General features: G+C 43.3%; 2 protein-coding genes across 2 annotated transcripts in view; both read left to right on the top strand.

Annotated features, from left to right (window-relative positions):
- Positions 1 to 8,583, top strand: part of LOC120982054 (receptor-interacting serine/threonine-protein kinase 3-like) — a 13,636-nt gene extending 5,053 nt beyond the window's left edge. Inside the window, exons 3-10 of the mRNA XM_040411937.1 lie at positions 3,438 to 3,577; positions 4,419 to 4,468; positions 4,586 to 4,744; positions 5,741 to 5,847; positions 5,966 to 6,017; positions 6,609 to 6,700; positions 7,148 to 7,196; positions 7,989 to 8,583. Of these exons, the coding sequence (XP_040267871.1) occupies positions 3,438 to 3,577; positions 4,419 to 4,468; positions 4,586 to 4,744; positions 5,741 to 5,847; positions 5,966 to 6,017; positions 6,609 to 6,700; positions 7,148 to 7,196; positions 7,989 to 8,212 (873 nt within the window). The 3' untranslated portion in view covers positions 8,213 to 8,583. The remainder of the gene's footprint in view (positions 1 to 3,437; positions 3,578 to 4,418; positions 4,469 to 4,585; positions 4,745 to 5,740; positions 5,848 to 5,965; positions 6,018 to 6,608; positions 6,701 to 7,147; positions 7,197 to 7,988) is intronic.
- A 4,670-nt stretch (positions 8,584 to 13,253) lies between these two features.
- On the top strand, positions 13,254 to 56,317 carry LOC120982203 (receptor-interacting serine/threonine-protein kinase 4-like). Its single transcript, XM_040412200.1, has 10 exons — positions 13,254 to 13,460; positions 16,336 to 16,654; positions 22,118 to 22,254; positions 24,436 to 24,485; positions 34,191 to 34,355; positions 35,303 to 35,412; positions 37,720 to 37,774; positions 37,855 to 37,922; positions 41,969 to 42,026; positions 55,623 to 56,317. Exons 1-10 carry the CDS (start codon positions 13,327 to 13,329, stop codon positions 55,877 to 55,879), a joined length of 1,353 nt encoding a protein of 450 aa, XP_040268134.1. The 5' UTR covers positions 13,254 to 13,326; the 3' UTR covers positions 55,880 to 56,317.
- Positions 56,318 to 72,089: the final 15,772 nt, after the last annotated feature.

Genomic DNA, 72,089 nt, shown 5'->3' with positions numbered 1-72,089 from the left:
TTCTTGGCCCAGTCTTGACGTTTCAGCTTGTGTGTCTTGTTCAGTGGTGGTCGTCTTTCAGCCTTTCTTACCTTGGCCATGTCTCTGAGTATTGCACACCTTGTGCTTTTGGGCACTCCAGTGATGTTGCAGCTCTGAAATATGGCCAAACTGGTGGCAAGTGGCATCTTGGCAGCTGCACGCTTGACTTTTCTCAGTTCATGGGCAGTTATTTTGCGCCTTGGTTTTTCCACACGCTTCTTGCGACCCTGTTGACTATTTTGAATGAAACGCTTGATTGTTCGATGATCACGCTTCAGAAGCTTTGCAATTTGAAGAGTGCTGCATCCCTCTGCAAGATATCTCACTATTTTTGACTTTTCTGAGCCTGTCAAGTCCTTCTTTTGACCCATTTTGCCAAAGGAAAGGAAGTTGCCTGATAATTATGCACACCTGATATAGGGTGTTGATGTCATTAGACCACACCCCTTCTCATTACAGAGATGCACATCACCTAATATGCTTAATTGGTAGTAGGCTTTCGAGCCTATACAGCTTGGAGTAAGACAACATGCATAAAGAGGATGATGTGGTCAAAATACTCATTTGCCTAATAATTCTGCACACAGTGTATGTGTATTTTTTGTGTAAATTTATACGTTAAAGGGGTATTTCCACCTTGTAAAGTGATGGCATACTGCTTGGATATAACCCACTTTATGACCGGTGGAGGACTGAGGATAAAGGGGCTGCAGAGCTGATTTAGCACTATGCATCTTCAGTGGGCTTCTCTGCAAACCAGGGCTTCACCCACCATCTATGCAGGGAACTGCAGCACAGAAACCTGTGATAAAATGCTGTAGCCCCATCATGTTCAGGATTGGTGAAGGTCCTACTTATCATAAGTTTATGGCATATTGGTGGTAGACTGCTTCCAAGAAAACATAGCTACATACCTTAGATTAGTATTATATATTGGACATCTACCTAGTAGACAATGGACCAAGGTTCCCCCTATAGAACAAACCCAATACATTATTGGAGCATGGATGCCACAAAAAATATACCAAGGATGCAATGGTACAATGTGAACATGACAATAACTTGCTGCAAAGCAGGAGATGCTACAGTCTCCTTTCACTCAACCATTTCCATCACTTTCCAAAATGTTTAGTGGGGATGAGGTCTCGGAAATCTAAGGGACAGGCGCGTAGCTATAGGGGGTGCAGAGGTAGCAGTTGCTGCCGGGCCCAGGAGCCTGAGGGGGCCCAAAAACCCTTGTGCCACATAAGACACTGGCATTATAGAAAGTGCATGCTGGTCAATTTACACCTCTTGCTGGAGGGAAGGGGTTAGGTCAAGAATATGGCATGAGGGGGTGCCCTTTCAATGTTTGCCTCTGGCAGCAGAAAGGCTATGTGCTCCCCTGCCCTTTGCCAACAAGCACTAAGGGAATGGGGGCCCAAGCTGAATCTTGCACCAGGACCTGTGAGCCTTTAGCTATGCCCCTGGTAAGGGGGTAACCTTATAAAGTTCCTGAATTTCTACCATGATACCATAACTGTTCCTGAATAAGCAGTAGCTAGAATAAATTACAGGTGTCACAGTGTACAAGCAAGAACAAACACAATGCAACAGCACTCTGCAAACACAAATAATAAAGTAAATATAATGGTGCCATACTCACTATAGAAAATATTCTAATGCTACGTTATAAATGTGAGGTTGTTCTTGGCAAATACATTTTGTACAAAAATCATTTGTGCCTGTCTGCCAGCGTTAAGGCGATCTCTTCAGGACAGGAACCTACACTAAATACCACCTCCACTGGTGCCGAACTGGCCTCCATTAAATTCAGGGAATGCAGGCTCCACATGCGTGCTGAGCCCACACTGTATTATATCTCTCCTGGTTCCCAATGTGCTCCAATAAATGCATGGGGAGCAGGCTACAGTCATAGTGTACGCATTGCTCTTCAAGATGCAGCTTGACATGCTTCTTCCAAAGTCCATCGCCTGTTCATCTTAGCTCCTTGACCGCGTATTATAGCTGTCCTCATGGGTGTGATAAGGGGACCAATGGTACTGGCTCTCACGGAAGATGTTGTGCAATTTATGGGTACAACTCCATATTGTGCATCTAGATGTGGTGATCAAATGTCCTGGCAGATCAATATGATTCAAGCCACCCTATTTTATCCACCAGATGGAGCTCTTTTTTTCTCTAACAGTATTGTCCATAAAAAAAAAAAAAAAAGCAGCGCAGCTTAATCTCAGGAAAGAGAGGAATAAGCTGGAGGTAAATTTAAAGAAAGGATCTTCTCTATTGGACATGTGACATGCCATGTTTGGGTTCCGACCTTGACCCTTACAATATAACTTCAAATCCAATGACTGGGAGGTTACATCAAAAAAGAATAAAAAGACAACTAAATATGTCAAGCGGTTTAAATTTATTGTCTATGACCTATACTTGTGTATGCCTATAAGTTGTAAAACAAAGGGTGACATAATTATTAGGGGTCTGGAATCGGCCAAAAAAGAAAGATAACTGCAAGATTTTTAAACTTTATTATTTTATTTCTGGTCTTCTGTGTGACCAGATTGGGTAAATATATAGTATCTTCTTATTGTATTCGTCGGCAACACTCAAGCCCACTCTTTTTACCATCTTCAGGCCCTATATAATTTTTGTCCGGTCTAGTTTTATTGATTGTGCCTGAGGAAGGCTTAAAGGGGTTAAAGCTCTGAACTTGGACATAACCCGTTCTTTACCCCTCCAGCCCTTCTGAGTGGAGCAATGCTCCGATGTCCTCACTTGCCTATGCTACATTGCGCAGGGCAAGAGCTTTTTCTTAATATCCGGTGACATAACGGGCTTCTGCTAGGCGGAAGCTTCCACCTAGCAGTGAGCCCGGTGACATCACCGGGACTAATGGGTGGTCTTTAGTGCTGCCCTATCCTGTAAAACGGCCACAAATGTCACCGGGATCACTGCTAGGTGAAAGCCTCCACCTAGCAGTGTAAAAATGTAAACAAACAGCCCTTGCCCTTTGTGATGCAGCGTCGGGCAAGGGGGAGCATGACATTTTCCAATGCTTCACTCAGAAAGGCCATTGGGGTGAAGAAGGTATAATGTCCGGGTTCAGCGCCGAACCCGGATAACCCCTTTAAGGTCAAATCCAAAACATGTTGTAAAACCTCATTCCTGTCCTTCTGGATAATTTAGGATCCTGCCGTATAGTGTGGGATCTTATACTGCCACACATTCTTTCATCCATTTTTACACATTTTCATCTTGAGGAACAACTAAAACTACTGGAAAAGTCTCTCTCTCTCTATCTTCTCCTCGATTCTCCGAAATTGAATGACACAGAATCTGAATCAGATTCCCTCATTTCTAATGACAGATATTCTTCTGTGTAGGATGCAGTTTATATGTTTTCCTTCTTTCTTAAGATCACAGATTTTGGATTGTCCAAGATTGTTGGGGCAACTAGTTCTGTAGCTCCATCGTTTGCTGGCACCTTATCATACATGCCACCAGAAGCTCTGAATGACATCAACTATTACTCAGCCAGATCCTTTGATGTTTACAGGTGAGAGATGACTGACTTTCTACTAGATAATAAATACCCCAGCAAAGATCATATTTGTTTATTTTATATTTAGCTTACACATTCAGCAATTTGGCTATGCTCTTAAACTAGCTTTTCTTCTATGAAAAGTTAACTCTAGTCAAAAGGACTTCTGTATCCTTAAAGGGTAACTGTCATGTTTTCATCAACAAATCAATTTTAGCATATGTTACTGCTGCAGCAGCATTATACATAAAGCAATCTTTAGTTTCTTCACATACCACTGTTTTCCTTGAGTTTTTCCTCTTAGTTACGGCTGTTTAAACATTTACAATATGAAGACCTTCTCATGATGGCTCTTCTGCCAGTTCTCTGAGGCCAAAACTGCTGGCATGCAGTGTGAAGGACCGCCCCTCCGTCTTCTGTTTATACTAAAGGGAAAACAGACAAGCCATAGCAACTGTCTTTTAAGGGAGCAGTGGAAAGGGACAGTGAAAGCTGTTAAGGGTATTACAGATCTTTTGACAATCATTGACAGACTAACTCAGGTATACATGCCTAGCTCTAATAAACTAGCAAATAAAATAAAAAATGACAGTTACCCTTTAAGTACATCATTCTTCAGCTATCTCACTGCTATATTAGCTCTAATAGGGCTGTATTTATTGACACCTGATCAGTGGTCACAGGCATTTACATGACATCCAACTCTGCTTGCTTTGGCAATTGGAAGTCTGATTGGTATACTCCTTTAAATGGATTCTCAAGGAAAACAAATCAGACCAACCATTAGATGTTATATGATGATGCTTACGATGGAATTGTGTTATTGATATCTCTATATTGTTTTTCTGAATTGTAGCTATGGGATCTTAACATGGACAATGTTCTCGTGTGAAGAACCCTATCCTGGTAGGTCCCAGTACTTGGCCGCAGGCAGAGCACATTTATGGAAAATACTGTATCTCTTCTTCTATGTTGCCATAATATACAACAGATGCCATGTTTGTTTGTCTTCCCCTTTTGTAGGTATACCTTTGGCTGTAATCCAGCGCTGTGTGGTTGAAGGCCAAAGACCTAGAGCTAGTGTTCTAGACCAGTACAGCAATATCAGAATGGTGCCTGAAGTTAAAGAATTAATGATTAGATGTTGGAATCAAAATGCAGATAATAGGCCAAGCTTCCATGGTGAGTACATGGGCTACTTTCAATTCAATTAAGGGTGTAATGTGGCTCACTTTGTAAAACCTAAAAACATTTTACCTGTGTTCCTAATGATTAGTTTGGGTCTACTTCCGTGTTACACTTTTTTTTGGACCAACATAGGCTGTAAATATTTTTAGAATGGTGGACAAGTAAAGCTTAACAAGAAACCTTTCTCCCATACTGATGACAATAGTTGTACTATACATAGTTGTACTGTATAGGCTGGGCCATCAGCAGATGATCACACATGATACAGGAAATTGGTTTCCAACAACAAAATTGTGAGGCATAGAAATGTAGTCAAAAAGTTCGAAACAAGTAGTCAGGCAAGATAGTAGTGATGAAGAGCACTCAAGACTGTCATGATGTCAATGGAGGACCTAAATAGAGGATGCTGAATCTGATTGCCTGGGCAGGTAATGCATACCCTGCCAACATTATGACCAAGGAAGTAGTCAAATCCAACACAAAAACTTTGCTAATCATGGTTCCCTCACTGTGGAGACCGAATCTTTAGAGAGTTTGTCAACCAATTCTCATGTCTAATGTACCATTATGAATAAAAACAAATACTGAGTAATTTATGTTATTTTCAACTTGAGAACCAAAAGATTACCTCATTGAGGAGACCACCCTTGACCTAAACCAGATTTTTCCATTTCAGATTTTTACTTCCCTTAAATTCCATAAATGTCCCTTTTCATTTAGCCCACCTCACCTGTAGAAGACAATTTTTCTATACAATTTTAGGTGGTTTTCTTAAAGAGCGTTGACTGGACATTGTTTAAAGCATGTCCAAATTTAGGAAATTTGCTTCAAACCATATTGTTTTTGAAATTCAGCATCAATATTGAGCAAGAAAGGAAGATATTTTTTGTCTTATATTGTCATGACACAAACATAAAGACGCTGCTCCATGTATTGTCCTTGGTTCTGCATTTCATAATGTCCCTTTTCCATGTCTGTTTCTTCCACAAGACTGTAGTGAATCTACATCATTGATGTTTGAGGCATATACAGATGAAGTTGTTGATGCTGTTCGAAGGGTTCAAGATCTTCTTTGTAAGACGTCTTACCAGGATGAGGTACAATCTGCAGTAGTGTCATGTGTAGCTGTTATCTTCCAAACATTGGTACTTTCTTTTATTACATCGTATGTACATACGACCCAAAATATGTCTGATTGCTTTTTTTTTTTTTTAGTCAACAGTAACATTTGAACATTCTAGCATCTCTTTGGAGGATTTTCTCAAAGGTCAGTTAAAATTATTTCTACAAAATTCTTACCCATTGTGAGAACAGGAACTAGTGACCCATTGAAGTCAGTGGAGAGCTTCTTGCTTGTTTCTTTTGACTCTTATAGATGTCCAAGGAGAGAGTTGCACCCTAACATGACTGCTTCTATGTTGATTTCAATGTGAAAACTGTCGCTAATCGTCTAATGCGGTTCACAAGATCCCTGTACTCCCATGAGGTCCCATAGGAGGATATGCCATAAATACTTATGGAAACAAATGCTTAAAGGGATACCCTTTTTAAGGCTATGTATCATATTGTGAGAATGAAGTGCTCCTAGCAGTTGTCTCCTCAGAAATATATTGTGCTAGATTCTCAGCAAGGGTTCTGAAGGCAAAGTCCTAACATGTCCCATGAAGTGATGGTCAGATGCAGTTCTGGCACTATTTATGAGTGAATTTAAAACCCTGAAGGACAAAGGGCTGCTCCACACAATAATAACATGTAAAACCCAATGTTATAATAAAACCTCATACTCGACTCCATATTAAGGTTGCATTGAATCTGGTGTCCAGAAAATGAATTCTTCTAATACAACTGTCTCTTTTAGATTTAGAAAATGCTCAAAAGGATGAATTGGAGGTAGAAACATCTTCAGTGGATGAAAAAACAGAAGAGAAAGAAGATACGAACGACAATATGGTGAGTTCTCCATGGCACAAAGCTTTCCAGTAGGGAAGGTCTGCAACAGCATAGGTGGTAGGCACATTATTTATCATACAGGACACGTACAGTAAACACCCCACTCTACATCCTATCCTATATCCATAGATGATCATGTCGTATATTCCATTCATTCCTTGTGGCCTTTTGGGGAAATCAGATGTATCATCTGACTCCCAGTAGAAGATTATCACAGTTTAATAGAATACACAGATATACTATTATTATTACTACCTATTCTATATTATATTGAGTTTATCCCTTTCGGTCACCAAAAACCTTAGTTTGATCTCCAAGTTTTTGAATGTTCTTGGGGGACTAAAATGTGCTAATAGAGAAGTCTTCAGAAAATCTTACTAGCATTTACGGTAAATATTGCCCATTTTACTGAGCTGATGCTTACTCAAACTTTGTTTTATTTTTCAGCTTTTACCTTCAGAAGCCGTTGAGGATGATGACAAAATTTCTTCAACAGGTTGGTAACAATGCTTTATTATATAGCCATAAGCAATTCAGATGAAATCTAAAGCCAAACTCTAAAGTTCAATACCAAGTTCCTTCCATGAAAATCACTATTGAACTGTAGAGAGATGGGTGTTATTGCAAGCCTAAGGCAGCCATGGAAGACACCCTAGAAAGCATATAGAGGCTATTAACTACAATGCAATATAATCAAACCCTTCCAGAAGGCCTCCTTGAGAAGATCATTCTTGACCTAGGCCAGATTTTCTTTGGTCCTATATCCCATATGTGCTGGTCTTCTGTTTTCAGAGGATTTACCCCTGCAGTCATCTCCAACAGGGAAATGATTGGGAAGGAACCATGGCCTAATTACATAGAGAAATCAACCCCTCTGTATGGGGATGAAAGATTCGTTACTACAATCGGTCATCTCTATACAGTTTCATTGTTTATCGGCAGCAGATACCAGTTTACGCACAGCAATGGGGTGCCAACAAATGCTAATTTTATGTGCTGTGTTAATAATCTGCTGTGTTAGTCAGGTGATTGGCAACACATTTACATGGACAAATTATCAGGAACAAACATTCTCAGGAACATTCATGTCCTATAATCTGTCCATGTAATTGCGTCCTTCAGAAGAAGCAAATGTCTTAATAGTGGTTAGATTAGCCTAGGTAATATTTCTGACTCTAGGCCCAATTTTTATGAGGTCTATCGTGCTTTGCTACATATTTGCTCTATAAATCTTGTAACATGTTATACATCGCTCCTGCATGTGCTAAATGTCTGCTTTTCATTTCAGAAGCTTACCTGAATAACATTGCAACATCCATCACGAGTTCCGGTGACTATAAAAAGATAATGAAAAAGCTTCATAATAATGGCCTCTTAACTAAAAAGGAGCAGGAGAAACTCAATAGCAGCCAGAGTTTGAAGGACTTGGGGAGCAGAGCAAGGAAAGTTATTGTGACAAAGTACAAGGACGATCCTAAAACAATAACATCTATTTTTAAGAAAATGTTCTGACTACAACTTGAATTCAATTTAATCATAACTGATGGTTGTGCACAAGCTATGAAAAGCAGTACATGAAGCACAATATAGCTGACATCATATTTGACCTGGAGCATATGGAAAAATGCAACTCAAAGTCAAGGGTGTCCTACAAGATAAGGGAATGGCCTTCCTGTCTGAGGATCAATAGAGAAGATGTGGTGGTGTGAAGCAGCAACAGGACGATAGCTCATTTTGATGAGGTCTACCCACTAAACCTGTGTTTACACTTATAGAGAAACAGACATTCCTAATTTGATGTCCTCATTTCCACTCTTTTCTTCTAAATCTCTCTTGTGGAATGGCTGACAAGACAACTAGTCAATGCCAAGCATGGGTCCTACTAGGTAGAATAGGACCTGTGCACTACATGCAGAGTTTGCCTGAACAACAGTTTCAACCTTTGATAGACAGATGTTAAGTTTCTCACCCACCAGACCAAACCAGCTGTTAGCATCCATACATTTGCTAATATTTGTGAGATTATTCTGATATTGAGAACATTTTTACGCTAATTTGAACTATGTCATACCTTCCTGGCAAAATCTCAGGCTTTTAAGGCCATCTAATGAAGCCATCCCAGTAACCTCCTGGCACAAGAAACGTTTTATATGTAATAGAATGAAGCTGCTAAAGTGCTCTTTAGAATACACGGTAGTTTGGGCTCCTCCAGGCCTTACTCAGAGAGCTAAAGATGGCTGATTCACATCTATAGTCTTTCAGGCATTTAATCTCCACCAAGCATGGCCATAAAAAGCCAACAGAGGTTGAACCACCCATGGGTTCTAACTTTAAGCCCAGATCCCCATTAATTAAAACAACAATTCTTTATTATATATCAGATTAAACCACAGGTGCCAAAACCCTCACATTTGTCTATAGTCATGTTTTCCATGGATGACATCTCCCTGCTCAAATGGAGAGTAACTGTCCTTGCCCATTGCAGAGATGGAACCCTAGGACGTTGACCACCCATCATAGTCGATTCACTATCTCACTCCTACCTGCAGATAGAGCCTCTTCAAATTTGATGCAGATGTGGGAATGTATATTGCTTCCATCAGCTCTCCATGACATTTTGGACATCCATTTAAAATATGATGTAATTATACTGTAGGTGTGCTTCTTGGGTGTCTTGAAAGGTTTGATTCTAGTCAACCATCTGTAGCTTTTTTGACCAGTCATTTCTGAAAATCATCCAAACTCCCTACACTCCACTGCTTAATGATTGTCTGTGCAATTATAAATAAGTCATTGTTGCATGTAAAAGTCTGGTGGTTTAACCATACTGATCACTTGCCTGGGGAAGATGGGTTGGCTCCGTTGTTTATGTCCTCAAAATTATTTATTGTCATATGCACTCAATATATCTTTCCATACATATAATGTCCTAGTGCTTTCATCTTGTTATACTTTGTAAATGTTTTGGTTTATATTTTTGTATATTTTTCTTAGTGTTTTCATGCAGTACCCCAGTGGAAGGGGTGTAATTGTACTGTACACCTAGTATGTCTAAGCATGAGAAAGAGTTAACAGTCCTTGCCCAGCCCTCTCTGTAGCTCAGGGTGTGGGCTGGCTCCACCCCTTAGTTTCAGAATGGAGGTGGTAAGGTGTAATCTCCATGTGCTCCTAAGCCCTGTCACCTCCACAAGCTCCAGGAGATGAAAGAAAGAAAGAAAGAAAGTATGAGGATTTGAATAGCTTCAATGAGACAGAGAGAGAAACATCAATTTAACCCAGCTTAAAATGTCTGAGACCCTGCTTTTGCAAAGGGGAAACAAGTTAAGACACCCTATGCACCCCAGACTCGTGGACACTATAGCCAGAGTTGTAGTTCCTAGCCATAGATCGCAATAACAGGGACTTTAGCGAGAGAACCAGTAAATAGAGGGCCATTGTTGCAACAAACTGCCTAGTTCATGCTTGGACTTCTGGGTGGAATTTGCACTGTGTACAGATAACTGTTGAATGTACTATAACGTCAATTTTGTACACATTAAAGAGTGAGTTTTGTTAAGTTCAATCTAGACTTGTCTCTTACTCTCCTAACACCACATGCTGGCCATTGCATTTCCATCAGGTGCCCTGTCTAACACCCACATGAAGATTAACACCATCAACACCCCCACACTACCCTCAGACAGGAGCCCACAGGTAAAGGGAGTGCCCCGAGGGAACACAGTGTGCCCCTCCTTAACTGCACTGACCCCAGGGGCCAAGGGCCTAGGGGAGTACACAGTGACACATCATCAGGGCAACTACCACTTCCATCCTCTGCTCCAGCTCCTCAGAGGCTCACTTTATACCCATTTGTTATTTTTGAGATATGTTAATGGCATATGTTCAAAAGTAAAAAAACATGCAAAAGATTTTACTGCATTTTTAGAGCGACAGCCTGTAAGTGTTCATTAAAGTTAGGACCATCAAGGGCATGGGCATTGTTGAAGACGGTGATTTGGACCCATGTAATGTCCCTCTGACAAAGCTGAATTGTTGTCAAGGCTACAATACCCATTGTTTCATTGACAACAGTGAAGATATTTTTTCAGTTTCGATCTATACTAAAAGGCTCCTAAAAGTTATTTTTCAAGAAGAAATCATAATAGAAGAGCATCCACAAGAATGCAGCTGTTGAGGAAGAAGTAAAGCAAAAGGAAGTCGCAATATGATAGTAAAGTTCTGCTTTTCAGAGAAATATGATGCCACTAATTTCAACATCTCTCTCTTGCTAATTACTGGTATATCTGGGGCATATCCCACCTAGTCATCTATTCATCTCAGACTGGAATATTCACATTGCAAGCTACTGGAGTGTGTGAGGGGTGTCCTGTGTGCTGAAACACTCTATGAGCACTTCAAACTATGACAAGTCCGAGAACCTTGCTTAAATACCTAGAAAAGGTTGTGTTAGTGAGAGGTCATCCCACAATCTGTGCAACGTAATGTGCCAACTGGCTACACGAAGGGACGCAACTGTTGCATGTTCATTCATTACATGGAAAGTAGCTAACGGAGGCAAAAAGTTGGGCAACAAATTATCAATAGTTCTCTGCTAAAAGTACTGATAAATCACGTCGGTCGAAGGAAAGAAGAGTCACGTTGATGTAAGGCTACTTTCACACTCGCATTTGGTGCGGATCCGTCATGGATCTGCACAGACTGATCCGTTCAGATAATACAACCGCATGCATCCATCCGTTCAGAACGGATCCGTTTGTATTATCTGTAACATAACCAATACGGATCCGTCTTAAACACCATTGAAAGTCAATAGAGGACGGATCCGTTTTCTGTGTCATAGAAAACGGATCCGTCCCCATTGACTTCCATTGTGTGTCAGAACGAATCCGTTTGGCTCAGTTTCGTCAGACGGACACCAAACGCTACAAGCAGCGCTTTGGTGTCCGCCCTCCAAAGCGGAGTGGAGACGGAACGGAGGCAAACTGATGCATTCTGAGCGGATCCTTTTCCATTCAGAATGCATTAGGGCAAAACTGCTCCGTTTTGGACCGCTTGTGAGAACCCTGAACGGATCTCACAAACGGAAAGCCAAAACGCCAGTGTGAAAGTAGCCTAAGCTGCACATCTGAGGAGGCCACGTTCTCGAGAAACGAAATATCCAGTGATCTGAAAATCCACTGAAGCCAAGAGGTCGAAAAGCCGGGCACAGCTGATGAAAGTTGAAGAGACAGAGCCCTCTGAGCAGTTTTTTCAAATCCGGCAGAGGAACAACCGGCAAGATAGTGCCGTTCACTGCTGAAAGCCATTGACTATAATGGGATCCGGGCATGCTCCAGTTTATGTCCAGCCGAAACCTGACACTCATGCTTGGAAGCTGGCCAGATCCCATTATAGTCAATGGGGTCCAGAGGTGAATGGCGGTATCCTTCTATAAATCCAGCAGGCTGTTCTAATAAACAAGATGGCTGAAAAGTTATCCTAGGCTTTCTTCACAACGCAAGGTCACTATTGGGTGGTACAGTTTTCCAGAAATCCACATGAAGCCCAGAGTCTCCTACATGGGTTGTACATCTCAAACGATAAAACCATATGCAGGTTGGTTCAGAAGAAAACTGGACAGCGCCTGAAAAGCTTTTCATTGTCCTTGGAGAAATGAAGATGCACCACCGTAAATGCAGCAGGTCTGTCACGGTTTCCTTCGATGTCTGCACAGAAACAACACATGTGGTTTCTTGCCATGGTCTCGCAACACGCACGGGACTAACCCAAGGCGCTGGGTTGCCAACCGTCCAGAAGTAGGCAATTTTCTTTCCTGTGTCTGTTAAAAAAAAATAGATGTGTTCGCGATTTTTCTAGGGATGGTGATTAGGGATGAGCGAGTCGACTTTGGATGAAACATCCGAAGTCAATTCGCAAAGAAAACTTTGTTTCAATACTGCGCTCCGTACAGTATTAGAATGTATTGGCTCCGATGAGCCAAAGTTATTACTTCACGAGACTTTGCATAACTTCAGAAATTGATTTATACTGTAAATAACCATTTCCCGAACTCGGGTTCGGTTCCAAGTGGTACCAAGCTGGTAATGGGATCGTATAAGTATATTGAGCTATAAACATGTATTACTTATAATTTTCAGCACTCATTAAGGTTTTCCAATATGTCCGTAAAAATTTTGGGCTGGGATAAGTTGTCCAAAATAGAAAATTCTGGTTAGCAAGGCTGCCGAGGCGGAAAATATGGCAGTACAGCCTCCCATTGACGACTTTCGCAAGGGAGTCCACAGAAATAGCTCATTGCCCATAGTGCTTTCTGGTTACGAAATGGGTTTCACAGGATATATTTTTCAGCTTAATTTGACTGAAATCTACAATTTTTTCTGTCAGAAATGGTTTTCATGAGGTAAAGAATGGCAAATAAGTTAAGATTTATGCTTTAGACGTCTAAATTTAATAAAATTGCCACGAACTCCTAAGCAGCCTGTCTGCTGAGGGGAGATACGTGTCACATCGGCGGCGCCTGTCCTTCCTCCCTTCACAAGGCATTTTCCCGCCTCCCGCCCACCGGTCTCCAGCGCCGAGAGGAGCGGCTCCGGACCTTTAGACTCTGCACACACAGCCCCCGGGAGATGCAGCCTCTGCCGCCCGGGGACCTGTCCCAGCTGGAGCTGGTGGGCAGCGGGGGCTTCGGGGTGGTCTACAGGGGGCGCAGCACCAAGCTGGGGATGGACATCGCCTTGAAGAACACTCTGAGAGACAGCGCGTAAGTGGCGGGCCGGGTGGGCGGGGCCTGGAGGTCACGTGCCGTCACACTTTGTTATCTTGCTCCTTGAGGTCGGCTGTCTCTGTCAACTTAGTTTTTTTTTTTTTTTCCCTTTGAGGGCAAAGTGTATAGAGATATATAAGGGTTAATAGTTAACTTGTAATTACTTTTTCAGGTGTTCCTGCCAAAAGCTCAACCATAAATGTTTTTAGAATATCCCTTTAATTCAGAAATTTAAATTGCACAGAAGCTTGTTAAGGGATGTGCGATATTGCAGCTAATACCAGCAATATCACACCTTTTACTGTCAAGCTGCTAGCTGTGAACAAAGCCTAAAAGTACGTTACTAGTGGTGTTCAATAAAATGTTCTCCTATGCTCCCTTACTTGTTTGCAGAGCACCACATGCGTCTGATCCGTAAAACCACTTTTTAAAGGCCTGGTTTTCACAGTGACACATCATGGTACAATTTCAGGTTACCATGCCCGTCATGATGGCTCGTAATTGTTGAATGACCACCGTCAAGCCCAAGGTGCAAAGTGCACCAAGAGTGGTTCCACACGGGTGTCGTAAAACAATTTTGGAGTTCAGGGTCTTCATTTTAGGGGATAAGTTGTAGCAATCACCCCAGACCCTAATGCCTCAGGGGTCCTAAAGATTACACAGGAAGACTCCAGTATTATAAATGGCATGTGGTGGTGGTGGTGGAGGGGGCTGTTGCAGTTTTTGATCACACAACTCTATTTTTGCCCTCTATAATGGTGTCCCCCTCAACGATGGGGGTGAGGATGTATACATCAGGTTTCTCATCTCTGTGCAGTCCCCTAAGTATCAACCTAAGTTTTAGCAAAGAAAGTTAAGTTCTAGTAGACTTGGAGGTCCTCCAGGCTTGGAGGGTTAGTGAACGTCAGGGGCCCTTCTCCTTTTAAAGGAAATTCTCTATTAGGCTACTTTCACACTAGCGGCACGGACCTCCGTCGGGTGAACAGCCTCTCGAATCCATCCTGCCACTAGTGACCGTGTGCCTCCGGACTGCCGCTCCATACCCATTGACTATAATGGGAGCGGGGTCAGAGTTCCGGCGAGGCACGGCAGCGCTCGGCGAGAGGCTGCCGGAATAAAACTACGACATGTCCGACATTTATTCCGGCAGCCTCTCGCCGTGCGCTGCTGTGCCTCCGCCGGAACTCTGCACCGCCACTATTATAGTCAATGGGGACGGAGCGGCAGTCCGGGGGCACGCGGTCACTAGCGGCAAGACGGATCCGACAGGCTGTACACCCAACGGAACAGCCTGCTGTAGGTCCGTGCCGCTAGTGTGAAAGTAGCCTTAGAAGAAGAAGAAGAAAATCCCTTTATTGTCCCTCAGTGGGGAAATTTCGGCATAACAGCAGCAATCACATTCACAACAGGAGCAAAAATAAGAGTAATTAGAAATTAAAGAGTAAAAATACAAGAAAAACATAACACAGAATTTACTTAAAAAATTCACTACTGGGTTTTTGGGAAAAGTGGTTATAAATCCTAACCGCTGCTGGGAGGAAGGACCTCCGATAACGTTCCTTCGTGCACCTAGGATGCAGCAGTCTGTCACTGAAGGAGCTCTCCAGCTCCACAACAGCTTCGTGCATGGGGTGGGAGACATTGTCTAATAGTGATGTTAATTTTTCTAGAGTTCTTCTGTCACCCACCTCCTGCACTAGATCAAGGGGACAACCTATGCTCAAGATGAGCTATCAATATCTCAACGGCCGAAACTTCCATCTATCAGCAGTTTGGGAGTAGCTCCAGCACTGGAACTGCACAGCTCCATCAGTTGTCTAGTGGACTGAACTGGTTACTACAGAGCTTCTACCATTGAAGGGAATGCTCCTTTTACCTGGTTCGTCCACTGCACAATGGAGATCAATTTCTGATTGGCAGGGGTCAGATGTTTTGGGATAGCTCCAGTGCCAACAGTAGTCATCAGCGGAGTAGATTTTTGGACCTCAGCCGATCAGAAATTGATGGCTTATCAAGAGGATAGGCCATCAAAAATGAAATTCTGGACAGTCCCTTCAAATAAATTTTAAAAATCTGTAGTAAAGCCAATGATATTTGGATTCACATGCAGACTTTACCATAGGTTTGACAGGAGTAGGTAAAACCTGATGCAAAATCTACAATAAATCAGCGGCAAAATATAGTCTCCTGGACAAGCGTAAAGTCCCCTGGGACCTTACCCTTCTAGGAACCACCCTCTACCACCATCTTTGGGATAATTCACAGTTGGACCGAACATCTGGTGCTTGGCCTTGAAACCTAGAACCTGAGCACTGTTATCTGGGTATAGTTTGCTATTGTTTTCAGGGCACTTTATGGGTATGTTTGGGTTATTTTGTGCCGTGTAAGCCAATCACTGTGCCCTGTAAGAAAGCCGTCCACACTGTGGCCATTTCTGGGTTTTTCCTGCATGTCAGGACAGGAGTCACAAGTTGAGTTCATCAGGAACAGGTGCAACGATGGATGGAATGGCAGAGTTGGGGGATCAGAGGAGGAGAGTACTAGTATCTTCTCTGTCTCCTCTGCAAAGTATTTTTGATTAGCTGGAACACACCTTTTATGGCGGAGGTCACTCTTCCTTGGTGGTTTATTTTTAAAGTAGAAGCCAAAATGTTCTGCTGAATCTGTCAAAAGATGGATACTACCAGTGGCTGATGGACCACATTGACTTATATTAGTATATGTAGGGTTCTGTCATGGTTTTCTTCATCTTGACAGGAAGAAAAGCTCTATATTTACAGTCAAACCTGGTGAGACTCCTCTGACGGCAGTGTGAACGAAGCGTAATGTACTTCTGTGATCATTTCCAGAACCCCTTCTTTTTTTATTTCAGTGCTGATTCAGAAAGCCTCATGAAAGAGAAAGAGATGATGTCCCGAGCAAATTACACCTATGTTCTTCGTCTGCTTGGCTTATACGAGGCAGAAGGGAGAAAACATTCTAAATATGGCCTGGTCATGGAGTACATGCCCTACGGTTCAGTTTGGACTCTTTTTGAACACATTAAACATGTACCATGGGCAGTGAGGTTTCAGATTCTTCACCAAGTGGCGTTGGGTATGAATTATCTTCACCATGTTCTGGAACCGCCAATCATCCATCGTGATCTGAAGCCCCATAATGTCTTATTAAACAAGTCCTTAGATGTTCAGGTTAGTGGTCACCTTTTAAAGAACAGAACCTGTGTTGTAAAACCTTTCTGTGGTCCATCCATGGATGGCGCCAATGTCCTGTCCCTTTTTCTCCATACAATTGAAGGGGCGAGTCTTGTGTGAAAATCGGACTAAAGTGCACGTGTCATGCTAATTAATCTAATAGAGGGACACAGTGAAAAAGAAGTGGCGCTGCTCGTCTTGGTGGATCTGAGGAACGAAGAGTAATAGGAAGGTATAAATTATTTTATTGGCAGGAATAACGAGTTTCTGGGCCGCACAGGCCCCTTCGTCAGATTCAACCAACATTACCGACAACAGAGTTTGTTCAACAGTTAAAAAGGTTAAAAGTCACGCCCAGTGGAGGTAGAGGGCGTGTTTACAACCACGTGACCTTTTTAGTTCATTCAGTAGACTAGTAAGATTCAAACCAGACTTCCATATATAAAATACATCATTCAAAAATTCCATTCAAATTGTATATAAAGATCATAAATAGTAAAAAATATAATAAAAAGTATATAAGATGAATTATATATATATATATATATATATATATATATACTAAGAAAAAGCTAGAGACACCAGTATGGACTATTTTTTATTATATCTGAATAGTCCATATAATATATTTCTTCCTTTTTGGTTTCTTTGTTGTATCAGTAACTAGGAAAACGATCCATTTTGTAGTAATTGTAACTCCTTCTCTATTTCCACAGGACTCTGGTGCCCCCTAGTGACCTTATCAGGGAACTTCTATCTAGACAGTATACCTTCGGCACTCCAGCTGCTCTGAAACTACAACTCCCAGCATGCACACTTCCGTGGCTGTTCTTTTAACTCCCGTAGAAGCGAAAGGAGGATTCTGGGAGTTGTAGTTTCAGAACAGCTGGAGTGCCGGAGGTTGCTGATCCCTGGTATAGAACCTGTGCAAGTATAACATCTGTTCTACTTAAAGTTTAAAGAGACTATATGTGGTGTACAATGTATATCAACGAGGGGTGTTTTTATGCTAATTGATGATAATTTTTAGGGTGGCTTTTATGCTAAACAAAGTTATTTTAACCCCCTCCACCCAGTTTTATAATGAAATATTTATACAGTACCTATTGAATAATACATTATACATTAATATTGTATACACTTTACCTACTGGTGTCTCCAGCTTTTTCTTAGTTATATTTATTTTATAATTTTATCTGTATATATTATATATATATATATATAATGTAAGGGATCGCCTTTCTTTCAGGGGGTCGTAACCATATACTTCCTCAGGACACCCGGATTAAGGTCCAAACAACGCTTTTATTTGGCACCAGCACAAACATAAATGATACAAAATAAACAACTGCCCGTCCAGGCACTTGCTAATACAAATAACCTGTCTCCCTGACTCACCTACATATCACAGTTCACACACTGCCTCAGGTGCGGCTTTCTCAGCCCAAACAGTCCAGCAGCCTCCAGGCTGTGACTACAAGAACATCAGTACCTTTGAGGGATTGTGGCCCAGAAGTCCGCCTGACTCTGGCCGTGCGACCCTCCTCGACCCGGCCTCTGTTCCCAGATTGACATACTGGGAGGTGATTTATGCCAGCCTGATTACAGCAGGCCTCACCTACAATCACCATATATAGCATCTTATGCTATATATGTGTCATCCATAGATATCCCCCATAACAGTGTCCCTGTGTACAGTAAATAGTGACCCTAATACAAGTGGGGGCCGGCAACTGGTGTTAAAATGTCTGCGGGGCCCGGTGCAGTCACTGTACTCTAATACACCGGGCCCCGCACACACCTAAACTGTAGGCAATAAATATTTAAACTACAAGGTAGCGCAATCCGCGTACCTTAGTACTCACTATTGAATGCCCGTACTTGCAGGCAGGCTGGCCCTTCCTCAGGGCGCATGCTCCGCCTGCTTCATTAATGAAGTGGGCGGAGCATGCGCCGTGAGGATGTGAGTGACTGGCCAGCCTGCCTGCAAGTACGGGCGTTCAATAGTGAGTACTAAGGTACGCGGATTGCGCTACCTTGTAGTTTAAATATGGATTGCCTACAGTTAACATATCAATTGCCTACAGTTTAGGTGTGTGCGGGGCCCGGTGTATTAGAGTCCCCCGGCCCCCGCCGCGAGTTGTCTCCAGCCCCTCCTCCCTCTCCGCTGATACATCACAGCCTACGATGTAAAAAAGGCATTATTCGCCCCATAAGACGCACTGCCATTTCCCCCCCACTTATGGGGCGAAAAATGCGGTATATAAATTTCTCAAAATGTATAGGAGTACACATTGATAAATCCAGTGTGACTGCAATAAATAAAGTGCACCTTACTAAATCAATAACAGTCAAAGCATACCAACATCCTCACCCGTCCCAGTGTCCCTCACTTACCCAACGCGTTTCGCCAGATGGCCTTCGTCAGGGGAAGTGAGGAGCAGTGGATGGTTGGTCTGTATATACACAGAGAGAATTACCTATAATTCCCGGCACCTGAGTGACATCCGTTACGTACCGATCATGTGCCTGAAAGATCCGCCTATCTGATCGCATATAGTCGCGATCATTGGCTAACAGAGTATTCCCTCCTCCCTACCACGAAAACGTCAGAGAAGACACATAAGTCACGTGAACACAGCAGCGCACGTGACTGTATCCTAAACTGATCGTTGGTCCGGGAATCAATGGGGGAGCCGCCTACATCACCATATCTTATGTGAGCATGCCATTACTAAAGATGGCCACTATTTATTGACTGCGCATGCCTCAATCGGGATATGGTCACATGACCAATCACGCGACCCACCGATTTGTTGCGGAAATACGGCACAGAGTGGAGGTATGAATGTATGTATACTTCAGGTGTGGTGTTTATGCAAATGTTTGTCAAATATGGCAGATGGCGCATAGGCCACCCTTATATCACAGTGGGTGGTAATCAAAAGTATGTTAAATACAAGAAAGCCATGTTGTCCCTATCTCCAGATAATAAGTTAAAAAATACTAAATACATTACGTATACAACAGGCTCTTACTATCTAAGCGAATACAGAGGCTAAATGTGCCACAACCAAAAGGGGCTTCATTCCATTAAATTATAAATACATTGATTTTATAAATAAAGTGTATTAAAAATGTGTTAAAAAATCCTAGTAATAAAAATATATATTGAAAAAACCCAATAAATTCATACAGGTAAATATCAAAACCATGATTATATGTTACCACAAATCAATCAAAAATTAATTAATCAAAAGCAAATTGTGCTTATACATAACTTATAATTGGTAAGGTGAAGAAAAAAGGAAGACCATGTGCCGAACCATAGTAAAAGGTACCGGGACATGTCAAATAAGGTAAGTGATAGTGCCAAACGTGATGAGTGACCAAACCGTGAAGTGAATACCTACCTCCAATAATTATTCATACAACTATACACCGTTAATAAATCAAGTACTTACTACTAAATAACCCAAAATTTAAACCAAAGGCAGGTTACATGAAAATGCGTGAAGCAACAAATAGCATAAACCCCTCTAGCAAAGCTAGCTCAGAAATAATGGGAAGACCTATAAACGAACACCGAGACTAATTAGCTATAAAAGTATAAATTTTATTGGAATACATGTTAAAAAACATCTAATTTGAGATGACAAACGTATATATATCTCAAGTGCGGTAGAACCCTGGGAGATACAAGTTATGGGTATGACATCAAAAGGAATGTGAGAAGAGGATGCAAAGGTAAACTTACTGGATGGGCATCTAATCAATTCCCACATTCCTTTTGATGTCATACCCATAACTTGTATCTCCCAGGGTTGTACCGCACTTGATATATATATACGTTTGTCATCTCAAATTAGATGTTTTTAAACATGTATTCCAATAAAATTTATACTTTTATAGCTAATTAGTCTCGGTGTTTGTTTATAGGTCTTTAAATAACCAAAAAGCATAAGAAAATATATTTGGAGGGATACCCGAGTGTCCAGGCATATGCGCATGCGCACACAACAATATGCGCGCCCGCGGAACAGCGGATCTGGTAACGCGGTTTCAGGAGAGAAGTTATAGCAACAGGGCTATAAAAAGGGCGCAGGCTCGGGCGATGGGCACTAATCGCAATGAACTTCTACATACAAAGAAACAGTCCAAAAAAGTGGATTGTGTAAGATTTATTACCACCTTTAATTGCAGGTCACAAGAAATACGCGAAATCTTACAGAAGTTTTGGCCAATTCTACTCTCAGATGGGACCTTGAAGAAATACCTTACCCCAGTGCTCCAGACAAAAAAAAAATACCTAGTAGCCATCGGCTCCTGAACTGAAAAATTTAGGAGCCAAATAAAATTTTTAGTCGCCAAATCGAAACCGAATCAAAATTTTGGCATCGCGACAACGCTACGCCGATCAGATCGGCGTAGGGTTGTTTCGATACCAAAATTTTGATTTGCTTTCGTCACCATAAAAAAGTATTGCGATACTCAATACCACGCAAAAAAAAAAAACACACCAAAAAAAGCTGCGTGCATTTCGCATTTTATGAAACGTTCGGCCCATAATAGAACAGTCCTATCCTATTTTTTGGGGTGACAAGGTGACTAAATAATGGCGAATCGCATGGTTTTACTATAGTAATACTATAAATTGCTCCTTTTTTGACTGGGTGAGTCAAACCAGCAGCTCAGCACCTCTGCCATTTTATTGAGCAGTTGAGCCGCCTTATTTCTCTCTTTTCAATATACATATATATATATAATTGATCTTATTAGACACCCTTTTTTTCTGTTGAATGAGCTGAACAGGTCACATGGTTGTAAACACGCCGCCTATCTCCACTGGGCGCGAATTTTAACCTTTTTAACTGTTGAACAAACTCTTTCGTCTGTAATATTGTTGAAATCTGACGAAGGGGCCTGTGTGGCCCAGAAACACGTTATTACTGCCAATAAAATAATTTATACCTACCCACCTACCTACTCTTCTTTGTTCCCCCTATCCACCAAGACTACTAAGTTGAGCATCTCACTGGCTTATGCTGATTCACCTCCTAAAGCCATCCTCGATGTGCACTTCTTTTATCTAATAGAGCGCCATGAAGGTACTCGAAAGAATAACAACCCATATTTTGATAATTTTCTTAAAAAATTTAGGAGAATTCATGTTCATGAAGACATTTGAAAATGACCACCAAAATGATTATGTAAAGCTGGCTATATGGTCACTTTCTGATCTAAGGTGCATCCTGTAATACAGAACAACTGTATAAAATTCAGTATGGCCATACTCATGTTGGCCAAACCAAAAATTCTGTTTGTCTGTTCGTCTTGTCAAGCAGGAGGATGTGATTGTGTATGGCAGATATTAGCTGTCTATTGTTGATACCCACCATGGCCTGGAAATAATGTTTGCATTCGCTCCTCTTGCTTGTTCTTAGCCTCTTCTTATTCCAGCTAACAGATTTTGGCCTTGCTAAACATGAAGCGTCCATCTCAATGAGTCAGTCTATAGTGGGCACTGTGGCCTACATTCCGCCCGAAGCCTTCGTGTCTGTCACTTACAAGCCTACAAAAGAGTTTGATGTTTACAGGTGAGATTTCTCTTACGTCTTTTGTAAGTCCCATCTTCTTTATTTTGGACCGTGGCCTAATACCTATTCTTCTTCTTGTGGGGAGGAGGGTCAACCATACTTTACATGCTTCGATAATCCATATAATTAGGTAATTTTTTACTCGCATGACTATTTGCTACTGGTCCTCTGGGTGTTTTTTGTTAGAAATTAGTCTGCTGATACAGTCAGGTCCATAAATATTGGGACATCGACACAATTCTAACATTTTTGGCTCTATACACCTCCACAATGGATTTGAAATGAAACAAACAAGATGTGCTTTAACTGCAGACTGTCAGCTTTAATTCGAGGGTATTTACAAATCAGGTGAATGGTGTAGGAATTACAACAGTTTGCATATGTGCCTCCCACTTGTTAAGGAACCAAAAGTAATGGGACAATGTCTTCTCAGCTCTTCCATTGCCAGGTGTGTGTTATTCCCTCATTATCCCAATTACAATGAGTAGATAAAAGGTCCAGAGTTCATTTCAAGTGCGCTATTTGCATTTGGAATCTGTTGCTGTCAACTCTCAAGATGAAATCCAAAGAGCTGTCACTATCAGTGAAGCAATCCATCATTAGGCTGAAAAAACAAAACAAACCCATCAGAGAGATAGCAAAAACATTAGGCCTGGCCAAAACAACTGTTTGGAAGATTCTTAAAAAGAAGGAACGCATCTGTGAACTCAGCAACACCAAAAGACCCGGAAGACCACGGAAAACAACTGTGGTGGATGACAGAAGAATTCTTTCCCTGGTGAAGAAAACACCCTTCACAACAGTTGGCCAGATCAAGAACACTCTCCAGGAGGTAGGTGTATGTGTGTCAACAATCAAGAGAACACTTCACCAGACTGAATACAGAGGGTTCACCACAAGATGTAAACCATTGGTGAGCCTCAAGAACAGGAAGGTCAGATTAGAGTTTGCCAAACGACATCTAAAAAAGCCTTCACAGTTCTGGAACAACATCCTATGGACAGATGAGACTAAGATCAACTTGTGCCAGAGTGATGGGAAGAGAAGAGTATGGAGAAGGAAAGGAACTGCTCATGATCCTAAGCATACCACCTCATCAGTGAAGCATGGTGGTGGTAGTGTCATGGCGTGGGCATGTATGGCTGCAATGGAACTGGTTCTCTTGTATTTATTGATGATGTGACTGCTGACAAAAGCAGCAGGATGAATTCTGAAGGGTTTCGGGCAATATTATCTGCTCATATACAGCCAAATGCTTCAGAACTCATTGGACGGCGCTTCACAGTGCAGATGGACAATGACCCAAAGCATACTGCAAAAGCAACTAAAGAGTTTTTTAAGGGAAAGAAGTGGAATGTTATGTAATGGCCAAGTCAGTCACCTGACCTGAATCTGATTGTGCATGCATTTCACTTGCTGAAGACAAAACTGAAGGGAAAATGCCCCAAGAACAAGCAGGAACTGAAGACAGTTGAGGTAGAGGCCTGGCAGAGCATCACCAGGGATGAAACCCAGCGTCTGGTGATGTCTATGCGTTCCAGACTTCAGGCTGTAATTTGACTGCAAAGTATTTGCAACCAAGTATTAAAAAGTGAAAGTTTGATTTATGATTATTATTCTGTCCCATTACTTTTGGTTCCTTAACAAGTTGGAGGCACATATGCAAACTGCTGTAATTCCTGCACCGTTCACCTGATTTGGATGTAAATCAGCACATCTTGTTCGTTTCATTACAAATCCATTGTGGTGGTGTATAGAGCCAAAAATGTTAGAATTGTGTCGATGTCTCAATATTTATGGACCTGACTGTACTTATAGTTAATCCCATATCCACTTGTTTGATTAACAGCTGTCCCTATGGCTGCTACACATGAAACATTGTGCATCGTTGCACCTTAAAACAGGGAAGTTATCTAGAACAAATATTCCTAGGAGCGCACCTTCTTGATAATTAATCCAATCATTGGTCTGTGGAAAGAGACTTTTACCCATCAGTTGTCTCTAGTGGACTCAATTCTACACAAAGTTACAAATAAGGAACATAACAAATAAGGAACATAACATAAATTTCCTATGTCGTTTTAAATTTTTTGTATTTGGAGACGCGCACACTTTTCACATCACTAGTTATGTGTTTGCAGTCACTTCCTGTGTTGCTAACTCTTTCTCATTATGTTTCAGTTTTGCAATCTTGACCTGGGTGGTGTTGTCTGGTCAGGAGCCATATGAAAGTAGGTCCCAGACATTGCTATCACTTTCTTTTCTCCACTTATTGTTTGTGTTCCATTTGTATCCATATTTAATCATTTTATGATGATTACTTGGCATCATCTGCTTCTTGAGAACATTTGTCATCTTGTTGAGGTTTCCACATTCAGTGGAAATTCAGAGAAATTTCCTCTTTGACTTCTTGATAGTCATGGTGGTGCTCACCTTTTCTTTAGTCACCATTTAGGGTACTGTATGGTCACAGTCTTTGAATATTATGCTACAGAAACGTGAACGAATGTTTAGTGTGTAGGATGTCATTTTAGGGCATGCCCACACAACTGTTTTTCCGATGTCGACTTTTGGGCACATTCTGCACCGAAAACCATTGAAGACGACATGTAATCTGTGAAACCCGCAACAAAAACATGTGTTACATGCGGAGTTTACAGCAGAATTGCATCCAAAATCCCCATCAGAAATTTCACTGTGAAATATCTGCCCCATGTGGTCATACCCTTACATTTTTATGGCTAGAAGATCTCTTCACCACCAGCATGGGGATTATAGTATCCTTTTCTGCTATGTCAAAAAGGACACACCTGTAGGAGTCTACGAGATGACAATGCCAATGATTCCCAGAGTTGGGCCTAGTACTGAGTTTAAAGGGGTTTCCTATCTTATAAAGGGACAGCATATTGCTAAAATAGGTCATCACGTTATGATCAGTGGAGGGTCTGACCTCTGGGAACCCCACCGATCCTAAAAAATGGAAGGTGATGCAGCACTGTTTTAAGTTAATGGGATCTGGTGCAGTTCTCTGTCCAGCTGGATGGCCAGGAGAGCCACTGTGAAGGAGAAGGGGGTGCAGTGCTACACTAACTCTGCATCTACATCATTGTCAGGATCAGTGGGGTCTCAGAGGTTGGGCTCCCACCAGTTATAGTGATAACATATCCTACCGATACCTCATCACGTTATAAGATGGGACAAATCCCTCCAATGACAGGCTGTGCTTTCACTTAAACCATTGGACATTACAGAAACCTTTGATTCTTAAAGTGTCAGGGCCACAGGCCCCAGAATACAAGAAATGTATCTACCCTGGGATCACTTGCTAAGAATTTTGGGACCAGTTATTTTCCAACTTTGAGTAAGAAGATGCAGCCTCCAAAAGTCTTGAAATCATCTTAGGTATATCTATATATTTTGTCAGTGGTACAAAATTAAGAAATTGTGTCTATGTTTTAGATGTAATATACTCACTGCCTAATAGGACGTTAAAATATTAATGCTTTATTAGAATATGATATGCTCTTTTTATTACACTGTATTAATTTACCACCGTGAACCATCTATGGGTGGTTTAGTAATGTCTATCATGGACCGTGCTCACGGATTTCACCATCATATTAAGTGTAATGCAATAACCTTTACAGCTTTTTCAGCTCTTTTGCTAAGATTGATAGGATCGAGCATAATGCAGAATTGTGAGTGTACCAAGCTCTTCTAATTTATCCCCACTCCTGTTTTTTATGTAAATTAGCTGCCTAAGGGTCCTACGATATCTGTTATTACGGGCGGAGGCATTGAATGGCTTACCCTGTGACGGCACTAGTCCCGAGAGGATTACGTATCCCATTCACACCTCCCTCTAGAGTACGCTCTTCAGAATTTTTAATTAAATGGGAGAAAGAGTCCATTGATTCCTCTTTACGTTTAATGACACTACTGTTGGAGGAGGAGAGAACTCTTAGTCAAAACTGATGAAGAACTAAAGGAAATAATTGAGAGTGTTAAAAAATTAAGCAATAATCCAGAGTTTGGTAGAAAAGAAAATTCTCTACAATTAGCAGTAGAAGAATTCACAGTTTTTATTTAGGAAGAAACATTCACAATACATTAGGGATATTCGCGACTTTAAAGAGGGTAGGATTTTTGACTTTGTAGGTAACAAGAGGAAAACCCTAGAAACTGACACGGAACATTCTTCTTCTGAGGGCGAAAGTGAGACAGATTCTAATAAGAACAGACCCACCCCCAATACAGAATTAACAGGGGTAGAGGCAATACACAAGGTAAAATAGTTTTTTTTTGGGGCAACATTCCACCAGTCTCGGATTATCTGCTACGAGGCAGGACGAATCAATGACAATGTGTCATTCGAGACAGACAAATTCAGACAGTCTTCAGATTATCAACCTCTCTAAACGGACCTTAAATAAAGGGGAGATTTCTCTTTTACAAAAATGATTGTCGTTTGTCCCTTCACAGAAATATAAAACCTTTGAATGGGTCAAAGACATTAACCTATTCATACGAAAGCTCAAATGGAAGAAATTCTTCCATAACCATGATCACCGACAATGTATTGAATTAGGGATCACTCTCGAGGATATGCCAGATTTACAACTGCTAGCTGACCTCTGGACTGATGGACAAAAAAATCTGTGAGAATGTCCTTTCACTAACCTTAGATTGCCACCCACTTAAACCCCTCCAGTGAGTGACACTTCGCCCCTTGATATGTTCTTAGAGGTGGTCACTCAGGAACTACGCCGCCTTGAAGGACAGGTTCCATGTTCCCCCAACATTGATAAATTGGAACTAGAAGGACTCCTCTCATTGGAAAAAGATGAAGAGATCATTATAAAACAGTCCGATAAGGGAGGAAACATTGTGATCCTTGATAGACAACAATACATAGGCATGTGTGAGAATAATTTGTTTGATCACAAATGCTATGAGATCCTACATAATAAAGCTGTGGAGCATTATCGTAAATGTTTAGTCACCATTGTGAAAGAAGCATATACTATGCACCTTGTTAACAAAGGTGAGATGAACTTTTTGCTTCCCCCACACCCGGTCATGGCCCTTTTTTTACAGCCTGCTTAAAGTACATAAGGGCTGTGATCCTCTAAAAGGGAGGCCCATAGTGTCAGGTATGGGGAGTCTGACTCAGAATATTAGTGTCTATGTGGACAATGTTTTGCGTCCGTTTGTCACCACCCTCCCATCCTATGTACGTGACACTATGGATGTCCTCAACCATATTAATGATGTTGTCTGTGAGGAGGATGTTCTGGCCAGCCTGGATGTGGAGACCTTGTATAGCTCCATCCCACACACCAGGGGATTGGAAACGATCTGCTGTTTCCTCAATGAGAGAGGGACACATTATGCCAGGCATAATGACTTTGTACTGACTCTCCTTGACTTCATTTTGAAACATAATATCTTTCTCTTTAATGGGAAAATCTTCCGCCAGCTCAGAGGAGTTGCAATGGGGAGCCCTTGTGGCTTGACCTTTGCGAATCTCTATCTGGGCTGGTGGGAGAAGGAGATTGTTTTAGGGGATCAATGTAAAGAATGGTCATCATGTATCCAGCTATGGCTGTGATACATTGATGATATTTTAATTCTATGGAAGGGGGACATCTCACAGCTTCATGCCTTCGTGGATCATCTTAATATCAATGAAATGGGCTGCTCTTTACCTCGACAATTGATCATGACTCGATCACCTTCCTGGATCTAACCATTACTAGAGGAAGGGATGGGCGTCTCAGCACAAGGATTTTTAGGAAACCCACAGGAACAAACAATCTCTTGCTATGGGACAGCCACCATCCCTGGGCACTGTGTAACGGTATTCCTAAAGGACAGTACCTTAGAGCGAGACATAATTGTTCGGATTCCTTGGACTTTAAAATTGCGCCAGACGATCTGAGATACAAGTTTAGATCGAGAGGTTATCCAGATAGTGTCCTTAATGAGACTTACCGTCATGTCCGATGCAGGGACAGACAAGACCTATTGATTCCCAGGACTAATGACAATCAAAATGAGGTCATCAGGATTATTGGGACCTATGATGCAGGACATCAAAAAGTGAGAGAAATTCTCGCTCAGTACTGGAGCATGCTGAAAATGGATCCTGACATTGGCGATCTTATTGAAGATTCTCCTTCCATCACGTTTCGTTTTTTGAAACCTGTACAACTGCGCACCTGGCTTTCTACAGATGTCGGGCAATTTCAGATGCAGGCTGTATCGCGTGCAGTTCTATGAAGATCAACAAGGTGTTTACTAGCAATGTCACGACTCAAGGCTTTGAAATTAGGACCTTTATCAATTGTAGGACCACGGGAGTCATTTATTTGATTACGTGCTCCTGTCGCCTACAGTATGTTGGGAAAACTACCCGCGAGGTTAGACAACGGATAGGCGAGCATTTAGGGGACATCCACAACAAAAAGGATACTCCTCAAGCCAGACACGTCGTTGACTCACACTCAGCTAATTTAGGGGTGATTAGCTTCCAAAGCATTGAACACATTCGTCAGTCACCCAGAGGGAGTGACTGTCATGCTGGGGAGTGGGGGAAACCCCCCACCGTACAATGTCTGAAATTAGGGAAAGCCACTAAGCCTGAAAGCCAAGATAAGGGAGCAGGTCACTTCCTATCGCCACCTTCATCCTATCCCTTTACCTCCTAACCGCATGAATGAAATCAGATGGAAGGAGGGCTCATGCGCCGGAACCTGGACCCTTACTAGCCCTGATTATCCCTGGTAGTAAGGTCTGGGCAAGGAGACAACCGGTTCATCCACGACACGGATGAACCGGAAACTCACATAGGCCTAGCAACTGGGAATGGGAGACAGTGCACAGCTACTGGATCGGCAGGTAAGAGCCAAGGACAAAAAGCACTTACCTGCCGCAGCAACAACAACGACTGGACACCATGAAACAGTACTGGAACCCTAACACCTAACAGGAAACAGCACAAACAACTCTTACAGGAATCCAGCACACCAGTAACTGCCTGAACCTCCATGCGGAAAGGATGCATGTTGGTCCCCGGCAGAGCTGCGCACTGACATTTGGTTCCCCCTCCGGGGAACCACAGGAACCCCCTTCCTGAGGTACAGAAAAACAGGGGAACATCTAGCATCCATGTTGGACAGAATACACCAAACACTGATCAGACACGGAACAACAACTAGACGTACAACAACCCCAGAACATATACCCACACCAAACATAGCAACAGGTAAGGTAGGGAAAATGGAGGAGACATAAGTAAGACATGGCTGGAGACATCGATGTCCCATAAGGTGGCCCTCAAGAACTGGGCAGATGGAATAGCACCAGCTCCTCAAGACACTTAAGAAAAACTGAACACAGGCTCATAGCTCAGAACATAAGAGCCATGAGGCCACACCCAGCTCCACCTTACATACCACTTAACCCCGTGATTACCAGAATGGAAAGGAAGACAGCCTTAAAGAGGAAATGCACATGCATGCAATACAACAACACGTTGCCGCTGGCAACCAGCATGCACGGTGAAATTGTTACGGCAAACTACCACCAAGCCGTGACAGTGACATTGACAATAGGCTCTTGAGAAAAGAGCTTGAGTGAATTTTCTGCCTTTGTACAGAAAAACCCAGAGGTTTGAATGAACAAAGTAGTTACACCTGTTTCATTTCAACTCTGCTTCTGATTTATTTATTTCCGGATTATCCTGTAACGGAGGCTGCATCCCTTATACTCTGATTACTGTTATAATTTACCTATTTACATTTATATATTTTTTTCTCAACATTAAATTTACAGGTCAATATGATGTGATATGCTCTTTGTATCACACTGTATTCATTTACCACTGTGAACATCTGAGGGTGGTTTATAAATGTCTATTATGGACCGTGCTCACGGATTTCACCACCATGAAATGAGTGAAAATGCAAAAACCTTTATAGCTTTTCAGCTGTTTTGCTAGATTCTTGGTTATTCCCTGTTTTTTATTTAAATTAGCCGCCTAAGGGTCCTCCGAAATCTGTTATTATGGGCGGAGGCATTGAATTGCATACCCTGTGACGGCACTTCGTGACCTGGGGCGGTACGTCCTGGTTGGACACACCCCTCTCATCTGATTGCCCGCTTCCGATGAGCCCTCTGCTCGCATCTCCAGCGCATCCCTATATAAGGAGGAGGAGTCGGCAGGCGCATTTGGCCATACCAGCGCCAGTACTGCACTCACAATGTGTAATCATTCACTTACCTGCTTTTCTCGCCCATATTCATTGGGGGACACAAGAACCGTGGGTATAGCTATATCCTCTAGGAGGCGTTGACACTAGCTAGAAGCTGTTAGCCCCTTCCCTGGCAGCTATACCCCCTCTAGCCTTGAGAGAGAGCTTCAGTTTTTTCTAGTGTCAATAGGAGGCAAGACCTCCCTGTTCTCCTGGAGGTAGTGGGCAGCAGACGTGACTTCCAAGAATTCTCTAACCGGACTTTCCTTTGCTGGGGCCCATCTCTTTGGTACCTGGCTAGACAAATTATTTCCGAGGCCACGGGAGGCAAGAGCACCCATCTCCCACAACCTAGAGCGAAGCGTGCCTCTCACGCTAGGTCAGGTTCCTCACGTGGAGGGCCTTTCGTTGATTAGTTCCCGGCCTTTCGTTGATTAGTTCCCGGGGGGAAGCCTCCTCCTCTTCCAGGACGTCTGGCGGACCCACATCTCCGACGCTTGGGCACTCGAGATTGTATCCTCAGGATACGCGATCGAGTTCTCGTCCCTCCCCCCAGACAGGTTTTTTCAATCCCGTCCTCCACAGGACCCCGAGCGGACGGCCGCCTTCTCCCAGGCCATTCAGTCCCTCCTGGACCGAGGAGTCATCTCTCCTGTTCCCCCAGCAGAGAGGTTCAAGGGGTTCTACTCAAACCTTTTTGTGGTCCCCAAAAAGGAGGTCTCTGTGTACCCAATCGTGGACCTCAAACTGCTGAACAGGTTCCTCTGTCTCCAGCGGTTTCGGATGAAATCCCTTCGTTCCATAATTGCTTTTCTAGAACGGGGGGAATTCCTTTCGGCCGTGGATATCCAAGACGCATACCTTCACGTCCCCATCGTGCGGAGTTATCAGCCCTTCCTGAGGTTTGCAATTGGAGACTATCATTACTAGTTTGTTGCCCTCCCGTTCAGGGCAACTGCGCCTCGGATCTTCACAAAAATTCTGGCCCCTCTTCTCGCCCTGCTCCGTTCCAGAGGCATCTTCCTTATGCCTTATCTGGACGACATCCTCATCAAGGCTCCCTCTTTAGCTCAGGCGTCGAGCAGCGTAAAGATCACGCTGGAAGCCCTTGCACGTTTCGGGTGGCTGGTCAATCTTCAGAAGTCATCTCTGATTCCCTCCAGACAACTGGTCTTTCTGGGTATGCTTCTGGATATGGAAGCGGCACAAGTTCGCCTTCCTCCGGACAAGCGACTGGCTTTACACCGATCAGTGAGGGTTCTTCTCAACTGCAGGCTTCCGTCCATTCGCCTCTGCATGAAAACGTTAGGGAAGATGGTCGCTTGTTTCAAGGCGATTCCCTTTGCCCAGTTCCACTCTCGCACGTTCCAGAGGGCGATCCTGTCCTCCTAGGACAAATCATCCGAGAGTCTGGACTATCCCATCCTCCTCTCTCCTCAAGTGAGGTTGTCCCTCTGTTGGTGGCTGTCGGTTCCAGTTCTGGGAAGGTCCTTCCTTCCAATATCCTGGACGGTTGTTACCACCTACGCCAGTCTGCAAGGTTGGGGAGGAGTGTTCCCTCCCAGGACAGTCCAAGGCACATGGTCTCGGTCAGAGTTCAAGCTTCCGATCAATGTCCTGTAGCTCAGGGCGATTCTTCTATCCCTACGGCACTAGACCCATCTCCTGAGGGGTTGCCCGGTCAGAGTCCAGTCGGACAACGCCACGGCGGTGGCGTACATCAACCACCAGGGGGGAACGCAGCTTCGCGGTGATGCAGGAATCTGCCAAAATCTTACGGTGGGTGGAGGCTCACGTACGTGCAATTTCAGCAATCTACATCCCGGGTGTGGAGAACTGGACTGCGGACTTCCTCAGCAGGACGACAATAGAACCCTCCACCCGGAGGTGTTCAAGGCGATCTGTCTACGTTGGGGTCGCCCGGACATGGAGTTGATGGCCTCAAGACTCAATCGGAAACTTCCCACCTTCCTCTCCCGAGCAAGAGATCCGGAAGCTTGCGGCGTGGATGCCCTGATCTCCCCTTGGCAGGGGTTCTCCCTCCTTTTTGTGTTTCCCCCCTTCCCCCTCCTACCCAGGCTTCTACGGAAAATTAGGATGGAGGGCATTCCGACGATCCTAGTCGCCCCGGATTGGCCCCGTCGAGCGTGGTACGCCTACCTCGTTTTCCTTCTAGGGGACGTCCCTTGGTCACTGCCACTCAGAGACAACCTTCTTTCACAGGGATTGGTCTTCCATCAGCATTTAAGGTCTCTTTGTTTCACGGCGTGGCTATTGAAACTGCTATTCTGACGCGAAGAGGGTTTTCGGCAGATGTCATCCGCACTATGATTCAGGCCAGGAAGCCTGCATCGTCCTTCCTGGGTTTCTGTGAAAGCCAGAACATTCCCCCACTTCATTTTTCTCTCCCTGTGGACTGCTTTTGGACGTCCCACGGTTCCTGTGTCCCCCAATGAATATGAGCGAGAAAATGATTTTTGTAAAACCTACCAGTAAAATCTCTTTCTCGCTCTTCATTCGGGGACACAGCACCCACCCAGTATTGTTGTTTGGCCACAGTTGTGGTGGTTGCTGGTTAGAACCCCGTTGGGTCCTTGGCATGGTTGGTGTTCCATGTTTTTTCGTTGGTTGGCTTGCTTCTCCTACTGCTTGTGCACAAACTGAAGCTCTCTCTCCAGGCTGGAGGGGGTATAGCTGACAGGGGAGGGGCTAACAGCTTCTGCCTAGTGTCAACGCCTCCTAGAGGACATAGCTATACCCACGGTTCCTGTGTCCCCCAATGAAGAGCGAGAAAGAGATTTTACTGGTAAGTTTTACAAAAATTGATTTTTTGCCCACAAGCTCCTGATGAGGTGTCCATTAAAAAGACACCAGAAACGCGTTGAGCAGGGCCCGGCAATATTAGTTAGCCTTTCCGGCAATATTAGTTAGCCTCTAGTTCATGTTAGGGGTCCTCCCGGTTATTACTCCGATTGTCAGGCATCTGGACAGCGGGATATCTATTCTGGGAAACGACAAACAGACCCCACACATGGATTATATTGTTTAGTGATCAGGCTTTGTTTTAATCTTCACCTGAGTCACTATCAATATTTAGGCCTCCTGCACACGAACGTGTCCGCCCCGTGGCCGTGCTGCAAAATGTGGGCCGCAATGCACGAACACCATCCGCAGTGGATCGAGGACCCATTTACTTTAATGGGTCCGCGATCCGGCCATTCCGCAAAAAGATAGGACATGTTCTTTCTTTTTGCGGAACGGAAGTACGAGACGAAACCCCACGGAAGCACTCCGTGAATGGGTCCGCAATACGGCAACGGGACACCTACGGTTGTGTCTAGGAGGCCTTAGGTAGTGAGACCGCTGGGTGTTGCAAATAAATGATAAGCCCAGTGGGTCCACTGCTAATCTCCCTGCGGATAGCCACTTGATCACTGTGGTGGCTAGCTTTCCGCAAGTGGACTCTAGTGGATATATTTATACACACTATGTATCCTTGTGATAGTAATACTTTATTTGCCTATCTCTGAACTGTAAGAGAGGGATTAGCCAATTTTTATAATTCATTCTAATAAAGCATTAATATTTTAACCGTCCTATTAGGCAGTGAGTATATTTTAGCTTGAGACGGGAACTACATTAATTATCCCTTTTGTTGACTACTGTATTTCTATGTTTTAGATGTAAACATAGAATTGATAAAGGTGCTTATTCCGCAAAACCAGAAACATAGACCTGATTTGAACCTGGTCAGCAAGTGGACATCTCAGAAAATGGTTCCTGAAGCTATACAGCTGATGCAGGAGTGTTGGGATGCCGATCCTGGTAAAAGGCCCAGCTTTTATGGTAAGGATTTACCTTCTTGACAGCTGGTCCACAATTGGGGTTGGATGATTTAAATTGGTTGCCTGCCAGAGACAACCCCAATGGATATGGATGTCATGGGGGAGTCCCCTGCTTGGAATAAGTTAAAGATTGTAGGTCTTAATGAAAATTCTGCAATTCTGTGAACGTCCCCCACCCCCCATAAAATTTCTTATTGGGGTCAATTGGCAAATTTTGAGTTATAATTTGGAAAATACATAATTTTTTTCAAATTTTATACATCTTTTAAAGGAATTTCCATTATTTTTTTTAAGAATTGTCCCTCGCCTCCCCCAGCTGTACCTCTGAAGACTTCTGTACTTACTTGCTCCTTGCTGCTTGGTTCGAGCTCTGTGGCCCCCAGGCCTTATTCATTGCACTTCTGGTCTTTGCATGTAAATTTCCAGCATGGACAGGGTCACATGCTGCTTGGGGACATGTCACCGCTTACAGCGGTGACAGAGAATGTGACCCTGTCCATGTAGGAACTTTACATGCAGGGGCTATGCAGTGAAGACAGTTTGGGAGCGTAACAAAGCAGCAGGGAACAGGTAAAAATAGTTCCATTCACAGGTCCAGCTGGGTAGAAGGCGACATCCCCATGTATTACTTATTGGTACCTTCATTTTGAAAGATATGTGACCATGACAGATCCTCTGGATCTTCTGGCATAGGAAAGGCTGATTTTGTTCTATTTTTGGGATCCCCGAATGAAGGTGTGACATGAGCAATACCTTATCCAGTTTAATCAAGTCCATTGAATAACTTGTGGGTGAAGATTTCCTTTAACTCCAAATATACAGGGATACTTCATAGTGTGTTTGAAGTGTTTGAAGCTCAGCTTTGATAGGACATCATGCCCAGGAGACTGTACTACAAGGTCTGCAAGACTAATGGTTCTAATCTTCTGATTTCTGTCTGTATTGCAGCCATTAATGGAAGAACCAATGAGATGAACGCTGCCTACGCTGGTGAGATTCACAATGAAGTTGTTAGGGTTTTGGATGAACTCAAAAAACATAAGTCTTCACATTCTCAGGTACAGCCTTAGAGAAAAGTCATGACCTTCATTACACAATATGCCTGGTTTTAATTCATAACGGATACCGTAACGTAGTGATGGATATGACACAGAACAGACACCAGTGGTGCCCAGCAGACCTCTTGACTTATAATGGAGTCCATTGGTTCCCACCAAAGTGTCTGTCATTTTGTCATTTCTTTTCTTTTCTGATGAAATGTGAGACAGAAGCCCCTAACCAGACCTCCGACACAGATGTGAACACAGTCTTATTCATTTTTGTTTAGTCTGAACACATTTATTACAGTTTTGTTTCTACAGCTCCTACACAAACCTATGCATCTCCATGGTAACAGACTACAAACAAACCCTGTGTAATCTAAACCTGACATACTCTTTTCATCTGTCCTCTACTTCTTGCTGAAAGGGTAGGTTAGAAAGAAGCATGGGACAGATGAAAGAGAGAATGACCTCAAGATTAGACCATCGAGGCCTTCTGCAATTTCGCTGATAAAGATATTAAACAATATGGGTCCCAGAACAGATCCCTGAGGTACCCCACTGGTAACAAGACCATGGTCTGAATATACTCCATTGACTACAACCCTCTGTTGCCTGTCCCTCAGCCACTGCCTAATCCATTCAACAATATGGGAGTCCACGCACAAAGACTGCAATTTATTGATAAGCCTTCTATGTGGGACAGTATCAAAAGCCTTACTAAAGTCTAGATAAGCGATGTCTACTGCACCTCCGCCATCTATTATTTTAGTCACCCAATCAAAAAAGTCAATAAGATTAGTTTGACATGATCTCCCTGAAGTAAACTCATGCTGTTTTTCATCTTTCAATCCATGGAATTTTAGATGTTCCACAATCCTCTCCTTAAGTATGGTTTCCATTAATTTCCCCACTATTGATGTCAGGCTTACTGGCCTATAGTTGCCCGATTCCTCCCTACTACCTTTCTTGTGAAAGGGCACAACATTTGCTAATTTCCAATCTTCTGGGACGACTCCTGTTGCCAGTGATTGGTTAAATAAATCTGTTAATGGTTTTGCTAGTACACCGCTAAGCTCTTTTAATAGCTTTGGGTGTATCCCATCAGGCCCCTGTGACTTATTTGTATTAATTTTAGACGACACAAAGTTTGTTTGTAGTCTGTTGCCATGGAGATGTAGCCGCTGTAGACACGCTGTGATGGTCCAGTGGCAGGCGTTTTTGGTTATCCTAGCTGTTTTTCCTTTTTATTCACTTGTTATAATCAGTATTTCTATTAAAACATTTAGGATTGAGAATTGCTCTATCTATTTTTGTGATTATCTCTGTGCTTTCTGTATATTCTGTTTTATCTATGATATTTTACCCAGAATAGTTTATTTAGCCCATTGTAGTATAAGTGTGGCCTAATCATTTTCCATAGACTATGAGTCCTTCTACACGTGTCATTTTCAGCCCTCGATGAGCGTCGATCAACGATATAGAAGTCGTTTGGCGCTCGTTTTTTACACAGCCTGATGGAAACTGAATGGGAGGTGAAGACTCTTTACTACAGTTGTTCTGACTATGGGACCACTGCAACCCCAGTCATGACTTTGTCCAGAATTTTTCACAGCATGGACCATGGGAGGTCTGTGCTCCAAGACAGTAGAATGTATAAGGCTGCCCATTCATGACGTGGCCTGATGGTAGGATCGGCATGTGGCTAATTACCACACATGTACATGCTATTTGTTCCCAGCCTGCTTTGTATATGGGCAGCCTTATAGGGGTTATCCCACAATGTAAAACTATTTTTGTTTTATTCTGGAGGACTATCTTCCCTTTCTGTAGGTGGACAACAGCTCACATGAGATAATCAAGCACCTGCATCTCCCAGAATGCATTGTACTTAGCTCTTGTTAAGCCCTTTCTCTCCAGCATAACAATATAGCCCTATATAGCCCCAGAGATGGTACGTCATGTCTCCATTATTCCGTTCTCTACTGTCTAGAGAGATCTAGCTTATATGTCTATTAACTTAGAAGTAGGAATGATAAAATGAAATGTGTCTGGGATCCTCTCCTGCTTGCCTGTGAGATCACTTTGCTGTCCACCACTGAATGCAGGAGAAGGTGGACTGGACAGTATTTTTATTGCAAGTAATACTTTTCATGGGATAATCCCTTGAGCATATTAAAAAATTTTCCTCTTGAAAAGTTCAACCTGATGTAGTTTTCTATGGTCAATGGGAGGCGCTTCAGAAGATTTAAGTCAGCATATTATCATTTGTCAGAAGGATGTTGATTTTTGCTTACGTTACTTCTCCTTGGATTGTTCCTACAGACTTTGGACAACCCAGATTGTAGGCCGAGGTCAAATCCTGAGCCTTGCATCCCAGGTGTGAGATTCTAGTCATTTGTCATCATTTGTCAATGTCAACAATAACCAATATCTAACGCTCCTTCCATTTATCTGCAGACAGCGCTACCATCAGTGTAAGTATTTTCAGAGACATTCTACATGAAGACGAAAATGGAGCAGCCAACGTAAGTCTGATGGATTTGAAGCATGGTGGAGATGTGTGCCACAGGAGAATAGATATGTTGTATCATAGTGTAGATAAACCAGAAGAGAACAGGGACTTCCAAGTTAGTAGCTGCATTTACAACTGATTCCTGATATGTTTCTGTTATCACAGTTGCAGCTTGATGGTTCCCTGGTGGTTCCTCCATCATCAAACAATGCACCTTCAACAGTTATTGGTCAAACAAAAGTTTCACCGACATCTAATTCTCCTGACTCCATAGCACATAACACATTTAGGTCGGCTAAGTAAATGTATGTCAGTGGGATGAGAGGAGAACGTTTCTGCCATCTGGTGGATTCTTTTAGGAAAAACAAATAGTTCAGGCAAAAGAATTAGCTCGATCACTTTCATGAGAGTTAGGAGCACCCTGTACACATTAGATTCTCAGCTGGTCCCACTGAAAATGGGCATTTTGGACAGCAATACAATAATGTGTGGAGACCTTAATCATTGGTCAGGAAAGTCAGAAATGCTTCACTTTTGTGCACCCTCTCTTAAAGGGATTGTGTAGTCTAGAAAACTCATTTTCATGCACCCTATTAAAGAATTTTGAGTTAATATGAGGGGGGGGGGGTGTGGTTACAAAGAGCGTCGCCACTCTGAAGGTCCTCTCCATTGATTTAAAGGGGTTGTCCAGGTGTTCAATACTGATGACCTGTCCTCAGCATAGGTCATCAGTATGTTACTGATGGAAGTCAGACTCCCGACACTCCCGCCAGTCAGCTGTTTGAAGAGTATGATGTTACGTTCATCGGCCACATGGGCTAGGAGCAGCTCACTCCTATTCAAATGAATGGGGCTAAGCTGTAATAGCAAGTACGGCTGCTATCCAATAGGAAAAGAGAAATGTAGCAGCTCTCACCTGCCCTTCCTTTAGTTGTGAGCACGGATGGCCCGTGTCAGGTGCGGGCAGCAGATGCAGAAAAAAGTTGAGAAGAATCCAGCTCCACTTTAAAGGAATATACGTTTATTCAGCTTGCGGTTAAAAACTCATCCATAAAATACAGAATTTAGCAGTCTAGTCTTGTCTACATGTTTCGGGCTATCAGAGACATTTCCAGCCCTTCTTCATGACACCAATGTACAGGGCTGTGCTTGGTAAGCTGCAATGCGTACCACAGCCTCTTCAAACAGCCGATCGGCGGTGGTGCTGGCAGGGGCATAGCTATAGGGGGCGCAGAGGTAGCAGTTGCTACCCTTGTGCCTCAGATAGCACCAAGGCTATGCGTTTCCCGGCCCCTGGCCAAAAAGCACTGAGGGAAGGGGGGCCAGAGCTGAACTCTTTCACCAGGACCCATAAGCCTTTAGCTACGACCCTGGGTGGCGGGTGTCTGACCACCACCGATCAGATGCTGATGGCCGAACCTGAGAACAGGTCATCAGCATTAAACATTCAGCAAATACCTTTAAATGGGCATGGTGTAATTTCTAGTTTCCCCTGTGGAGGCACTACAGAAAAATTGAACACTTACTGCCACAGATTCCAGCTGATCACAAGAGTCCATAGCAGAAGGACACTGGGATTATTGTTGAGATACATTCCAAAAAATAGAGATTCTGCAAAGTTGAGAACATTATAAAGGAGCTAGTAACAGAAAGGTATTGTAAATTGTATATCGCTTAATGGGGTTATCTCTTATAGACAAACCCTATTAAATAGAAGTTGGCTGACCATGTAATACTTTATAGAAGGGGTACTCAAGTATACTTTTTGTAAAGGTCCACATACCTGAGTCTGCTGTAGGATGAAGGTCTGAGCTGCAGAACCAAAAAATATATAAGGGGGACAACACCTTTGGCATGTAGCGCTGCATTATTATTATTTTTTTTATAATAATCCACACCTCCAAGCCCACCTAATCTCCTTTCTGCCGACCAAACAGCAAGAATGTCCTTTCAGTGCCCCCTAACAATAATGATGCCACTTTAATGCCCCTTAGACAGTATGATATCCCTTTAGTGCTCCACAGAGTATGATACCCCTAAGTGCACCCTCACAGCAGGGTGATCCCTTGGTGCCCCCACACATTATGATGCTCCTTAGTGCCCCTGACACATTGTGATGCCTCCTTAGTTCCTTCCCACAGAGTATGAATACCCTAAGTGCCCCCTCACAGTAGTAATGCCCTATCTATGCCCCTTCATAGTAATAATCCCCATTGTGCCCCCTTCACAGTAATAATCCCCACTGTGCCCCCTTCACAGTAATAATCCCCATTGTGCCCCCTTCATAGTAATAATCCCCATTGTGTCCCCTTCATAGTAATAATCCCCATTGTGTCCCCTTCATAGTAATAATCCCCATTGTGTCCCCTTTACACTAATAATCCCCACTGTGCCCCCTTCACAGTAATAATCCCCATTGTGCCCCCTTCATAGTAATAATCCCCATTGTGCCCCCTTCATAGTAATAATCCCCATTGTGTCCCCTTCATAGTAATAATCCCCACTGTGCCCCCTTCACAGTAATAATCCTCATTGTGCCCCCTTCATAGTAATAATCCCAATTATGCCTCCTTTACAGTAATAATGCCCCTTAATAGTAGTAATGCCCATTTTACCCCCTTCAAAGTAATAATGCCCATTGTACCCCCTTCAAAGTAATAATGCCCATTGTACCCCCTTCACAGTAATATTGCCCTCTGTGCCCCCTCCATAGTAGAAATCCCCATGTGCCCCCTTAATAGTAGTAATGCTCATTGTGCCCCCTTCACAGTAATAATGCCCTCTGTGCCCCATTCATAGTAGTAATGCCCTCTGTGCACTGTGCCCCCTTCAGAGTAGTAATGCCCTCTGTGCACTGTGCCCCCTCTATAGTAGAAATGCCCATTGTGCCCCCTCCATAGTAGAAATGCCTATTGTGCCCCGTTCACATTAGCAATGCCCATTGTGCCCCCTCCAGAGTAGAAATGCCCAGTGCACCCCCTCCATAGTAGAAATGCCCATTGTGCCCCCTTCACATTATCAAAGCCCATTGTGCCTCCTCCAGAGTAGAAATGTCCATTGTGCCCCCTTCACATTATCAAAGCCCATTGTGCCTCCTCCATAGTAGAAATGTCCATTGTGTCCCCTCCAGAGTAGAAATGCCCATTGTGTCCCCTCCAGAGTAGAAATGCCCATTGTGTCCCCTCCAGAGTAGAAATGCCCATTGTGTCCCCTCCAGAGTAGAAATGCCTATTGTGCCCCCTCTATAGTAGAAATGCTCATTGCGCCCCCTCTGTGTTAAAAAAACAAACAAAATAAACACAGTAACTACTCACCTTGTCCCGTTCCTGAAGCTCACAGTCCTCTCTTCCCTGCAGACACAGAGCTTATGCAGATTTCTGGTCTGCAGGCTCCGCCCACACAGGCCAGCAGTGCGATCTGTGCCTGCAGGCTGAATGGTGGAGCAGGGAGAAGTTTTCCTGCTTCACCATTCAGAGCGCCGCAGGCCTGAAGGAGGGGAGGAGCGCGGGGAGCTGAGCAGTGAGTGACAGGAAATCAGCTCCCTGTGCTCCAGCAATGAGCGCTTCCATCTGTATTGATGGAAGCGCTCATTGCTTCTGGACTCAGGCACCCCCTGAGAGCCACCCCCCCCCCCCTCCACTTAGCCTTAGCACGCCACTGCAGGGGTCTAGACAGCTGGCAACCGTGGTCCCGTCCGCCAGTTGAGTACCCCTGCTTTATAGGCTTGGGTGGAAACCATTTTTAAAGATAGAGTAGGCTCATATCCCTAATGTTGTAATGTATGGATGTGTTAGATGTCATATTAAAATTACTTTTTGAGTGGATTTCCCCGTTAAAAGGTCAAATCACCCATGAAATGCAAATGTAGTTCCTCCACCAGACTTCAGTCCTGCAATTTAAAAGCTTGCGATATTGCATCTAATGATTGTCAATGGGGTCACGTTGCGACCTTACATGACCACGTAACATAGTTTATGAGAACATAGGTTGTGAGAGATCCAAGCTACTTATGTGTCTTTGTAGCCATAACCTCAGTCTGATCATTGTGGTTCTTTTTAGATTCCTGATAGACCTGCTTCCACAGAGACCTCCAGTCCAGACATTGCAGATGCAGCAGGTAAACACATGATAATAAGTATCTAATACCATACAAAACAATATACAGTGGATATAAAAAGTCTACACACCCCTGTTTAAATGTCAGGTTTCTGTGCTGTAAAAAAATGAGACAAAGATCAATAATTTCAGAACTTTTACCACCTTTAATGTGACCTATAAACAGTACCACTCAATTGAAAAACAAACTGAAATCTTTTAAGTGGAGGGAAGAAAACAAAAAAAACCTAAAATAATGTGGTTGCATAAGTGTGCACACCCTCTTATAACTGGGGATGTAGCTGTGTTCAGAATTAAGCAATCACATTCAAAATCATGTTAAATAGGAGTCAGCATACACCTGCCATCATGTAAAGTGCCTCTGATTAACCCCAAATAAAGTTCAGCTGCTCTAGTTGGTCTTTCCTGGAATTTTCTTAGTCGCATCCCACAGCAAAAGCCATGGTCCACAGAGAGCTTCCAAAGCATCAGAGGGATCTCATTGTTAAAAGGTATCAGTCAGGAGAAGGGTACAAAAGAATTTCCAAGGCATTAGATATACCATGGAACACAGTGAAGACAGTCATCATCAAGTGGAGAAAATATGGCACAACAGTGACATTACCAAGAACTGGATGTCCCTCCAAAATTGATGAAAAGACGAGAAGAAAACTGGTCTGGGAGGCTACCAAGAGGCCTACAGCAACATTAAAGGAGCTGCAGGAATATCTGCCAAGTACTGGCTGTGTGGCACATGTGACAACAATCTCCCGTATTCTTCATATGTCTGGGCTATGGGGTAGAGTGGCAAGACGAAAGCCTTTTCTTACGAAGAAAAATATCCAGGCCAGGCTACATTTAGCAAAAACACATCTGAAGTCTCCCAAAATCATGTGGGAAAAGGTGTTATGGTCTGATGAAACCAAGGTTGAACTTCTTGGCCATAATTCCAAAAGATATGTTTGGCGCAAAAACAACACTGCACATCACCAAAAGAACACCATCCCCACAGTGAAGCATGGTGGTGGCAGCATCATGCCAAGGGGCTGTTTTTCTTCAGCTTTTCTTTCTGGGGCCTTAGTTAAGCTAGAGGGAATTATGAACAGTTCCAAATACCAGTCAATATTGGCACAAAACCTCCAGGCTTCTGCTAGAAAGCTAAACATGAAGAGGAACTTCATCTTTCAGCATGACAACGACCCAAAGCATACATCCAAATCAACCAAGGAATGGCTTTACCAGAAGAAGATTAAAGTTTTGGAATGGCCCAGCCAGAGCCCAGACCTGAATCCGATTGAAAATCTGTGGGGTGATCTGAAGAGGGCTGTGCCCAGGAGATGCCCTCGCAATCTGACAGATTTGGAGTGTTTTTGCCAAGACGAGTGGGCAAATCTTGCCAAGTCAAAATGTGCCATGCTGATAGACTCATACCCATAAAGACTGAGTGCTGTAATAAAATCAAAAGGTGCTTCAACAAAGTATTAGTTTAAGGGTGTGCACACTTATGCAACCATATTATTTTTTTTAAATATTTTTTCTTCCCTCTACCTAAAAGATTTCAGTTTGTTTTTCAATTGAGTTGTACAGTTTATAGGTTACATTTAAGGTGGAAAAAGTTCTGAAATGATTTATCTTTATCTTTTAAAACATATCTTCACATTTTCGAACCATCTACATAGAAAATTGAATAATTTAGTAATCTCATTTGGCTAATATCCATAAAGATGTTTCAGAGCTCTTTCAGTGGGTCAGATATTGACGGACAGCATAGCTACCTAGAGGTGGCACTAAAGAGGGCATTGCACGTAACACTCGATACACCAGGATTGGATTTCATCATGCCCCATCCTTTTGTTCTCAAGGAAGTTTAGCAGCCATGAGAGTCGTCTTACAAGGGCTTAGTTGCCTCTCCCTATTGAGAACACATGCATGAATGTGTATATCGGGTATAGTCTATGGCCACCCTAAGGCTCTTTAAAGGGGTTTTCTAGGTCTTAGATATCATTGGCCTACCCTCATGATAGTACCAGATCAGTGGGTGTTCAACACCTGGCACCACCACCAATCTGTTGTTTCAGGCAGACAAAAACGACACAGTTGACAGAAGGCTTGGTCGACCAGGAATGTAGGGTCGGTGTTGATAGAAATGTACTGACTCTGACTCCAGCTTAAAAAATGTTATCTGTTATTAAAGGGTTTCTACCACCAGAAATACTGTTATGTAGCTGACTGACATTAGCGATTCGCTAATGTCAGCACTACTAAACAGTATGTTTCTAACAGTAGTTCCTGCACCCGTTTTTGTTAAAAAAAAGTACTTTTATAGATATGCTAATGAGCCTCTAGGTGCTATATGCGCGTCATTAGCATTTAGAGGGCTCCGTCCACTAACCATTTCAGCCGCCCATCGCGTCCCTCCAGCCCGCCCCGCTCCTGTTGATTGACGTGAAACTTCTCAGTATTGAGTACCAATTCCCGCGCCTGCGCCGCTTCTGTATTCGGCGCAGGCGCAGTGAGTGAATGCTGCGCTCCTGGTGCCGGCTTCCTCATTGTAACGTAGTTGGCGCAGGCGCACTGAGGAAGCCGGTGCCGGAAGAATACAGAAGCGCACGGCGCAGGCGCCGGAATTGGTACTTGATACTGAGAAGTTTCACGTCAATCAACAGGAGCGGGGCGGCGATACCACATGTGTGACACTTTTTTGCAGCCTAGGTGGGCAAAGGGGCCCAAATTCTAATGAGTATCTTTTAGGAGGGCATTTGGATTCCAGACTTCTTCTCACGCTTTAGGGCTCCTAAAATGCCAGGGCAGTATAAATACCCCACATGTGACCCCATTTTGGAAAGAAGACACCTAAGTGTCAGGGGGGGGGGGGGGGGTGTAGTGTAGTGGTGTTTGGTGCTACTTATTACAGAGCTGCCTGTGTCCTCTGGTGGTCGATCCAAGCAAAAGGGACCACCAGAGGACCAGGTAGCCGGTATATTAGACGCTGTTATCAAAACAGCGTCTAATATACCTTTTAGGGGTTAAAAAAATCGCATCTACAGCCTGCCAGCGAACGATCGCCGCTGGCATACTGCAGATCCACTCGCTTACCTCTGCTTCCTGTGAACGCGCGCGCATGTGTGCACGCGTTCACAGGAAATCTCGCCTCTCGCGAGAGGACGCGTATATGCGTCCAGGAGGAATAACAGGGCCGCCGCCAGGACGCAATCCTGCGTACGGCGGTCCTGAGCTGGTTAAGGAATATTTCAAGATGTGTAGTGAGAACTTTGTCCTCAAAGGTAAATCATGGAATCGGCTGTGAAAATTAAAAATTTTTAAAAAATTCCAGAAAATTTAGGCCCAAATTTTTTACTTTCAAAAGGGGAAACTGGAGAAAATGTACCCCCTAATTTATTGCCCATTTTCTCCTGATTACAGCAATACCCCATATGTGCTTGTATACTGCTATTTGGGCGTACCACAGGGGTCAGAAGGAAAGGAGCACCAAATGGCTTCTGGAAGGCAGATTTCACCAGAATAATTGACAGGCGCCATCTTGCAATTGAACACACCCTGAGGTAACCCTAGAATGGAAACCCCCAAAAAGTGACCCCATTCTGGAAACTACATCCCTCAAGGAATATTTCAAGGTGTGTAGTGAGCACTTAGACCCATCGGGCGTTTCACAGAATTAGGAAACGCTTGGCTGTGAAAATAAAAAATGTCTATTTTTTCCAGAAAAAATTGCTTTACACCCACATTTTTCACTTTCTCAAGGGGTAACAGGACAAAACTCACCCAACATTTTGTTCCCCATTTCCCCCCGAATACGCCAACAGCCCATATGTGCTCAAAAAATGATGTATGGCCGCAGGGCAGGCTTTAGAGTGGAAGGAGCACCATATGGCGGTTAGGAAAGAGGATTTAGCTGGAATGGTAATTGGGAGCTAAGTCGCATATGAAGACAAAAGGGGTAACAGGACAAAATGTACCCCACATTTTGTTCCCCATTTCCCCCCGAATACGCAAACACCCCATATGTGCTCAAAAAATGATGTATGGGCACATGGCAGGGCTCTAGATACAAACAGCTAAATATGGAATTTGCTGACCTGAATTGGCAGACATGGATTTTAGGTGCCATATTGCATTAAATAAATTCCTTGAGGTTCCCAGAAATGAAAAACCCCAAGAAGTGACCCCATTTCGGGAAGAGCACCCCCGTACGAACATTTTAAGTGGTGGAAAGGGTACTTTTTAGCAAACAGGTGTCTCACAGAAGGCAGAATTACTTGAGACAAGCATTTCAAAAGCACACATTTGTAGAAATGAAAAATTACTAGCAGACCCCAATTTTTCACTTTCACAAGGGGTTAAAAGAGAAAATGCGAACACCCCATATGTGCTCGTAGCCTGCTGTTTTGGTGCACAGCAGGCCTCTAGAGGCAAAGTGCAAAATATGGATTTTAGCTGTCATGTCGCATTTAAAAAATTTCCTGAGGTCCTCAGAAATGAAAAACCCCAAAAAGTGACCCCATTTCGGAAAGAGCACCCCCGTATGAACATTTTAAGTGGTGGAAAGGGTACTTTTTACCAAGCAGGTGTCTCACAGAAGGCAGAAGAACTAGAGAGAGGATTTCAAAGCACACATTTGTAAAAATGAAAAATTACTAGCAGACCCCAATTTTTCTTTTCTCAAGGGGTTAAAGGAGAAAATGCACCCCAGTATATGTTCCCCATTTTCTCCTCATTTTGCAAACACCCCATATGTGCTCGTAGCCTGCTGTATTGGCGCACAGAAGGCCTCTAGAGGCAAAGTGCAAAATATGGTTTTTGCAGGCTTGAATAAACAGACATGGATCTTAGCTGCCATGTCACATTTAAAAAATTTCCTGAAGTCCCCAGAAATGAAAACCCCCAAGAAGTGACCCCATCTCGGAAAGAGCACCCCCGTACGAACATTTTAAGTGGTGGAAAAGGTACTTTTTACCAAACAGGTGTCTCACAGAAAAGAATATGTAGTGGTTGTTGGGACTGAAGGAAAGTTCCTGTGTGGCCTGCAGTTCGAAGTAAAATGTACGCATTGTACATTGCCATCTGTACAATGTATACGGCCAGCTTTTTGTACCACACCTTAGTTTTACGCATGGCACTGTAGGACTTCAGAACTTGATCAGACAGATCAACCCCTCCCATGTGCCTGTTATAATTAAGGATGCAGTCTGGCTCGTTGACAGGGGTAGTGGTACCTCGCACTTGGGCAGGAGAACTGGTGTTGGTGTGAATGGTGGTTAGTACAAGGACATCCCTCTTGTCCTTGTACTTAACCTCCAGCATGTTCTCATGGCAGAGAGCCACGCACGCAGGTGTAGGTTCAAAAATCAAAAATACTACTAACTAAAATTGACTTATTTATATATACAGGGTGGGCCATTTATATGGATACACCTTAATAAAATGGGAATGGTTGGTGATATTAACTTCCTGTTTGTGGCACATTAGTATGTGTGAGGGGGGGAACTTTTCAAGATGGTTGGTGACCATGGCGGCCATTTTGAAGTCGGCCATTTTGAATCCAACTTTAGTTTTTTCAATAGGAAGAGGGTCATGTGACACATCAAACTTATTGGGAATTTCACAAGAAAAACAATGGTGGTTTTGGTTTTAACATAACTTTATTCTTTCATGAGTTATTTACAAGTTTCTGACCACTTATAAAATGTGTTCAATGTGCTGCCCATTGTGTTGGATTGTCAATGCAACCCTCTTCTCCCACTCTTCACACACTGATAGCAACACCGCAGGAGAAATGCTAGCATAGGCTTCCAGTATCCGTAGTTTCAGGTGCTGCACATCTTGTATCTTCACAGCATAGACAATTGCCTTCAGATGACCCTAAAGATAAAAGTCTAAGGCCTATTTCACACTGGCGTTGCGGGAAAATGTGCGGGTGCGTTGCGGGAACACCCGCGATTTTTCCGCGTGAGTGCAAAACATTGCAATGCGTTTTGCACTTGAGTGAGAAAAATCGCGCATGTTTGGTACCCAAACCCGAACTTCTTCACAGAAGTTCGGGCTTGGGATCGGTGTTCTGTAGATTGTATTATTTTCCCTTATAACATGGTTATAAGGGAACATAATAGCATTCTTAATACAGAATGCATAGTAAAACATCGCTGGAGGGGTTAAAAAAATATATAAAATCATTTAACTCACCTTAGTCCACTTGATCGCGGCCCGGCATCTCCTTCTGTCTCCTTTGTTGAATAGGACCTGTGGTGAGCATTCATTATAGGTCAAGGACCTTTGATGACGTCACTCCGGTCATCACATGGTACGTCACATGATCTTTTACCATGGTGAATCACCATGGTAAAAGATCATGTGACGTACCATATGATGACCGGAGTGACGTCATCAAAGGTCCTTGACCTATAATTAATGCTCACCACAGGTCCTATTCAACAAAGGAGACAGAAGGAGATGCCGGGCCGCGATCAAGTGGACTAAGGTGAGTTAAATGATTTTTTATTTATTTTTTAACCCTTCCAGCGCTGTTTTACTATGCATTCTGTATTCAGAATGCTATTATTTTCCCTTATAACCATGTTATAAGGGAAAATAATAATGATCGGGTCTCCATCCCGATCGTCTCCTAGCAACTGTGCGTGAAAATCGCACCGCATCCGCACTTGCTTGCGGATGCTTGCGATTTTCACGCAACCCCATTCATTTCTATGGGGCTTGCGTTACGTGAAAAACGCACAAAGAGGAGCATGCTGCGATTTTCACGCAACGCACAAGTGATGCGTGAAAATCACCGCTCATGTGAACGGCCCCATAGAAATGAATGGGTCAGGATTCCGTGCGGATGCTGTGCGTTCACCTCCCGCAACGCATCCACGCGGAAAACTCGCTCGTGTGAAAGGGACCTAAGGGGGTCAGATCAGGAGACCTTAGGGGCCATTCAACTGGCCCACGACGACCAATCCACTTTCCAGGAAACTGTTCATCTAGGAATGCTCGGACCTGACACCCATAATGTGGTGGTGCACCATCTTGCTGGAAAAACTCAGGGAACGTGCCAGCTTCAGTGCATAAAGAGGGAAACACATCATCATGTAGCAATTTCGCATATCCAGTGGCCTTGAGGTTTCCATTGATGAAGAATGGCCCCACTATCTTTGTACCCCATATACCACACCATACCATAAATTTTTTTCTTCCAACAGTCTTGGAGGGATCTATCCAATGTGGGTTAGTGTCAGACCAATAGCGGTGGTTTTGTTTGTTAACTTCACCATTCACATAAAAGTTTGCCTCATCACTGAACAAAATCTTCTGCGTAAACTGAGGGTCCTGTTCCAATTTTTGTTTTGCCCATTCTGCAAATTCAGTGCGCCGATCTGGGTCATCCTCGTTGAGATGCTGCAGTAGCTGGAGTTTGTAAGGGTGCCATTTGTGAGTAGCTAATATCCGCCGAAGGGATGTTCGACTAATGCCACTCTCCAGTGACATGCCGCAAGTGCTACGCTGTGGGCTCTTGCTGAATGAAGCTAGGACAGCCACTGATGTTTCTTCATTAGAGACAGATTTCATGCGTCCACATTTTGGCAAATCCAACACTGAACCAGTTTCACGAAACTTAGAAAGCAGTTTGCTAACTGTAGCATGGGAGATGGGTGGTCTCGTAGGGTGTCTTGCATTGAAATCTGCTGCAATGACCCGGTTACTGCGTTCACCAGACATCAACACAATTTCTATCCGCTCCTCACGTGTTAACCTCGGCGACATGTCAATGGCTGTAAACAAAGAGAAACTTGTAAATAACTCATGAAAGAATAAAGTTATGTTAAAACCAAGCACACCATTGTTTTTCGTGTGAAATTCCCAATAAGTTTGATGTGTCACATGACCCTCTTCCTATTGGAAAAACTAAAGTTGGATTCAAAATGGCCGACTTCAAAATGGCCGCCATGGTCACCACCCATCTTGAAAAGTTTCCCCCCTCACATATACTAATGTGCCAAAAACAGGAATGTGCCACAAACACCCATTTTATTAAGGTGTATCCATATAAATGGCCCACCCTGTATATTATGTATATAGCTAGCTGGCACCACAAAAAACACAAGTGCTGATCCTCACTTGCCAGTCACAGCTCGCACACAGAAAAAGTGGTGCAGAGCTGGAAAAGCCCCAAAAAAATGCCCCAAAAAAGACAAAAAAAAAACAAAAAAGGACAGAGAGGGGGATCTGAAACAGCTGTAGATGAGCCAAAGATCACTACAGCTGTTCCAGATGTTGTTCTTTTTCTTCTTCTTCTTCTTCTGAAAAGCACTGAGTGAAAAGCACTGATTTATGTGGTAGTAACACAAGTCCCAGCCAACAACGAGCAGCACAGAGGGGCACAGGTCCTCTTTGCAAGCAGTCACCAAGCTAGAATGGCTGCCTGCAGAGAGGCACCAATGGTTCTTTCTGCTGCATAGCGCTGCCATTGGCTGGAGCATTGTTCCAGCCAATCGCAGCGCTGGGAGGGGACATCAGTGCCTGATGTCCCATTCCTGACCTTGGAGGTGACATGGGCTGATGTAATCAGCCCCAATCACCTCCGTCCCAGTCACCAGCAGCACCACAGATAGGGCAATAGTAGTATAGCGCCAGTATAGCGCCGCCATAGGCTGGAGTATTGAACCAGCCAATCGCAGCGTTGGGAAGGGACTCCTGACCTAGGAGGAGACATGGGCTGATGTCATCAGCCCCTCCCACCTCTAGCCGAGCCCCCCTGCAGCTCCATACATTGCCGGCGCTGTGATCGGCCGGTCTTCACTAGCCAGCCAATCGCAGCGATCGAGGCTGCAGGGGGGCGGAAAAAATCCTCCTCACCTTCAGCTAAGATGGCTGACTGCCGATTAGTGCAGTCATCTTATTCTGGTCACCGCGCGATGACCGGAGTTATCCATGACGTACTATTACGTGTAGATGCGGTAAGTCACCGACTTTCATGACGTAGTAGTACGTCATGTGTCGGGAAGGGGTTAAAACACAAGAAAAACTCTATCAATCTGGTATAGCTGTAATCGTGCTGACCCTCAGAATAAAGTTAATTTGGCGATTTTACCGCATAGAGAAAGCCGTAAAAACAAAACCCAGATTTTCTTCTCTTCAAATTCCACACCATTTAAAAATTCTTTCCAGCTCCCCACTTCGTCGTACATAATATCAAATGGCGCTATTAGAAAGCACGACTCGTCCTGCAGAAAACGAGCCCTCGTACAGCTATGTTAACAGAAAAAAAATTTTGAAAAAGTTATGGCTCTGGGAAAGCAAAAACCGAAAATGAAAAAATTGAAACTCACTGCGTCAGGAAGCAGTTAAAAAGCGAGTAATGAAATAACTCAGTCGCTATAGGTATAAGTCCAAAATACTACCTTTCAGTCACTCTGCACCCTTTGGCCGCTGATTGGCTGGAGATCCTGTCCATCAAAATGTGCCTATAAAGGAAGCTAGGTTCCCGGCGCGCCCGCCCCCAGAAGAAGCTAGTCAGTGAAGTGTTCTAGGGAGAGCATATCCTCCCACCTATAGAAGCTCATTTTCAGTCAGGGTTTACTCAGAGCAGGGCGTTCCAGCCTCTTCTGAAGGCAGGAGGACTCTGGAGCAAGCTGACCGTGAAGGAGGAAGCAGCTGAGATGCCTTCAGCTTGTAATGGACACATGCAGGAGGAGGCTGTTACATGCAAGCTGGTTTTAAAAGTAACTGACATAATAAAGTGGGCAAAAACAGCCTTCATGAATGGGTGTGGACAGTCCACACGGCGATTTAGCCCGCGACAGCTGTCGCGTGACCAATGATCGTAGTGGAGCAGGGCTACCATAGGAATGAATGGGGTCTCAGCACGACTGCAGTGCGTTTTTCACTGATGGTTGCTAAGAGATGTTGTTTGTAAACCTTCAGGGTTTATTTTATCACGCGCGTGAAAAACGCTTTACACCCGCGCAGAAAAAACTGAACGCAATCGCAGACAAAACTGACTGAACTTGCTTGCAAGATGGTGCGAGTTTCACTGAACGCATCTGGAGCCCATCCGTCACGCTCGTGTGAAAGAGGCCTTAGGCTAGGGCGACACTTGTTGTACTAATAGTCAATGGCTTTGCCCTGCGACATTCTGCGACCTTCCAAGTTGGGCTTTTGTGCGACTGTTGTGTCGCATTCGCAACATGTTGCAGTGCAACACTATTGACTATCATTATGAAAGATGAAAAACAAACTTGCTGTCGCTGTGTAGCCCTTGCCTTATGGGATATGTATGAATTTAATTTTTTGTAAAAAAAAATTTCAATTGTTTGGGAGGTGAAAAGACCAAAAACAGGGAATCGACCATTTTGAATTCTTTCCGTTGTGCCGTTCATTGTACGGTATAAATAATTTTATATTTTAATAGTACGGACATTTTAGGACACAGCATTTTTTTTTTTTTTTTTTTAACTACGAATTTTAGTTTTTTATTATATATTTAAAGATCTTTACTTTATTTTTATTTTTTTACACCTGTCTATAGCTCCCCCTAGGGAACTATAACATGCAAGCACGTGATCGCTTCTCTCATAAACTGCATTGAGTTAAGCATGATGGAGTAGGTCCGGGTGCGTTCAGTGAAACTCACACTATTTTGCAAGCAAGTTCAGTCCGTTTTGTCTGCAATTGCGTTTAGTTTCTTCGCGCGGGTGTAATGCGTTTTCACGCGCGTGATAAAAAACTAAAGGTTTACAAACAACATCTCCTAGCGACCATCAGTGAAAAAATGGATTGCTTCCGGATGCAATGCGTTTTTCACTAAGGCTGGGTTCACACTTGAGCGTTTTACAGCGCGTTCAAACGCGCTGTAAAACGCTCAACACATGAAAACCAATGCTTCCCTATGGCCCTGGTTCTCACTTGAGCGTTTTACAGCGCTGAAAAACGCGCTGTAAAACGCCCTACGCTCAAACAAGTACTTGAGCTTCTTTGGGGCGTTTTGACGCGCGTTTGTGGCCATAGGACATTGCAGTCAATCACACAAACGCGCGTCAAACGCGCGTTTACTATTGCAAAAAACGCGCGTCAAAAACGCGCGTCAAAAACGCAGGTTAAACGCGCATATCAAAGACGCTCAGGTCTGAACCCAGCCTAAAGCCCCATTCACTTCTATGGGGCCAGGGTTGCGTGAAAAAAGCAGAATATAGAACATGCTGCGCTTTTCACGCAACGCAGAACTGATGCTTGATTGGAATTTCGCTATGACAGGCCTCACAGCCTTCAGAAGGCCCGAGGCTGCCATAGCATCCGAACGGCATCCGCAATCTCAGCACAGGGGAACCATTCTGTCACCAGGAGCTCAGCAATTTACCGCTCAGATGACATGGTTGCATTCGACCGCAGCATATATATATATTAACCCCTCAGATGCCTATGTTTAAAAAAAATAAAATAATATATATATATATATATATATATATAAAGAAAAAATGGCAGCACCAATTCACAAAAATATACAGCGGGTGCTATGTCCAAGGGTGTGACTCCTTACCCCAAAATAATAGTAGAAAACGGACAGCACATCCAGTAGAAAAAGATCAAAAACATACCCATCAGACACATCGGTCCACATGCAATCGATTGCCAAACTTGGCGTGTAACAACTAACAGTGCGCAGGCGCCAGGTTGCGTCCTGAATACATGATCTCATGCCGCAGCCGGAGTAGGCGTATCGTAAGCCTCCTCCCCTTTCAGACGTAACAAAACAGGTCACTGAATCCAACCTTCCAACGCGCATGCCGACATGGTAACGGGAAGCGCCATATTGGATATTGGCAAACTGCCCCAAGCTGTATAACTATTATAGTATCGGCAGGTAGGAAGCAAATAAAGGAAGGGGAAACTCCTTGTCAAAGGGGTACACCATCCTGATAGTGGGCATGCAATAAAAGCCCGACAGGCGCTGCCATGCCGATCGCGCAACTAAACACCCCCATACACGCCTTCTACCTCCTACCACAGCCAAAAACGGGGTTCTCCTGACAACTCTGGGATACAGTATAAAAGGCACAACCTGGACAATGGCACAAAAGACACTGAAATAGTTTTGTTTAATGATGGCATGGGATCATGATGCTGTTCCGTAGGGCATGTTCGTGTCTTCTCCATATTACTCAACATCATTCGTCCAAGATTTTGATGACTTACTCCTGCTCAAAATCTTGGATGAATGATGTTGCGTAATATGGAGAAGACACGAACATGCCCTACGGAACAGCATCATGATCTATTTATTTTATACTGTATCCCAGAGTTGTCAGGAGAACCCTGTTTTGGGCTGTGGTAGGAGGCGTGTATGGGGCGGGGGCGGTGCTTAGTTGCGCGATCGGCACGGCAGTGCCCGTCGGGCTTTCATTGCATGCCTACTATCAGGATGGTGTACCCCTTTGACAAGGAGTTTCCCCTTCCTTTATTTGCTTCCTACCTGCCGATACTATAATAGTTATACAGCTTGGGGCAGTTTGCCAATATCAAATATGGCGCTTCCCGACATGTTACCATGTGGGCATGCGCGTTGGAAGGTTGGAATCGGTGACCTGTTTTGTTACGTCTGAAAGGGGAGGAGGCTTACGATACGCCTACTCCGGCTACGGCATGAGATCATGTATTCAGGACGCAACCTGGCGCCTGTGCACTGCTAGTTGTTACACGCCAAGTTTGGCAATCGATTGCATGTGGACCGATGTGTCTGATGGGTATGTTTTTGATCTTATCCTTTACTCCACCTGGTGATATTTTTATTTGAGCATTATGTTTTTTTTTTTTTCATTTTTGCACTTTATTTTAGTCCCCCTAGGAGCCTTTAACGTGCAATCGACTGATCACTTCTCCCATACATTGCAATCATTTATTATAGACAGTGCTTGATAGGAACCTCTCTATGACAGACCTTGGAGCCCACACCCAATAACAATAGCTCTGCCCCCAAGTATGTAAGTGCTGTGCACATCCAAAAAAGCTCTAATACACCAAAACCAATATACAGCCACAATAAATATAGAAAATATATATACTTTATTAGTCACATCACAAGCAAAATAAATACTTTAAAAATAGCGGCATACATATACAGGAAATAATTGAACCACAATGGTACATCATACATAAAACATCAAAACTCCCTGAAAGGTACGGTACTAATGTGGAATCTCCATACCTAAAGTAGAGGATATGACTGATATGAAAGGTCAAAAAATGACCATAGTGTATAATGAACTCCAAATGGAGATACAAACAAATGCTGGGAATGGATCAAAATACCACATATAATACACTAAAGTGCCCAGTGCTTGATAGGAACCTTTCTATGACAGACCTTGGAGCCTCCAGAAGTTCCTAGGCTGCCATAGCAATGGAACCACTCCTGTGATCTCCTCACTGGGGAGACGGTCAGTCATCATGCATTTTTACTGTAACTATGTCAAACCGTTATTCTGAGGTCCCTAGAAGCAAAACTTGACTTCTTATTACTTTTGATGGGGGGGAAGGTCGAGAACTTTCTAGATGCAGTCCAAAATTGTATACTGACTGCTTATGTATCTTTTTTATATCATGTTAGGTTTCTTACAATCAAACTTTGCACAGATTGTTCAAGCCAAACCCGACCTGAGTGAAATATTAGATGTCCTCTTCTCCAAAAGAACATTGACACAAGAGGAACTAAACTTCATAACCGTCGGCTCCGTCCAGGAACAGATCAGGAAGACGTTACTCATGAACATCAACAAGGGTCAGGAGAGCTGTAGGGAGTTTCTCCAGCTCATGAACCATTACCATGAAGGATTGATGAGATCACTGAAACAAGGCGTGATTTGAAGAATTGTTGGAGTTGGTATTCCAGATATGATGCCATTAAATGGGCATTCCCATCCTAAATATTCCCAACTGTGGGACACGCACCTTCCTCTAGACTGTAGAATGGAGTCACTCGTATCCGCCCGGCCTGGATGCAGCAGTCAGAGGCGTTTGGACTTACTGAAGCAGCCCCATTCATCTATTTGGGTCTGACCACTTTTGGCTGCTGCATGCAGGTGGGGCGAGGTTGGGAGACCCCCAAACATAGATGGGAAATTTCCTGTAGGATAAACAATCATGTGAATAAGCTTTTCTTAAACCAGTCAGTGTTTTATATTACATAGAATGAAAAAAGGCACAGGTTAATAAAGTTAACCCATTGTTATATATCTTTCAGTGCTTAAAGGGCACCTATCAACAGGATCAAACTTAATGAACTAGTAGGGTTCACGCTGCTGATTAAGGCCTCTTTCACACTTGCGTTGTCCGGATCCGGCGTGTACTCCACTTGCCGGAATTACACGCCGGATCCGGAAAAACGCAAGTGTACTGAAAGCATTTGAAGACGGAACCGTCTTCCAAATGCGTTCAGTGTTACTATGGCACCCAGGACGCTATTAAAGTCCTGGTTGCCATAGTAGTAGTGGGGAGCGGGGGAGCGGTATACTTACAGTCCGCGCGGCTCCCCGGGCGCTCCAGAGTGACGTCAGAGCGCCCCATGCGCATGGATGACGTGATCCATGTGATCACATGATCCATGCGCTTGGGGCGCCCTGACGTCACTCTGGAGCGCCCGGGGAGCCGCACGGACGGTAAGTATACTGCTCCCCGCTCCCCACTACACTTTACCATGGCTGCCAGGACTTAAGCGTCCCGGCAGCCATGGTAACCACTCTGAAAAAGCTAAATGTCGGCTCCGGCAATGCGCCGAAACGACGTTTAGCTTAAGGCAGGATCCGGATCAATGCCTTTCAATGGGCATTAATTCCGGATCCGGCCTTGCGGCAAGTGTTCCGGATTTTTGGCCGGAGCAAAAAGCGCAGCATGCTGCGGTATTTTCTCCGGCCAAAAAACGTTCCGTTCCGGAACTGAAGACATCCTGATGCATCCTGAACGGATTTCTCTCCATTCAGAATGCATTAGGATAATCCTGATCAGGATTCTTCCGGCATAGAGCCCCGACGACGGAACTCTATGCCGGAAGACAAGAACGCAGGTGTGAAAGAGCCCTAAAATGATACCGGTCTTATGAAAATTGATTGTAGAGTTCCTGAGAAAAAAAGACTTTTATTCTTAATGCATTTGTGGGCTTCATCACTCTGAGGGGCGGGGCCACTCAGTGCATCTCAGCTTTCTGGGACTGGCCATGCCCCTTGGTTCACTGGAGCCCCCAGTTACATAAAAAATAAAGATCTGTTTTCTTGGGAACGACACAACCGATTTTAACAAGATAGGTATCATTTTAATCAGCGGGATTAACCCTAACAGCCAACTGAACCTACCGTATTTTTCGCCCTATAAGACGTACCGGCCGATAAGATGCACCTAAGTTGTTGAGGAGGAAAATAAGAAAAAAAATATTTTTAGCCAAAAGGTGTGCTTTTGGTTGGTTTGAACTAATGGCGGTCTGTGAATGACACTATTATGGGGGATCTGTGGATGATGCACTGTTATGTGGGGGATCTGTGGATGGCACTGTTATGGGGGGTGCTGTCGATGGCACTGTTATGGGGGGGGGGCTGTGGATGGCATTATGATGGTGGGGGGGGTCTGTGGATGGCATTATGATGGTGGGAGGGATCTGTGGATGGCATTATGATGGTGGGGGGGATCTGTGGATGGCATTATGATGGTGGGGGGGATCTGTTGATGGCATTATGATGGTGAGGGGGATCTGTGGATGGCATTATGATGGGGGGGGGATCTGTGGATGACACTGCTATATGTGTCATCCACAGATCCCCCCCCATAACAGTCCCATCCACAAATCCCCCCATCATAATGCCATCCACAGACCCCCCCCATCATTATGCCATCCACAGATCCCTAAGGAGGGTCTGTAGTAGGCGGGGAGAGCGGCGGGGCCGTGCAGGCACTGTACTCTGGCCCCCCCGCTCAGTATGTACTGTATACGTAGTGTTAATCATCATATCTAAACTGCGCTCCCCATGTGTACTGTACTTACCAGTACACGCCACGCTCCTGTAGTAAGCACTAGCAGCTAGCAGGCAGGCCGGGCTGCAGGCGGCCGTAACTCACGGAGGTCACGTGCCTGCTCCGCCTACTTTATGAATGAAGTAGGCGGAGCAGGCATGTGACCTCAGTGAGTTACCGGCCCGGCCTGCCTGCTAGCTGCTAGTGCTTACTACAGGAGCGTGACGTGTATCGGTAAGTACGGTACACATGAGGGGCACGGGGAGCGCAGTTTAGATATGATGATTAACACTACGTATACAGTACATACTGAGCGGCAGGGCCAGAGTACAGTGCCTGCACGGCCCTGCCGCTCTCCCACCTACTACAGACCCTCCTCACTAACAGCCTCGGAGACTGTGATGTAAATTGCCAGCATTTGCCCCATAAGACACAGGGGCACTTTTCCCCCACTTTTGGGGGGAAAAAGTGCGTCTTATGGGGCGAAAAATACGGTACATGGTTTCATAGAGTTGGTACTGCTGACAGGTGCCCTTTAATCCTAGCCCTTTTTAAATGGTGATGTGGTGTCAACCATTGCTACCTCTTGGGCTAGGGCAATCCATAGGTTGACTTTACTCGAACTGCAGAGAACCCTTTCCTGTATTGATATCTGAATCACCTTTCTTCCACTCGTAATGAATGTCCCCTGTTTCTTTGTACACTTCTTGGAATTAATATCTAATGATCACACATATATTTATACATGTTAAGCACTGTTCACATCAAATGTACACGTCAAGAGAATTGTTTTACATGTGCGTTTGACAAAAGGCCAACATCACGCTGTTTTGTCCTCTGCCGATGGATAGAACCCATGCACACCTTTGATGTATACTCAGGGAGCCTTCCTTAGGGAGGAACCGTTCTAAACATTAAAAGTTATTTGTGAAATTAATTGATGTTTCTGTGATGTGTCTGTGTTGTATCTGTTATTCCCCGTGGCCGCAACATTGGTGTACCTGGGAATCACAGGTTAAGAACCTGATAATTATATGGTATCATTATAGCTACAGAGCAGAATGTGGCATGAAAAAGTAAAGGTCAAAATGATCAGAGATCAATAGAAGCTAGATAGATATGAGATAGATATCATTGAAGGGGTTATCCAAGACTATTAAGTTCCCCCCATATGCCCGGGCCCCTCACACTGAATATGCTTACCTCAATCCCCGCTCCCGGCGCCTCTCCTTGTCCCCGTGCCACCGCCGCTGCTTCTCCCCGCGCTCAAATGAAAACATCCAGTGTCAGGGGGGAGCAGCCAATGGCAGGCAGGGACGGTCCTTCCTAGCATTTAATATGGCATACAGTGTAGTGGCAAGTGGGAAAAATATTCCAAATGTGGTGGAATTGGAAAAAAAAAATTACAATTCCGCCACAGTTTTCTGTGTTTTGTCCCTACGTGTTATGTATGTGTAAAAACTGACCTGTACCCTTCATTCTCTAGGTCAGTACGATTAAAACGATACCACATATGTGTATGGTTTTGTGTGTTTTAATACTGAAAAAATTGAAACTTTGAACAATTAGATGTACAGGGTGGGCCATTTATATGGATACACCTTAATAAAATAGGAATGGTTGGTGATATTGACTTCCTGTTTGTGGCACATTAGTATATGTGAGGGGGGAAACTTTTCAAGATGGGTGGTGACCATGGCGGCCATTTTGAATCCAACTTTTGTTTTTTCAATAGGAAGAGGGTCGTGTGACACATCAAACTTATTGGGAATTTCACCCGAAAAACAATGGTGTGCTTTGTTTTAACGTAACGTTATTCTTTCATGAGTTATTTACAAGTTTCTCTTTGTTTACAGCCATTGACATGTCGCCGAGGTTAACACGTGAGGAGCGGATAGAAATTGTGTTGATGTCTGGTAAACGCAGTCATTGCAGCAGATTTCAATGCAAGACACCCTACGAGACCACCCATCTCCCATGCTACTGTATCCACTGCTTGCTAAGTTTCGTGAAACTGGTTCAGTGTTGGATTTGCCAAAATGTGGACGCATGAAATCTGTCTCTAATGAAGAAACATCAGTGGCTGTCCTAGCTTCATTCAGCAAGAGCCCACAGCGTAGCACTCGCCGCATGTCACTGGAGAGTGGCATTAGTCGAACATCCCTTCGGCGGATATTAGCTACTCACAAATGGCACCCTTACAAACTCCAGCTACTGCAGCATCTCAACGAGGATGACCCAGATCGGCGCACTGAATTTGAAGAATGGGCAAAACAAAAATTGGAACAGGACCCTCAGTTTACGCAGAAGATTTTGTTCAGTGATGAGGCAAACTTTTATGTGAATGGTGAAGTTAACAAACAAAACCACCGCTATTGGTCTGACACTAACCCACATTGGATAGATCCCTCCAAGACTGTTGGAACAAAAAAATTGATGGTATGGTGTGGTATATGGGGTACAAAGATAGTGGGGCCATTCTTCATCAATGGAAACCTCAAGGCCACTGGATATGCGAAATTGCTACATGATGATGTGTTTCCCTCTTTATGCACTGAAGCTGGCACGTTCCCTGAGTTTTTCCAGCAAGATGGTGCACCACCACATTATGGGTGTCAGATGAACAGTTTCCTGGAAAGTGGATTGGTCATCGTGGGCCAGTTGAATGGCCCCCAAGGTCTCCCGATCTGACCCCCTTAGACTTTTATCTTTGGGGTCATCTGAAGGCAATTGTCTATGCTGTGAAGATACGAGATGTGCAGCACCCGAAACTACGGATACTGGAAGCCTGTGCTAGCATTTCTCCTGCGGTGTTGCTATCAGTGTGTGAAGAGTGGGAGAAGAGGGTTGCATTGACAATCCAACACAATGGGCAGCACATTGAACACATTTTATAAGTGGTCAGAAACTTGTAAATAACTCATGAAAGAATAAAGTTACGTTAAAACCAAGCACACCATTGTTTTTCTTGTGAAATTCCCAATAAGTTTGATGTGTCACATGACCCTCTTCCTATTGAAAAAACAAAAGTTGGATTCAAAATGGCTGACTTAAAAATGGCCGCCATGGTCACCACCCATCTTGAAAAGTTTCCCCCCTCACATATACTAATGTGCCACAAACAGGAAGTTAATATCACCAACCATTCCCATTTTATTAAGGTGTATCCATATAAATGGCCCACCCTGTATTTTTAATTTTTTTTTACATTTCCATATTCCGACTCCCATTACTTTTTTTTATAGCTATGTCTACTGAGCTGTAAGGGGGCTCATGTTTTGTCGGACAATCTGTAGCTTTTATTTATTCCTTTTTTAGAGGGTGTGTGACTTTTTGATCACATTTTATTACATTTTTTGGGGTAAGAGAGGCGAGGAAGAAATGGCGAATCGTCCATTTTGATATTTTGTTTCCATTAACCCATTCGCCATATAGGATAAATATTTTTAAATTTTGATAGTACAGCCTTTTACGTTTTTGTAGCCCCTCTAGGAGGCTACAGTATCTACTAATTATTATTTTTTTTGTTTTTACTTATACTGCATTTTCATAGAACTACAGTATAAGCTTAAATTGCTGCTATCCTATGTTGGTCTGCCACCTGCTGGTCAGAATAGCAATTGCAGCTCTAATACGCTGGGTCTCTTCAGATCACCGCAGGGGGGGAGACTGTCTTTTTCACCATTTAGATGCCGTGGTCGCACTTTACAATGGTATTTAAAGGCTTAAATGCCTGCGATCGGCATTATTGCTGGTCGCAGACATAAGCCACGGGCTTCTGCTGGTTGAAATTTCTTTATTTTCCGGTTCACACAGCCATATGAGGGCTTGTTTTTTGCGAGACAAGTTGTACTTTCTAATGCTATCATTTAATATTGCATAGGATGTAGTGGCTGTAGAAAAAAATGATTTTCATGGCCATATTCTGACCCCCATAACTTTTTTATAGTTATGTCTATGGAGATGTGTGGGGGCTAATTTTTTCGGGATGATCTTTAATTTTTGATAATACAATTTTGGGGTGTGTATGACTTTTTATTAATTTTTTGGGGAGATAAAATGATAGCTGATTTACATTTTTTTATTTTTTCCAGTAAGCCATTCACCATATGGGATAACTTTTTAAATATTTTAATAGTACGGGCATTTTTGCATGCGGCGATGCCCATGATACCCTTTTTTGTTTGTTTGATTATTTATTTAGATTTTAGGGAAAGGGGAATGATTTTAAGTTTATATTCTTTTCAAACTTTTAACTTTTTTTTTACTTTTTGTTTTCCCCAAGTGGACCACAACTTGCAATCATAAATCTTCAACTTGTACAGAATAATGAAATTTGCTCCATTATTCTGTACAGAAATTGCTACATCCCAGTTCAGTGCTGCCATCTGCTGGCCTGAACCGGGATATTAATAATGAGCCTGGAAGCCTGAGTTGGAGCCTGTAACTCATTATTAGATCAGGCCGATTTCCCTGATCTTCGCCGGGGAAGAGCGTGACCTGGAACCACGCTCTTCCTTGTATTAGCCCTCAGGTGCCGTGGTCACATTTGACCGCGGAATCGGAGGTGTTAAATGTCCTCAGTCAGCATTAGCGCCAATCGCGGACATTAGCTGCGACTGCCTGCTGTATGGAACAGCAGGCACCCGGCAGCTATGGTGCTTGCTTGGCCCTGGATTGGGCGACCATCTTTAATCCCTTAAGGACTCAGCCCTATTTCACCTTAAGGACTTGGCCATTTTTTGCAAATCTGACCAGTGTCACTTTAAGTGCTGATAACTTTAAAACGCTTTGACTTATCCAGGCCGTTCTGAGATTGTTTTTTCGTCACATATTGTACTTCATGACACTGCTAAAATTGGGTCAAAAAAGTTAATTTTTTTGCATAAAAAAAAATACCATATTTCTTGAAGATCCAGTGGGTCTGATGCCTGTATAATACAGTACAGTACAATATATATTGTACTATACTGTATTTTACTTACACTTTGTCTGAACATATCTCTGCCTTTAGCACAGATCTGTTCAGCACCATGGACAGCAGGATGCCTGAGACGGCGTCCTGTTGCCATGGGAACCTTCCCCGTCTGCTCAATAGTGGTCAGAACTTCGCAGACGGGGAAGGGTAAGGACGGGTCTGTCGGGGGGCTGTCTGGGGGCTCTCTCCCTCTCCCATCGGGGGGCTGCAAAGGCACAGCAGCCCCCGATGTGAGAGGGAGGGAGCTCCCTGAGCTGTTAACCTTTTCCATACAGCGGTCCGTACGGACCGCTGTATGGAAAGGGTTAAACGGCTGACATCGCATCACCGATGTCAGCCGTTTATACCAGGGTGTCAGCAATGTGCTGGCACCCTGGTATACCCACTGTCCACCAACGATTATTCAAGGGGAGGCAGGCAGGGGGGGTTAATAAAACTTTATTTCGGGCATTTTAAAGTTTGATCCCCGCGGTCAGAGACCGCGGGGATCAGAATCGGCTAAAAGCGCAGCAAACCGCAGGTCTGAATTGACCTGCGGTTTTCTGCGATCGTCGATACGGGGGGGTGTCAAATGACCCCCCCCTGCATTGTTACGGGATGCCGGCTGAATGATTTCAGCCGGCATCCCGTTCCGATTAACCCCCGCGGCGCCGGAATTGCGAATTAAAGCCATGACGTACCGGTACATCATGGGTCCTTAAGGATTCGGGACCCATGCCGTACCGGTACGTCCTAAGTCCTTAAGGGGTTAAAGACCCGACATCCACCGTACATGTATGTCGGATGTCAGGAAGGGGTTAATAATGGACATCTGCGCGCAAACAGATGAGGATACTCCTTTAAAGGATATCCCTTTATCCCCAAGATAGGTCATTAGTTTCTGATCGGTGGAGGTCCAACACCTGGCAACCCTGCTGATCAGCTGTTTGAAGAGCTTACCAAGCTCACCGCCATCCATTGTATAGCGACTGTGTTTGGTATTGCAGTTGAGGCCCATTCATTTGAATAGGACTAAGCTGTAAATAGACCATGTGATTGATAGCTGTGATGTCCCAGGCCTAGGAGGAAGCCACAGGGCTCACAGTAATGCCACGGTCCAGCTGATCAGTGGAGGTGCAGGGAATTGGACCGATCAGAAATTGATGACCTGTTCTGAGGGGAAAAAAACACAATAGTTATCTTTTCAGTCCCACGTCAATCTGATTTCAAAATGCTCCTTTTCTTAATAAAAAAAATTAAATAATATACCTCAAAGGGATTGTGCTACCATTAAAAGTTTTTTTTTAATAATTTAGCATAAAAAACTAATTACTTTTTGTTTTAAAAATGTTTCAGTTTTAAGATGTTCTCTTTACTTTACGATAATGGTGACCCCAGGTGTTTAAACTGCATAGTAATGTGCACGTCCACCTGCTAAAGTGGTCACCCATGCTCAGCTCCATCCTTCGGCCTCCAACCATATCTACTGTTAGTATTGGTGACATTTACAGGGCGCGAGGTACGGTGCAAAGGCCACACTCCCTTCTTCTCCGAAGAATTTACTTTTATTTTTATTATAATTAATGGTGCAAAGGGCACACCCCTTGAGCTATGATAGGAAAAGAGTGGCAGCATAAAGAACATGACCCGTGAAATGTGACAGTTACAGGGAGAGAGCTACAGAAGAAAAGACGCATCTCTTGAGTTGTGATCAAGAGAAAGATGCAGCAGAAAATACACTCCTCTTGATCTGTGACAGTTACAACGAGAGAGCAGCAGTAGACAGGACACACATCCAGAGTTGTAATAGGAAGAGAGATGCACCAGAACAAACATGCTCCTGAGCTGTGACAGTTACAGAAGGAGAGCTGCAGTGGAAAGGGCACTCCCCATGAGCTCTAATAGGGAGAGAGCTGCAGCGGAAAAGACACCCCCCTGAGCTGTGATAGTTAGAGGGAGAGAGCTGCAGTAGAAAGGACCAACCCCCTGAGCTGTGATAGGGAGAGAGCTGCAACAGAAATGACACACCCCTGAGTTGTGATAGGAAGAGAGCTTCAGCAGAAGACACACCCCTGAGCTGTGATAGGTAGAGAGCTGCAGTAGAAAGGACCAACCCCCTGAGCTGTGATAGGGAGAGAGCTGCAGCAGAAATGACACACCCCTGAGTTGTGATAGGAAGAGAGCTTCAGCAGAAGACACACCCCTGAGCTGTGATAGGTAGAGAGCTGCAGTAGAAAGGACCAACCCCCTGAGCTGTGATAGGGAGAGAGCTGCAGCAGAAATGACACACCCCTGAGTTGTGATAGGAAGAGAGCTTCAGCAGAAGACACCCCCCTGAGCTGTGATAGGTAGAGAGCTGCAGTAGAAAGGACACACCCCCTGAGCTGTGATAGTTAGAGGGAGAGAGCTGCAGTAGAAAGGACCAACCCCCTGAGCTGTGATAGGGAGAGAGCTGCAGCAGAAATGGCACACCCCTGAGTTGTGATAGGAAGAGAGCTATAGTGGCAAAGACATGCCCCTGAGCTTTGAAAGGCAGAGAGCTGCAGCAGTAATTATATGACCCCCTGGGCGGTGACAGGTACAGGGAGAGCGCAGCAGCAGAATGGACACTCCCCTTGAGCTGTCAGCTTGATATAAATCTAGCAGAGCAATGAATGGGGAGATCTCTGGATCCATGTGAGGTACAGGGCTGGTTCTAGGTTTATTAGAAAGATATTGTCATGGACAATAGGATGTCTGATTTTCATTTTTACAATAAACATGGGAATAACCCCTTTAATCGCATAAGTTATATACATTCTAGTATTATAATTTGTATTATTTTATTAATTATTCTTAATTTCTATGTTTATAGTTTTTTTTTTCCAATTACTTCAATTTTCTATTATTTATTATCATTACATTTTGTAGGCTTTTATATGTATATTATAGCAGCAAAAACCATCATATAAACATCATATAAACTCTGTTATTAACTGGAACTCATATTCTTTTTAGGATGAAGGTGACGACATCTCAGCACATCAATTACTATCTTCCCTCCAGCTAAGATTAACTTTAAACTTATTTTTTTTTCTACCTTCATATACCATAACAAATCATTTGTATTTTGCTGTCGGAGCCCAAGAGGATTCATAATGGGGAGAAGGAATATTATTTCCTTCAGAGTGGCTGGGGAGTAATAGAGGCGTGTAACACCCTCAGCAGAATGAACCAAGGGACAAACAGTAGGCGCGCGTCACCGCTCTCCGAAGAATTCACTTTTATTATAATTAATGGGAGGTAGAGCATAGAGGTCTGTGCACCTGTGATATGGGCCCCAGGAGTCAGAACGAGGGGCCCAGAGACCAATGTTATACAATATGCAATTAAAGCATTGTAGAAGCAACCTCAGAGTCCCATAGGACCTACTGTACCTAGAGGCTGTCTTAATTATTCAGTCAATTCTTATCGGACCAGTGGGACACCAAGACTGTCTCTTTCTTAAAAAGTGTTACATTGTTTAAAATGTATCTAATTTTTATATTATTATATGTATTATTTTTTAATTATTATTTTTAATTGTATAATTTTTATATTATTATTAGTGATATTTTATATAATATAAATTATAATTTTTTGTAGCGTTTATATTATTTTATATTATTTTTATATTATTATTTTGTATTTTTATATTATTAGTGATATTTTATATAATATAAACTATTATTATTTGTATCATTTATATTATTTGATTTTATTTTTTGTAAGTAGCGTTTATATTATTTTATATTATTTTTATATTATTATTTAGTATTTTTATATTATTAGTGATATTTTATATAATATAAACTATTATTATTTGTATCATTTATATTATTTGATATTATTTTTTATTTTTTGTATTATAGCATTATTGAAAGAGTGATAATACAATAAATGATAAAATACCTAAAAAAAACCTATAAAAATCTAAAACTTTGTCATTATATAAAGTGAACTTTTAGTTACATTAATTAAAGGGGTCTTCCAACAATAAACTTTTTAAACAGACGAGACCTCTTCAGAGTGGCTGGGACCAGCAGTGGGGTTCATACTTACCTGGTCCTCACCATTGGATTCTGGCTGCATTGAAAGAGTGATAATAAAGAACAGTAGAAATAATACAATAAATGATAAAATACCTAAAAAAATAAAATAAAATACAAAAAATATGTAAATAATAAAAATATAAAACGGTTTCATTATTTAAAGTGAACTTTTGGTTATATTAATTAAAGGGGTCATCCAACACTAAACTTTTTGAACAGACCTCTTCAGAGTGGCTGGACCTGCGGTGGGGTTCATACTTACCTGGTCCCCACCACTGGATTCTGGCTGCGTCGGCTCCGCAGCTCCAGAGTTTCTGGTAATCGACATCATCTTGATGGGCTTCATGTGAACACTGCAGCCAGTCATATAACTTAAAGGGGTTATCCAACACTAAACTTTTTTAACATTACTTGTACTGTTATTAGTACTTTATGGTGGCTGGGCCCACGGTAGGGTTCATACTTTCCTGGTTTCCAAGATTTTGGCTGCATTATTCTGCGGCAATCTTCTGCAGGTTCCAGATCTTGTTGACCGGCACCACATGACTTCTGCAGCCAATCACTGACCAGCGATGACCTGTCACTCGTGCGGCACATGACCTAGTGACCTACCGCATGGGTGAATGGTCACCGCTGTGGTCAGTGATTGGCTGCAGCAGTCATGTTGTGCCTGTCAACAAGACCTGGGACCTGCACAGGAACGCCGCAGAACGATGAATCCTGAAAATCGGGAAAGATTGAATCCCACCACTGGCCCAGCCACCATGATGTAGAATGTTAAAAAAAAAAATTGTGTTGGATAACCCCTTTAAGTTATACGATGTGGAATATAATTTCAAGGTAATGCATCACAAAAAATGTTTTTCTGGCAGAGTGACATATCATTTTTTGTAATGTGTTTTTTATTTTCTGGTTGTAGATTATTTTTTTTTTCCAGTTCCTGAACATAATTTTGGAGGCCACCATCTTGCCTGAGCTGCTGTTAACAGCTTTTAGAGATATGCTTTACGGCATCCTCATGGGCCATAGACACAGTAATCTAGAGCCGACCTCATTGACTTCTATGGGAGAGTTTTCTAGGTATGTTATGTGATCGACGCAGAGGTGATTGTGCAGGGAGGGAGTAGATAAGATGTGACCATCACCTATTATGAATGGTGGATCCTGTTTTATTTAGATAGAGGTGATATCTTGTAATCCTGCCAGTAATAATGAGATGACTGTTGAAATGTGATCTGGACAGACCAAGAAGAGGCACTTTATATTAGACCTAGTGGCCAGGAGAAAACTGAAAAAATTAGATGACTGCTTTACATAATTTTGGAGTCCACCATCTTGCCTGAGCTGCTGTTAACAGCTTTTAGAGATATGCTTTACGGCATCCTCATGGGCCATAGACACAGTAATCTAGAGTCGACCTCATTGACTTCTATAGGAGAGTTTTCTAGGTATGTTTCGTGATCAACGCAGAGGTCATTGTGCAGGGAGGGAGTAGATAAGATGTGACAATCACTTATTATGAATGGTGGATCCTGTGTTATTTAGATGTGATAGCTTGTAATCCTGCCAGTTTATAATGAGATGACTGCTGAAAAATGATCTGTACAGACCAAGAAGAGGCACTTTATATTAGACCCAGTGGCCAGTGAGAAAACTGAAACAATGTAGGACTTTTAAAAAATATATAGACAGTGACATGGAAAATTAAAAAAAAACAATCACCAAAAATTCTTTAAATATATATTTAACAAAAAAAATTGAATTAAAGAGTAGGTTACTTTCTGATCACACATTCCTTTAACCCCTTAAGGACACATGACGTATGGGTACGGCATGTTTCCCGAGTCCTTAAGGACACATGACGTACCGGTACGTCATGTGTTGTTCCGATCACTGCCGCCCGGCCGGCTGTGATCGGAACAAGGTGCCTGCTCAAATCATTGAGCAGGCACCTCGGCTAAATGCGCGGGGGGGTCCCGTGACCCCCCCATGTCCGCGATCGCAACAAACCGCAGGTCAATTCAGACCTGCGGTTTGTTGCGCTTTCTGCTGTTTCTGATCGCTGCGGTCCCTGACCGCGGCGATCAGAAACTTTAGTGTGCCGAAAATATATTTTTATCACCCCCCCCTGCACCTCTGAATGATTTTAGCCCGGTGGGAGGTGCAGGGGGGGTGTTGCGGGCGGTGGGGGCGGTGCGGGAGGCGGGCGGTGCGGCAGGCGGGATCGCGATCCCCCGCCCGCCTCCCATTGAATAATCGTTGGTGTAGAGTGGGTATACCAGGGTGCCAGCACATTGCTGGCACCCTGGTATAAACGGCTGACATCGGTGATGCGATGTCAGCCGTTTAACCCTTTCCATACAGCGGTCCGTACGGACCGCTGTATGGAAAAAGTTAACAGTAAGAGGGAGCTCCCTCCCTCTCCGATCGGGGGGCTGCTGTGCCTTTGCAGCCCCCCGATGGAGAGGGAGAGAGCTCCCAGACAGCCCCCCGCCAGATCCCATCCTTACCCTTCCCCGTCTGCGCAGTTCTGAGCAGACGGGGAAGGTTCCCATGGCAACAGGACGCCTCTCAGGCGTCCTGCTGTCCATGGTGCTGAAAGCATAGATCTGTTCAGTGTAAGTAAAATACAGTACAGAACAATATATATTGTACTGTACTGTATTATACAGACATCAGACCCACTGGATCTTCAAGAACCAAGTGGATCTGGGTAAAAAGAAAAGTGAAAAAAAGTGAAAAAAAAGTAAAAATCAAAAAACATATTTATCACTGATTAAAAATTAAAAAAATAACATTCCCTACACATGTTTGGTATCGCCGCGTCCGTAACGACCTGATCTATAAAACGGTCATGTTACTTTACCCGAACGGTGAACGCCATAAAAATAAAAAATAAAAAACTATGATGAAATTGAAATTTTGCTCACCTTACTTCCCAAAAAAAGGTAATAAAAGTGATCAAAAAAGTCGCATGTACGCCAAAATTGTAGCAATCAAACCGTCATCTCATCCCGCAAAAAATGAGACCCTACTTAAGATAATCACCCAAAAACTGAAAAAACTATGGCTCTTAGACTATGGAGACACTAAAACATAATTTTTTTTGTTTCAAAAATGAAATCATTGTGTAAAACTTACATAAATAAAAAAAAAAAAAGTATACATATTAGGTATTGCCGCGTCCGTATCGACCGACTCTATAAAAATATCACATGACCTAACCTCTCAGGTGACCACCGTAAAAAAAAAAAAAAAAAAACTGTGTAAAAAAAGCAATTTTTTGTCATCTTACATCACAAAAAGTGTAATAGCAAGCGATCAAAAAGTCATATGCACCCCAAAATAGTGCCAATCAAACCGTCATCTCCTCCCGCAAAAAATGAGACCCTACTTAAGATAATCGCCCAAAAACTGAAAAAACTATGACTCTTAGACTATGGAGACACTAAAACTTTTTTTTGTTTTAAAAATGAAATCATTGGGTAAAACTTACATAAATTAAAAAAATGTAATACATATTAGGTATCGCCGCGTCCGTGACAACCTGCTCTATGAAATTTCCACATGATCTAACCTGTCAGATGAATGTTGTAAATAACAAAAAAAAAAAACGGTGCCAAAAAAGCTAATTCTTGTTACCTTGCCGCACAAAAAGTGTAATATAGAGCAACCAAAAATCATATGTACCCTAAACTAGTACCAACAATACTGCCACCCTATCCCGTAGTTTCTAAAATGGGGTCACTTTTCTGGAGTTTCTACTCTAGGGGTGCATCGGGGGGCTTCAAATGGGACATGGTGTCAAAAAGACAGTCCAGCAAAACCTGCCTTCCAAAAACCGTATGGCATTCCTTTCCTTCTGCGCCCTGCCGTGTGCCCGTACAGCGGTTTACGACCACATATGGGGTGTTTCTGTAAACTACAGAATCAGGGCCATAAATAATGAGTTTTGTTTGGCTGTTAACCCTTGCTTTGTAACTGGAAAAAAAATATTAAAATGGAAAATCTGCCAAAAATGTGAAATTTTGAAATTGTGTCTCTATTTTCCATTAAATCTTGTGCAACACCTAAAGGGTTAACAAAGTTTGTAAAATCAGTTTTGAATACCTTGAGGGGCGTAGTTTCTTAGATGGGGTCACTTTTATGGAGTTTCTACTCTAGGGGTGCATCAGGGGGGCTTCAAATGGGACATGGTGTAAAAAAAACAGTCGGCGCACCTTTCACTCTACGCCCCGCTGTGTGGCCGTACAGTAGTTTACAGCCACATATGGGGTGTTTCTGTGAACAGCAGAGTCAGGGCAATAAAGATACAGTTTTGTTTGGCTGTTAACCCTTGCTTTGTTAGTGAAAAAAATGGGTTAAAATTGAAAATTAGGCAAAAAAATGAAATTCTCAAATTTCATCTCCATTTGCCAATAACTCTTGTGCAACACCTAAAGTGTTAACGACGTATGTAAAATCAGTTTTGAATACCTTGAGGGGTGTAGTTTCTTAGATGGGGTCACTTTTAGGGAGTTTCTCCTCTAGGGGTGCATCAGGGGGCTTCAAATGGGACATGGTGTAAATAAACCAGTCCATAAAAATCAGCCTTCCAAAAACCAAACGGCGCACCTTTCACTCTACGCCCCGCTGTGAGGCTGTACAGTAGTTTACGGCCACATATTGGGTGTTTCTGTAAACAGCAGAGTCAGGGCAATAAAGATACAGTCTTGTTTGGCTGTTAACCCTTGCTTTGTTAGTGGAAAAAATGGGTTAAAATGAAAAATTAGACAAAAAAATCAAATTCTCAAATTTCCTCCCCATTTGCCAATAACTCTTGTGCAACACCTAAAGGGTTAACAATGTATGCAAAATCAGTTTTGAATACCTTGAGGGGTGTAGTTTCTTAGATGGGGTCATTTTTGGGTGGTTTCTATTATGTAAGCCTCGCAAAGTGACTTCAAACCTGAACTGGTCCCTAAAAATTGAGTTTTTGTAAATTTCGGAAAAATTTCAAGATTTGCTTCTAAACTTCTAAGCCTTATAACATCCCCAAAAAATAAAATAT

Source organism: Bufo bufo, chromosome 11 (genome assembly GCF_905171765.1).
Source record: "Bufo bufo chromosome 11, aBufBuf1.1, whole genome shotgun sequence".
NCBI lineage: Eukaryota > Metazoa > Chordata > Amphibia > Anura > Bufonidae > Bufo > Bufo bufo.
Note: the sequence above shows the minus strand (reverse complement) of the source record. Positions and strands in the feature narration are given on the sequence as shown.

Bases quoted from the DNA above. Each gene is read 5' to 3' on its own strand.
- LOC120982203 (XM_040412200.1), top strand. From the start codon at position 13,327: ATGCAGCCTCTGCCGCCCGGGGACCTGTCCCAGCTGGAGCTGGTGGGC. The intron at 13,461-16,335 runs GTAAGTGGCGGG...TTTTTATTTCAG, and splicing joins AACACTCTGAGAGACAGCGC to TGCTGATTCAGAAAGCCTCA. The intron at 24,486-34,190 runs GTAGGTCCCAGA...TCTATGTTTTAG, and splicing joins TGGTCAGGAGCCATATGAAA to ATGTAAACATAGAATTGATA.